The 53,167-nt window shown below is 40.2% G+C and overlaps 2 protein-coding genes across 2 annotated transcripts; both read left to right on the top strand.

The window, feature by feature from the left end:
* Positions 1 to 15,736: 15,736 nt before the first annotated feature.
* gapdhs (glyceraldehyde-3-phosphate dehydrogenase, spermatogenic) lies at positions 15,737 to 27,305 on the top strand. The gene is made up of 11 exons (XM_006794897.3): positions 15,737 to 15,831; positions 22,692 to 22,751; positions 23,421 to 23,517; positions 24,443 to 24,549; positions 25,486 to 25,576; positions 25,664 to 25,782; positions 25,900 to 25,981; positions 26,092 to 26,243; positions 26,376 to 26,538; positions 26,631 to 26,728; positions 26,824 to 27,305. Exons 2-11 carry the CDS (start codon positions 22,723 to 22,725, stop codon positions 26,891 to 26,893), a joined length of 1,008 nt encoding a protein of 335 aa, XP_006794960.1. The 5' UTR covers positions 15,737 to 15,831; positions 22,692 to 22,722; the 3' UTR covers positions 26,894 to 27,305.
* Positions 27,306 to 38,436: 11,131 nt separating this feature from the next.
* On the top strand, positions 38,437 to 44,199 carry tmem147 (transmembrane protein 147). The gene is made up of 8 exons (XM_006794898.2): positions 38,437 to 38,512; positions 39,153 to 39,255; positions 40,348 to 40,417; positions 40,510 to 40,575; positions 40,710 to 40,846; positions 42,114 to 42,198; positions 42,427 to 42,548; positions 43,929 to 44,199. Exons 2-8 carry the CDS (start codon positions 39,179 to 39,181, stop codon positions 44,047 to 44,049), a joined length of 678 nt encoding a protein of 225 aa, XP_006794961.1. The 5' UTR covers positions 38,437 to 38,512; positions 39,153 to 39,178; the 3' UTR covers positions 44,050 to 44,199.
* The last annotated feature ends 8,968 nt before the right edge of the window (positions 44,200 to 53,167 follow it).

Here is a 53,167-nt window from a genome sequence, read left to right as displayed (position 1 = left end):
TGTCTCTGTATGGATCATAAACCCACCTTCTCCTCTAAGGACAATGAACCTCCTTGTGAGAGAAGGAAGGATGTTCAGGGAGAATCAGCTGAGCCTGCCAACAGAAATAAAGATGGAGGAGATGGAGCACTCTGTAAAAATGTGGAAGTGCTCAAAAGAAAGAAAGAATAAGATCCCTGCTCCTCTGTGAGCCATCGATCAGATCAGAAGCCACTCGCTTTTTGCTAGAAGAACAAATGATAATATTTTGATCAACATAAATTAGGATTTGCACATAACAGAGTATTTCATTTCCATAGATTGTACGTTTTTAATCTTAAACTGAAAAACTTTAAAGTATCTTAAAATACAGTTCACGTCTACACATAATCTGTCCTCAGAAAGTCATATAAGGGAGTAAAGTAGATTCTTGGCTTTCTGCAGCATCTCTTTGCTTAACTTTGTTTCCTGCAGAATTAAATACTTAAATCATTTTACCTTTTGAATAATTCAAAAACATTTGACAGACTGGAGTAATCCTCTTTATATTTGTTGCTTTGTGCTGGTAAACGTTGAATTGAACTTGGTGCAGTTAGATCGAATTACCAGAGAAGTCTCCTGTGTTTTGTTGTTAAGTAAACGTAAGATATAATATCAGAGAAATCAATTAAATGACACTCAATTGCTTTTGGTTTGATCATCTGAAATTAGCCGACTCATTCAGCACTTTGAGAAGCACTTTGCTGAGATGAGAGGAATAATCGTGTTCTGTTGTCAGAAGGAATTAGTCTTCTTATTTTTGTCTTTCCACATGTTCAGATTACTTTGGCCAGTAATCTAATTGTCAGTGCACACCACAAGCAGAAATAGATTACGGTGCCTACCATGAAACACTTTCTATCTCTGTTTGTTTACAGATTTTCTTTTAAACATAAATGAATTTGTGTATATATGTGTGTGTTGTTGGGTTTCTTTTTTAATAAATGAACTTTTCCGGATTATCTGCAAGGTTTTCCAGCTCAGGCTGATTACAGTTTCAGACAACAACAAGCTGAAAGTGGAAAAAGAGGTAGGAAAATTTGTACTGGGACCCTTTTGGGAACAAATTGGCTCTGTTACGGGAATTTCTGCTAAGCATTTTAGAGTAAATGTACTGTTTAGTGGCAACTGCAGCTGACTGGGCCATATGGAAATAAAGTGAGCAATGCATGACAAGCTTTTTTATCAACACAAATTGTGGTTGAGACAGCAATATTTCTACAACAAAAATGGCCCACGTGAGCAGGAACAAACTGCAGACTTAGGTCAGTTATTACTTTGGGGAAACTGCTGATATGCTTTCTTTTTGTTTTAGAGCACACTTTGTCAGGACTTTTGTTTCTTGCCAGCAGCATACAACCGCATGCAACACAATACCCATATGGCATTTGTCAGGAAAGATGTCACCTTTAAATTAAAACCAGCCCTGGTCAAGGTTCCTTTCCAGGCCCTGACAGACCCTGATGTCCACAGTACTCGTGTTGCTGTAAGGATGCTGGTATCACAGTGAGGTACACATTTATAGCAGTATTTTTCCATGGCGTTTCGTGCCTGTTTAACTCTCCTCCACACCCAGCGTCAAATAATGAAACTGCACCAGTGCAAAATGTAACCAGTTTTTTTTGGTGTCAAATCAATAGTTTATCTCAGGCTGATGTTAATCATTAGGTATCTAGGCACCAGGGTTAAAAAGATACATATATATAGTGTGGTATTATTATATATGTTGATGGGTAGAAATAATCTCTGTTTCAATGCTCTGCAGCTTTTTAAAATAAAAACTCTGTAATATAGTGAAAATATTTTTGCTTTGACTGATTTACGTGTGTTTCTCCTCAGTATAACACAGAGATAATATAACTCTTGGTTGTCTGAAATTTTTGCCTTTTTGTTCTTCTTAATGTAAGTTCATGTAGCTTTTTTTTTTTCTTTCGAGTTGAACTCCCCACCGGTGAGTTATCTACAATTCTCACCGACACATTTAACAGCAACGTCTAATAGCTTAAACCATTTCTCCCCTTTGAGGTTAGCTTCAAGTTTGAAATATGAAGTTGGAGCATATTTAGTGATGGAAACCACGAGAAGTGCTAAAAATACCTCTGCCAGTCTGGTAGCCACGAGGCTCCATCACACACTCATTACCACACGACCTGAGGTTGGGAGGAGAGGAGAGAGGAGGGGATGTGGTCAGGAAAAGGAGGCATATAGCGTGTGTGTGTGTGTGTGTGTGTGTGTGTGTGTGTGTGTGTGTGTGTGTGTGTGTGTGTGTGTTTGTCTGTCTGTTTTGAATGGGTTAGCAGCAGAAGGGAAGGGAGAAAGTAAGGGATGTGGTAAAGAGAGGAAAAGAGAAGTGGAGAGTGAAAGAAAGGAAGAGGGAAGGAGGGAGGGATGTGAGAGGTGTGTGTGTGTGTGTGTGTGTGTGTGTGTGTGTGTGTGTGTGTGTGTGTGTATCTGTCTGCGTCTGCACAGACTCAAGAATGGTTGTGGTCAGATACATTAGTATTATATGATATTTCCTATGGTCTCTTGGCATTTTTGAATGACGGCACATATTGCGCCTGCTGGACTATTACTGAAATCTTACATCACATCATTTCTGAAGAATTTGCAGTTTGTTTGTCTCGACAAATCTCTTTTTTCTCTGATCCCCTCTCCCCCCTTTTCATCATTTCTCCTCTCCTCTCTCTCTTGTCTTCTTTCTCCATTTCTTTCCATCCTCGGCACTGCTAGCCACCTTCCTTTATGTCCTCTCTTCTCTGATTTATTCCCTTGTTCCTCTCCATCCGTCCGTCTGTCTATCCGGTGTTCTCTGTTCCAGCTGCTCTGTCCCTCCAGGACCATCAATCCTTCTCCTCAACCCATACCTGGCCCTCATTCAGCGCACACATGTGAACACATGCCGTAGAGATACACACACACACACACACACACATCAGGAAGCCAGAGGGGCAACCTGATCCTTCAGTCAACCTTGGAGTGAATCACACAGATGGAACTTCCAGGTTTGGAAATCAAGACTAACAAGGTGATCTGTGGCTCAGCGGGCCGAGGCTGTGTGCTGGCAACTTCATGAGTCTGAGCTTGGCTACCACTGACTTCAGTGAATGATAAACTGTAGATACGCACACTGATAGCAGGATTTGGATTTTTAACGTTTCTTTAGAAACAGTTTATCGAAGCTTAATCTTGAAAAGATTTTAGAAACCAATATTTTATCTGTTTAAATTCAAACTGCTCAAATTGAGTAAAATTACAAGTTCCAGTTCAGTTATCTGTTTGATGAGAAGGGTATAGTTTTTAAAGTATTTAGTCAAGGTATTCACATCTTTTGTCCATAGACAAACTTCAGAACTTAGCACAGCTTCATTTCTGGACTTGACAAACAAAATCTTTACTAGCACAAGGAACTGAGAGCTTAGAAAACAGAGCACACAGCATGAGGGAAGCTGCTATAGCAATGTCATGAAGAACAATGAGAAACTGAGGACTTACGCACACACACGAGGTAATTAGGGAGATGGTACACAGCTGAGGGAAACAAGGCACAGGTGAACTAGATCAGAGTAACGACAGGGGAAACAAAACTAAACAGAACACACACAAGACGAGGGCCTGTCAAAATAAAACAGGAAGAGCAAGAAACACAGAGGCAGAAGCCCAGACTCGACACAGAAACTCAATGCACACGGGACTGTCAGAATAAAGCAGGGAACAAACTGAGACCAGGCACAGGAAAACACGTACAAAATGGGACACATGTACACAGACTCAGACTGACTAAATACAGGGAACGGATGGAGGAGACAGAGACAAGACTAGAAGACACAGAATGAGGGTGAGAGACCGAGGGACCGAGAGGACTAACTGGGAGAAGTCAGTTTGCTGGTGTCTTTATGGCATAAATTTATGCAGGTGTGTCAAGGTCTTATTTAAGAGGCAGTAACCTTGTCCACCTTCCTCATGGCAAAAGCAAACTGACTCGCATGTTTAATGGCAGGAGAAGGTGTGTGTATAAATATGATGGAGAGGAGGCCCTGGGCCCGTTACAAATAAGATACACCCCTGTGTTTGCTCCCCCGAATGTCTTTAACATAGATCAATCCTGGCAGCTGTTCCTATGAAGCATCCTTCAGTGTCAGAGTTTTAAATCCCGCTGCTAATGTGCAGACTTATGGGACACAGCTACAAAGGCATACAGGAAGAGGAGAGCGGGAGGCAGATCTCCAGGTAACACCAAGCTTGTTGCAGCTCATCATAAAAGTCTTCTTCTTTGTTTATGGCTGGAAGGAACTAACTAGTCGATGTTTAAACGCATAATAATTCAGCAATAATTAATACGACCTCCTTCAGTTCATTTCAAAGTTATGCTTCAAGGACATATTGCTCTTATTTTCTCTCGCCTGTACAGTTCCCTTTCGGACCTTTCCTTCTCTGGAATTTAAAAGTGTGAATTATTGTGTTTAAACAGACAATTAAAGGAGTTGTCTGGGTAAACATTATCACATGTTTCGGTCCATATATATGTCAAAGGGTGCGGGGCAGCCCAAAGCAAACACATGACATCAGCACACAGAGAGGCATGCTCACAGAGACACACAGAAACCAGTGTTGAGAGAAACTGAGAGATGAAGTGCGATATAGGCGGGAGAGAAGAAAGATACGCAGTAACAATAAATAGGCAGAATTAGGTGAAAGAGAAGAAGAGGAGGTGGAACACGGGACAAAAACACAAAGAAATAGGAAAGTAAGCATTAGAAAACAGAGAGAACGTACTATATATGGTTTGTGGGTGGCCAACCAACAGATGATGTGTTATATATGCTTAACATTTACTAAATGTACATGTGATAGTGACAAGGAAGAGGGATAGATGAGGAACAATAGGGGAACGGTCACAGGCGGGACTGGGTGTTGATGCTAGAAGGCGAGAGGAGACAAGAGGGGAGCGTAAGATGAGTAACGCTCAAGTGTTAAAATATTTTATAGCAGAGGCCTAACACAGAAAGAAAAGAGAAGGCAAAGAGCTAAAAACAGAAAGGAGGGAAATGAAAAAGAAATGTGTAGAGCTGAGCAAAGACTAAAAGTCAGGAGTTGCATATATACAGCTGGGCATTCTGGGGAAGAGCTTCACTAACAGCTGTTAAAGCAGGGGTGTCGAACTCCAGGCCTTGAGGGCCGGTGTCCTGCAGGTTTTAGATTTCACCCTGGGTCTACACACCTGAATCAAATGATTAGTTCATTACCAGGCCTGTGGAGAACTTCAAGACATGTTGAGGAGGTAATTTAGACATTTAAATCAGCTGTGTTGCATCAAGGACACATCTAAAACCTGCAGGACACCGGCCCTCGAGGCCTGGAGTTCGACACCTGTGTGTTAAAGCATCATAGCACCTCACTGCTTACTGTGTGTGTGTTTTATTATTGACAGTATATAATCTACTGAGCTCATTAGGAACTATAAATAAATAAGATCTGTCATTTTATTACCACGGTTAAGAGCTTAAAATGAAACCTTTATAGATGAGCAGTGAGAAGAGTAATTAGCTGCAGTCACATTGAAAAATATAATGCAGTGTTGGCTGATTGTGTTAGTAATAGCGAGACTCAAAACGCAATAATGTAATACACAAAATGAGAAATATATGACTACGTCAAAGAATCTGATCTTTTTCGTTTATCATTATCAGAGTTTGTAGTTTGTAAAACAAGTTTTACACCAAGTGTGTTTTAAAGTCTTTTAATATGAAAAAAGTAATAGAAAGATGTGGCTTTGGAGACCAAGCTTACTTCTGTATACTCTTAGGATTTAGATGCTGTGCTCTTGTTAAGAAAATCAATATTTTGCATTTATTTCCCTAGAAATTCCTGAGTAAATATACATGGCTACTTTATTACCTTTCAGTAACGATGATTTGTAAAGTAATATTTGTAAAATACCTCAATACACAAAACTGTGCTTTGTTTGTTGAGGTAGAAAAGTCTTTTACGACTCCAGTCTGTTTACCTATTACCAAATTTGGACTTGGGAAAGTGTGTAAAGCTTTTTGCAAGCAAGAATTTGTTTTTATCTGTTCGGTTGTTGTTAATAATGATACTTAGTTATGGTCAGCATGGCTTTCTCTTTACGTTTTACTCTAGATTTGTGAGCTACCAGTTCCTTTTAGTTAAAGTTAGCTGACACACAAAAACAGTCATTATGATTTCTGGTAAGAGTTTACTCATTTTCCTGTGTCTCGTTCACACACACACTCTCTCTGTGCTTTTTCCTCTATACCCGACTCTCTGTTCCTCCCCAAAAGCTTTTGCTCATCTCTCCCGAGAGCCACCTGATGTTTTCGACAGAAGATGAGCAAAAGGGAGAAGACAGGTTGCATCTCAAGAATGTTGTCTTACCCTTGCCATACCACGTTTTATACACACACACACACACAAATATTTGTGAGGGCATTCCACCAACCTGCGTCGTTCTTTAAACCTTACCCCTGACATTCATCCAAACCACTATGTGACTGAACTTTTGCTCTTGTGCTGAATTCAAACCGCAACAAGCGGCAGAACAAAGTAACACAAAACATTATTGTTTTGCATGCACATCACTTTCTCCCCAGCTGGAAAACCAGTTAGATGTTGTAATATACACACCACCTATGCAAAAACTGTCCATCTTTTCTGCCGCTGCCAAAGCCTGTCATCTAGAAAGAGGAGAACTGCTTCTGAATCACCTTGACTTCAGATGTGCTGAAGAGCAGGGGAAAAGAAAAAATGAGAGAAATTGGCAGTAAGATGCACAAGGCGGGTACGACTGGGGACATAAAGAAACAGAAATACAATAAAATATAATGCAAGAAATGCATTGTTAAAGAAGGATTAAGATCAGAGAGTAAAGAAAAAACATTTAAGCAAATCTTTAAAAGCTTAGCGTGGTCAAACTGTGCAAAGTGAAGGGAACTCAGCATGGTACTCTTCTAACAATGCTGGACTCAAAGTGAGAATTTTTAGGATTTTTACTCTTTCTTTTAACCTGGCACAGTCATTACCCATCATGCAACTCAACCACAGAGCACTGAGCTGGACATTTTAGGTATGTTATGGTAGTACTGACAAATATAGCCTGAAGGCTCAAGCAGAGATGTGGAGTGGGCTGCAGAGATCTGGAAGAGATCTGGCCAAATCACTTCTTCCAAATTCTACAAGCCCTTTGTTTATAATTTCAAAGTGTTCACCCTAGCTGATGCGCTCTTTGAAGACAGAGAAGTTGCCAAAACCAGCATCTGAGCTTTGGGGAATTTTGGCAGCTTTTAGGTAATGTCAGTAAAGTTTCACTCATGTACATTCAATCACTGTCCTCACCTCTTGGTCTAATCTGATCCAGCCAACACAGCATTACAGATAAATGATAGGACAGGCTAGTAGCCGCATTTTCTTTCTTAGCCCAGCATCAAGCCGAGCCCCTATCAGTGAGGGCAAACCATCAACTCTCTGAAAATGTTGGACATTTTATACCAACTTTCCTCACACAGGATTTTGTCAAAATAAACAGGAGTCGTGTGAGTGCCCTTTAAATAATAATGGTTTGGATTTATATAGCGCTTTTCAAGGCACCCAAAGCGCTTTACAATACCACTATTCATTCACTCTCACATTCACACACTGGTGGAGGCAAGCTACGGTTGTAGCCACAGCTGCCCTGGGGCAGACTGACAGAAGCGAGGCTGCCATATCGCGCCATCGGCCCCTCTGGCCAACACCAGTAGGCGGTAGGGTAAAGTGTCTTGCCCAAGGACACAACGACCAGGACAGAGAGGCCGGGGATCGAACCGGCGACCTTCCGGTTACAGATACGCTTCCCAACCCCCTGAGCCACGGTCGCCGACCGAAATATCGACCACTCTTCTCTTTTTCTGTTGAGGTTTGACTGGTCCATAGACTGTACTTACTTAGACTGTACTCACTAGCCACAGTGTGGGCTACCCTTTAGGCGATGGGCCGAATGTTAGCCCTAGAAGTCCCAGGTCCAGTCAAAATGGAATATGCCTCCTAGGGTGGTTGAGAATGACCGAACTAAGATCCTGTGGGAATTCCAGATACAGATGGACAAGCTGGTGATGGGTAACCAACCTGACATTGTAGTGATGGACAAGCAGAGGAAGATGACCGCAGTGACAGATGTAGAAATGCCAAGTGAAAGCAAAATCAGAAAGAAAGAACACAAGAAGCCTGAGAAATGCCAATGGCTGAGAGGAGAGCTTGACACAATGTGGCAATATATTGTGTTGATTACCACAAGTAACAGTGGTAATCGAAGCACTTGGTGCAGTGACCCCCAAACTGGGTGAGTGGCTCCAGCAGATCCCAGGAAGAACATCTGAGATCTCTGTCCAGAAGAGCACAGTCCTAGGAACAGCAAAAATGATGCGCAGGACCCTCAAGCTCCCAGACCTCTGGTAGAGGGCCCGAACTTAAAAGACTGCCTGCAGGGTGAGTGGGGATGACGAGCTGCCCCCTGCCCACACAAACACACATCTTCTCATAAACATCTACATAATCTAATTTCTTTAACATTTACAACCCTGCACACCCTCTGCTGGTCATTAGGAAGAATGCAAGTTTAAGGTACATCTGCATGCCTTCACTTTCTAATCTCGTAGGCTTTGTTAGTACCTCATCTACGCTGTATGGCCTTGACCTAACAAAATCTTTCCAGTCTATTTTAGCATAATTTGATTTGCTGTATTATTACATTTTTTAGAACCCTGAATTTATGTCTCACACATTCATAATGTTGTCTGTACCACACATATTGTGCATCTCTTATTTTGGTGATTCTTTTATATGATCTTTTTAATGTGCCAAGCTGATCCATAGTTTCTGTTAGAATGTCAAGTACTAAATACTCAAATACTACATATTCACTCCATGATATGTTGCCTGATAGGTTGTTTGTTTCCACAGTACGATCCAGCCAAAGTAAAGAAAGGTTCAAACTGGCACCAGCCCACAGACTGCTGGGTCTGATTGTAGTTTTTGCAGGTAGTCTGTCTCTCAGATAGACTAGAATGCTGCACTTCACCGAGTCGTGTCAGAGCCAGCAGTGTTTGTAAGAATCTGCCAATTTCAAGTTAAGGATTTCAAATCATATTAGCAGATATCCTACGGAAGCCTCCAAGAGAAACAAATCTCTGCTGTGATGACGTGACACTTCCAGATCCTCAGTGCCAGGCCAAAGAAAACACAGGAGAGTGGGAGAGGAAGTGAAAAGATGCAGACAGTGGAGAGATAGGTTGGTAGCCATGAAGGTAGGAATGTAAAGTGTGTGGATGTGTGGACTGATTGATCACAGCTCATTTTGTAATTATAGGGTGTAAAAATAATTTCACCACATGATATTCTGTTGTCATTTTTGCATTTTTCATGTATCACTGTCCAAGATCTCAATTTATGTAACCACAATTGTGTCTGTTTGCGACAGCATTTTCCTATAGACAGCGTACAGTTTCAAGAGGGGCTTTCAACCACGGCAAACGTTCTCCTGCGCAGTTCTCCAAAATCCCAACTGCAGGCTGCTCGATGTGGATGACGCTGTGCGTCACTCGAATGCTGACTGGCTGACAAGTGAACCAGAACAGGCTAAGGAGAGACAGCAGACGTCACCATGAACAGGAGAAGCACAAAAAACACCAAAGAATACAGCATGAAAAGTAAAGACAGCAGCTACAGTGGACTCTTTTCATTGTTTTTTTAGCACTCAGTTTCTCTTCAGGTTTTTGTTTGTTTGAACATCCCTCTTCTCTGGCTCACTAACTGACCAATAATATCAAGAGTGGCTCACAGGCTTATTGACACTGCCTTCATCTGACGAAGGACACTCTCTGCAGGTAGAGGGGCAGCTTGAAGCTGCCAATGCACCGACAACCCGCCACCACTGCTTAACTAGAATTTCCCAATAAGTGATGGTTAATTAATCCAGTGATCATTTCACTGGATTTATTTAATCCAGTGAAATGACCTAAAAAATAAAATGCATGATTTTTTTTAATGATGGATTTTAAGCTTTCCTTCTTCCCATTTGACAAACGCCCTGACTGTTTTGTTTTTAAGCATGTTGTACATATGTTTTGCTTTACTTCTCGCCGAGATCAAGGCCACTTCACAAAGTGGCCTTGATCTCTGGATTTACACTGTAAGCTCATCCAGAGCCTGCAGTGTAAATGTTTGGTCATTATATGTTCACTTACTTAGAGGCAGCATATTTAAGTCATATTCAGCCTGGTAAACTAACATGCATTCATGCTATACTTTATGCATTTTAGGAGATCAGCTGGAGGTTAAACCCAGTTCTGGAGATACTCATGATGTAGACTTTTCAGAGGATGATTGCCTTTCTCCAGACCTTCAAAGGACGGCTCACCATTTCCTTCCCCCATTCTTAAACTCTGCTAGAAAGACTGGAAAATTCTGAAAATGCAACCGTCCCCAGCGCACGTTACACATATAAGTGGTGCGGATGGTTTAAATCTGACTAAAGAAGGCTTTGCTGTATTTCATCCCCCGTCTTCCTTCCTTTCTTGCATTTTCCACTCTGTGCTTTCTTAACAGGCAGATATGCTATAAAAAATAATTGTTATAATGAATGTTTTAACTTTGGCTAAAATCTGGTCCGCTAGACTCTCCGTCCAGACTCTGTGGTTACTGATGCTAAGCAGCTCTTGGCATGAGCATAACTCTGCGATTAGTGCCCTTTTAAACACTTATAATTCACAGCCTATGAAAATATTATCAGAGAGGGCCAGCTCTCTGCCTGAGGGGGTCAGGAGGTTGTTTTAATGGCACCGTGGGTTCAGTGTGTTGAACTGTTCGAGCTCACAGCATTAGACTTCTCTTAAATCACTTTCAGTAGGTTGAGAAAGTGGAGAAAAACTATCCGAGATATGGTCATATGTGCTGTAATGTAAACGTGAAAATTAGCCATAATGTTCTGGCTATTAAGACCTTCACATAACTGCCACATGTGGAAATTATTTTCAAATTACAACATGATAAATGGTTTGTTTTTTCAGAGTTGTGTATGAAGGAAAGCCTGAATTCTCATATGTTCACATCCGCACATGTACACACCCACACACCTCTGCTCCGACCTAAATTTCCTGTTAGGTAGTGGTGGAAGGTGTACATGAAAGATATGTCATTTGGCCGGTGGCTGGTTTCAGCTGACAGTTTACATAAGGAAGTTTAAATATCAATAAATACTTTGTACTGCCACACAGGTGCTTTCCTTTTATAATGTTTAATGTATGGTGTGTGGAGGCAAGAAATGATGAAAACGATCCAAGAAAAGCTGAGTTTATGACATCAAATAAGGCTGCGCTACAACATAATCTATGTACTACAAACAAAACGGGGGCTCAATGCATATATAATGTCTGCTGAATTGGGTCTTGAGGTCCAACTGAACAGTTGAATTTATATATTTTAAGTGTACAGACTGTTTGGGGGGGTTGTTTCTTTTTTGTTTTCTTACCTCCAAGTAACTCCCTCCTCACTAATACTGCCATATATTTGTCTTTCCAAGGCAGTGGTTGCAAACTTTTTTCTTTTTTTCAAAAGTTTCTAATGTTTTTTACTATCAAAAATACAATTTCTGCAACAAACACAATCTTTATGTATCTAAATCCATGATTTTTAAGCTCTGTGAAAATTAAGAGGATAAGAAGGTTTATTTCTGTTAAAAAGGAGTTCCTTCTTCCCACTGTTGCTAAATGCTTGCTCAAATCTGATTGTTGGGCCTCTTTTTAATGTAGTTTATGAAACCCAAAAATGTTCATTAGCATAATCGCATCAACACGGCTCTTTATAACAGGTATCTGTATAATTTGTTGTGTATATATTTTTTTATGTTTCTTTATTATTTCTTCAATATTTTATATGTGTTTCATGTGTCAGCCAAATATAAATGAGCAACAGCACTGACCTTCAGATGCCACTGTTACTATAAAGGGAAGTTTGCCCCCTGGTGCATGAAACTATATGTGTGCTACTGTTAATAAATGACCGTGCTGCTCCTCTTTTTCATCAGGTCATCTCGTTGTGCCAGTGAAAAACTGAACAGGAAACACTCACACACGTACAGCAGCGTGCTATTTAACACAGCTGTTTGTTGAAGTGTAATTTCCCATAAAGTTGACACACTTCATTTATGGAACTAACTGAGCCTTACTAACTCAACACAGAATGATGTGGTTAAGAAGAAGACAGGCTGGCTGAAAGACAAATAGCTCTTAAAAAGTTTTAGAGTTTGTTCTTCGGGTCTCCAGACACTGACGGGAACATCCAGTCCAGCAATTACAGTTACACGCTCACCGACAGATCCTGTTTCTGTTTCAAACTTCAATATGTCACGTTGCATCTTTAACTCTTTCATACCTCTCTAACCTTGAGCAGAGCTGTTTAACATGACAGCAACGCAGAAAAATCCAAATTTAGTACAGGTTCAATATTTAGTGACAAAACCTTTAGGTGCAAATCACAGTCCCTCTCTGTGCTATGCTGCTTAGTTCAGTCACAGCAATCTTTCACTATATTTTTGTTTTGTTTTGTGAACAACAAAGCAAGCATCTCTCATGTTTTGTTTTATGAATATTTATGCACATTATATAAAGTGACTAACCTTGTTGTCCATTTAATACACTATGTTTAATCTCAGTGGAAAAGATTTCCTCTCCAAAGTATGACACCACGTAATCAGATGGAGAATATTATGTTTAACTGTTAGACTCATCCATGCAGAATAATGCACTTGCTGCAAGAAAGAGTGAGAATTTGCAGCCAAATAGATTAAGATTGAATCCCGGACAGTTTTTTTTTTTTTTTTTTTTTTTTTTTTTTTATCATTTGTTTTTATTCTAATGTACAACTGTACAGCTTATATTGTGTTACTGATGGCACTGATTGTGGTTTTATTCTCTATTGTAAAATGTTCATTTTCTGTTTAATGTGAGACAATGCAGGAAATTTACCCCTCACGTTACAAAGAAATGTGAGTGCTCCTTTGCTTTACAAAGTAGAATGTAAAACCTTTTGCTTTTTAAATGAACATCTCAGGAATATTTGCTTAGCAGTCAGTTAATAGTTTGATAACGTATCCTGCAGGATTTAGATGTCTTTGATCCAACACAGCTGATTTAAATGGCAAAATTACCTCCTCAACATTTCTTTAAGTTTTCCAGCGGTCTGGTAATGAACTAGTCATTTCATTCAGGTGTGTTTACCCAGGGTGATATCTAAAACCTATAGAGGACTGGAGTTCCCCACCCCTGCTGTAGGCATTCAGTAAATACATGTAAGATAAGATTTTTTGTTACATTTGAAGACAAGAACATACTTCTAGTTTTCTATCATTCTGACTAAATGGGATATAAACATTTTGACCACACTGCTCCACATCGTGTGACAAGATTCATTGTGGTGTCTATGACCAAAAACCTTCATTTTGACAGGCGGATTAAAGGTTTTAGGGAGGTTACAGTCTTTTGTAGATTGTAGTGCAGGGTGAAAGGGCTGTTTTGGTAAATTAAGTTTTAGAGCTAAGGTCTTTTAAAATGTTTTTGAGAAATATGCCAAAGCAACCAAGAAAGACTCATCCACATGTAGGATCTGGGTTTCTCCAGGAGATGGCGCTTTTGTTTATTTTGTGTGTCCCGAGTGGGCCTCGTGATGATGATGAAGATTTCAAGCGTGTTTACCGTCACTCAAACGAAAATGACTTTGGTCTTTAACCCCGTGAACATCGGTAGAAAAATACATCAAGTACTGTGCAAAGGTTTTAAGCTACCACTTATTTTTCTATATATTGCTAGGAAGACAGGAAGTATGTGCAGCAATATGTGCAAACATATATAAACACAGTGCTTCACTATTGAGCTCTAGGCACTAGGGAGGCCACTACATGACTGATGGTGTTCCCATATTTGTTTTTCTATCCAGATATGCTTTTACTGCACTGGCAGTGTGTTTGGGATCATTGTCATGCTGAAAGATAAACCTGTTAGAGTCAGAATCAGATTCTTTCCCAATGGTACTACATGGTGATCAAAATGAAAATGTATACTTTTCGGCGTTCATAATTCCATCAATTTTGACAAGACCAGTTCTTGTGTAATTTGGTATAGATTCAATCAAATTATGTGTTTTTGTGACAAGCTTGTCACAAAGTGCCTAAAGATACTTTAACACAGGCCAGTGTTAAGTGGTTTAACATAAATAAGTAAATAAACATTCCTCTGAAAATGGTCAGGTACAAGAATGGGACTGAAAATGAGAAATCATCCAATGTCCAACAGCTTCAGAAAGCCTGAAGAATTATTACTCAAGACCACTTTAATTGTATTTTTTGTATATAAACATTATGTAGGAGCAGGAATAATAGGTATTGATTTATGAATAACTTGACATGAATAACTTAAACTTATAATATACTACAGTATATTTCTAACTATCTTATTTTATTTCTTTAACTTTCTCTTTACAGTCCTTTCATTAAAAATGTAATATACTTTAGGCACACGCACGCAGACACAACCAAAAACACAATTTCTCTAATTAACATAATTCATTGTCATAATTCTAGATAGATAGATAGATAGATAGATAGATAGATAGATAGATAGATGGCGCTGTTAGTCCTTATTTCGGATTTATTTCCAATAGCCTTCATAGCCTTTTACCGTAACTATAAGGCTATGTGAGCTAAACAAGTTACAGATTCGTTATGATTCGTCACTTTCATTAAACGACATCCTCTAGACGGAGCAGCTTGCTGTACGATGCTGAAACCAAACACTGAATCTATAATGACGAAATTCGAAAAGTGGAAGTGAAGCATGTGCAAATAACGTCCCTCCTACTGCACTGCAGGGATTTCCCATTTTATGACTGCACGCATCCTGCCTCACGTAGGCTTGTTCTTAGTCTGACATGTGATCTGAAGAAAAGAAGAAAGAATAGAGCTAGCATATTTACGTGTGTGTTTTTATTATTATTATTATTAGTAGTAGTAGTAGTATCATTATGCGGGATACTGTATTTTATTGCATATTGGTCGTACGGTCATAATCTATTCCAGTTTAGAATACCGTCAGGTCTTCATGTATGACTACGTGACATGTTCATGGCTCCCTACATAGCGCTGCATACATCCATATGGCCTCTCTCACACATTAACTGCCCTCCATAGGAGGGCCAGTCTGCAGTCAGATCAATGCACAATCGAGGCCTGCTAACAAAACGTTTGGCCCTCCATCCTACCCTCCCACACGTAGAGTGTCACCAGCCTACCAGTTACTTTGTATGCTTAACTCGCACTTTTGCGATCTAAACCAGCTAGTGCGGGCTCATGAATTGTTGCTATGTAGCCTGCAACAGCTTTATTAAAGCAAATGTGCCCCATTATATTACATCAGAGCCTCGTGTAACGGCTGAGCATCTTGGGAGTGGGACAACCAAATTCTTCATCATTTCATCGCTGGCGTCCTGCCAGCCTCGCTCTTCCTGTCTTCCTTTCATCCTCTACGCAACCCTCGATTCTGCCCTGCGAACAGGCTGTGTGAATAAAGACGTTAACCACATGATTCATTCTTCCGTTACTATGGCAGCGAGGAGAGACCGTGAGCATGTACGCGTTCAGAATGGAGTCCTGACAGAAGATGGCATGACGTCACGTCGCCAGGGCGACCAGGCTTCCCGAGTCACGTGTCTGATATAAAAGCGGAAGGCGTCTCAGTGAATTGCGCACACAACTCAAGAAGCATCATCCGTGAGGTAAGCCGCTACACCGCTTTGCTTTTCAGCGCAAGGACCCAACTAACGTCTGACTTTCAAGTATTTTTAAGTATTCAGGTGGAAGAAATGAATTCCGCTCTACTTTCAGTGTTTCACTCCTCTTTTAGGATGTAGCTACGTGACTCGCGGAAGCTGGTGAGCTTATCATCGCCCTGCATCCACGATTCATTAAGTCGGGCACATAAAACGTCGAAGTGGTGCAGAATGAGAGGAAATATGCCCCACGTGTGCTGCAGGGGTGGTTTATGATTTATTAAGTGTGTCATATTTGGCAGGATTCACGCTTGTATTGTACAGGAAGAGAAGATGCGGCCGTGGCCTTGCAGTCTGGAGAGAGGCAGGCTGTTGTGTTATGTGTTCTGTCTGCGCCATTTTTAACATAATGTGGCTTCAATTAAGAAATAAATCCCGAAAAACACGAAAACAATCCCAATTAGACTGCACTGTGAATTATCATGACGTAATTGTCGTGTATTAAGTTTGCTCCATTCATTCGTCTCAGCGGGTAACGTGACATTGGCAGCTCGGAGTGCTGCATCTGCGGAAGTGGATTAGTCTCCATGTTATGTAACCCAATAGAAAAATGAAGCCTATCTCAGAAGCATACTGATCAGTAGAGTTAGGAGGCAGATGTTTGAATGAATATGTCCCGCAGTGATGCACAGGGCTGTAGGGACTTGAAGGTGGAGGATGAGTAGATGAAGATGACGCTACGTGCTTCCTCCTGTCTTAACCATGAAGTCTGTCGACATTGCGCCATTCTCAGCTGAGCTGTGCGCCTGCGATTGCTGCAGCCTACCCGAGGCAGAGGCCTCAGAGATTCGCGAATGGATAAAATGAATAAGCTATGGTTTATTTCATGGCAGAGAGGAGGAGGCTGCAACTCCCCCCTCTTGACGGCGCAGTGTCGCATGATTCTGCCGCAGTTTACTCCAGACTGGACTGACCTGTTGATGCAGTTCTCTGCTTAGGAGGCCTGTGTTCTCCTTTAATGGCACAGAAGCATACAGGATACAGTTATTGTTCAATTTGTTACTAATAGAAAAGGTCAGATGAGTTCAGTACAGGAGAATTATAATGAGATTACAAGCGTGAATTCATTATTTTAAACTCCACAGAGAATCGTGATGTTTGTCAGTATCTGTGTAGTAATACATTATTTGTGTAGTAATAAATACCACGATGTTGGGTTATTAGTTAAGGTGAACAGTGTTTTTGCTGCTGATTGATTTCATATGCAGGTGTGGTAGGCTACATGCAGATGGAGCCATGGTTGACTGTTGAAGGTCATCCCTCCGCTAGTGAAGGTCACAGCAGGCCCAGAGCTCCAGTGCTGATACCGATCAGCCAGTAATGTTTCATCTTAGACTCCTTTGTTAGCCTGAAATCATTTATTGAGATTTCAACCATGAAGGGGCCCTCACACGTTAGCTCATACTGCTCTACGCTGAAGGTCACAGTATCTTAGGATCCTTAGCAGTCATGCTAAGCACTCTAGTCACATCCTGTGCTGTCAACCTTCAGGTGATGTGCATGACCGATGATGACCTGTTCCTTTAGATTTATTTCTTCTACAGAGTAAAGAAATAGAGAATTTAAAATTAATGCTGGGGAGTTTAGCTATTTTCTGCCTGTAACACACAGAACATGCTATCCTGAGGTGGAGTTCAACCATGTAATTACTAAGATGTATCACATGAAGAAAAGCAGGGGCTCATGTGGCCTCTTTGATGTTGGGTGTAAATGTGGGCTTGATTTTTGTGTGCTGTCTGCAGGAAGAACACTATCAGGCCACGTTAGTCATGCCGGAAAATATTCCCTACCTTGATCCACTCATTTTAGACCCAGGTACTTGTGGGTAAAACCCTACCCACATTAAATTACCACATCCTGTAGTTGGTGGGTTGTCCCCTCTACTAAAAGTTAGTTTTGCGATGACACGGATTTACAAGTAGCCTTGAGTCATTCTTGAAGCACTTATGATTCGCTGTTTTTAGATTAATTCAGGTTTTCCATTCAAAGGAGTTTAGTGGATTACAGGCTGAGGGTGGTGTGAGTGTCCCACTTGACTGTGCTCTGCAGACGTCTTATCACCCTGCAAATCTTTTTTAGGTTGTCTGAGCGAGAATCAACTCCAGAGTGATTCAGCGCTCTGTGCATAACTGGCCCCCAATTTGAGGAAATAAACTCTTGAAAAATGTAGGAAGTAGAGCATGTGGATGTAAGATTGCCTCACTTATTCAGCACAGCACTTCTTATGGATATTACAGTTATAATATATGTTATAGTATGTGGATTTTTGCATAACGAACATCTTTTTAAGACAAGCAGAGAACACCGCATCATTTTACCAACGTGCTGTGGCTTAGCTTATGATATAAAAGGAGGCAAAAGACAGGGACTAACACTTAAATACCAGTCACAAATGAGTGTTGTGAGGACTGTGTGCGTCTGTGATCAGCATAACTGGGATCGGTGAGTCACGTGTCCTTCCGCTGAGTCCTCTGCAGTTTGATACAGCACAGGCTTTACTAATTCATGATGGCCGGTGTGTGCACAAACTCTATACAAGTTTTAGTGGATTACCAAAACATTATAGGCCTCATTGTATTCATCTTATCAAAGCTGGTGTATCTGGTCATAGGAATACACAATTGACTGCCACTAATTAAATGCCTAATAGAAAAGTGGGCCTAATCGGCCTGTCCCTGTCCACAGAAGGCCGGTATATTAATTACAACAGTAAAATAGTAAAATAGGGGGGAAAAGCCCTTATTGGAATGGAAATTGCAGTAATAGTGTGCCTTTTCCCATATAACTTTAACTCTATAGTGCCCAGCAGTGCATAGTGAAAGTGATATGAACATTTTTATGGCGTTATCTCAGAATAATAACATAATAGTATAGCTCACTGCGACTTGTTTGATTTTTGCAAACATCCAGAAGCGGCAAGAACAGAAGACATTACCTAATTGTATAGTGCGCCCGGCCTCCGGCCAATCAACCTACTGCAGTGGAAAACCACTGGAGAGAGAGCAAGGGTGTGTCAGGGGGATAGATAGCTGTGGGGGAGGGGGTGCAAAATAAGGGCAAATGAAGGAGGAGTTAGTGGGCAGGAAAAGCCCTGTCAGAGTAAGTGAGTTCACTGACAAATCTTTCCGATGGAAGCGCTTCCAATGAATGCACCAAAGCAAACCAAAGAGCGAGAAAATTAGCTTGAGTCTGCCTGTCATGCAGTCAATAGAGTCAGCTGTGTCTCTCCTTCAGCTCCGTCTCTTGTGTGTGAACAGTGTTACGTAGCAGAACATCTGTGCTACCTCAAACTTATGCCCATATAAGGGTTTGTAGCAAGTTCCTGCAGACCGTATGTTGTTCAAAGGAGACATATTTTGAAGAAACACAATCAGTGTTTGTTTTGTCAATCGTAGGCGCTCGACGCTGTAAAAAATGTGCACAGAAGGAAAGAAATGCTGTGTCATTGCTCCACTTCCCTCTACTCCTTTCACTTACGCGTCAGCTCTCAATTTTGAGAATTAATTTTTTTCCACCTGCTGCAGACGATCGTCTTTGTCCTTTTTCTGGTCGAATAGTTATGAGTCATCTCTCTCCCTCAACAGTCCCTCCAGTGCACGTACAGCAAACACTGGAGGGGCCCCTATTCTGCACCCCCTCTGCATAAACCTGGGTGAGGAATATAGGCCAAAGCCTTGGGGGTTGGGGGAGTCTGTGTCAGTGGTGGTGGGGGTACGCAGACAAAAAAGCGGCGACAAATAGAGGGATGGAGGGAGGGTGGTGAATTTTAATGATTAGTTTGGGTGGTGGGAATGAGCAGAGGGCAAATGTGTGGAACTCATGGAGCCAACAAAAGTATAACAGCTCGAAGTGCAGGTCAGAAGGGAAGGACAACAAGCATGCACCATATGTCCAGCTATTCAGTATGATCTAAGCTTTAATGCCATTCATTTTTTTATTCCTTTCACCTGTTCAGAATGATTTTCACCACCAATTTCTTGGAGCAGCCTTGTTCACCTACATTTAGATCAGATCTCATTTTTTTCCCAGTCTTGCATTGACTCCTCAGGTCAGTCTGTCTTTCTGTAAATGCCAAACACACAGTTTGGTGCGTCTGCGTGCAGTGCATGGTCAGAAACGTATAGAAGGCTTATGTTCCTTCTTTGAACAATTGAATGAGTATCAGCAGATTGGAAGCTGCAGTTACCAGCATATCACCTCTCCGCCCTGCACAGTGCTGTCTTTGTGAGATGTGGCGCGTCTGTGCGAGCACTCTTGGGGGGTGGGTAATAACAGACCAGCGCTGTTTGGGCTGACGGTAAATTCAAATGCAATGTCCTCGGTAGATATGCGCAATAAAAACCTGGTGCAATTTAGGCGACCTTTAGTGAAACTATGGTGTTGTAATTGTTGCACAAAAACCTTAAGTGTAATGTAATATACCTCACCATTAGCATGATGCAAAGAGTTTTACTGGTTATCATAGTGCTCCTCAAATGGACTACTAAATAGTGATGCATGCAGTCTGATACCAGCGACCTTCATCGTGTCATGACAGAAGTGCCTGCCATGACATGAGTCTGTCTTTAGTATGTGCTCCATCATGCCGTCCTGCAAAGATCTGTCTCCTTGTGAGCGCACTGCTATTCCATTTTCTATCTTTAGTTCAGTATAAAAGCCTCTTAAAAAGTAAGAGAGCGGCTGTTTTGTTATGGTTACCCGAGGCAGCTGCTCCGTGTTGGAAAAACTTAGAGCAACAAGAGAGAAAATCGAGGAGGGAAATGAACTGTGAAACAGGCAACAAGGGCAGAGAGAGGTGGAGGGGGGACCCTGCAGTGTTTTATGAATGCACAAAAGGTGAAACCTGAGAACTGCACGGTCACACTGGACCTTCTTCCTCTCTCTTGTCCCCTCTCCATCTTTTTTTTTTCTTGGTGACCTTGTGTGTGGATGCAAGCAGCAGAAAACAAAATGGCCGCTCTTGCCTTAAGAGGACGGTGCTGCAAACATGGAGACAAGAAGTCTAATAACTGAAACCACTGAGGCCATCACAGGTCGCATCACATCACTGCTGGCAGGCTGTTCGATAAATTGATTCTGACTGGAAACAAATGGTGCCGCTCCTCTCTGCATTAATGACCACAGCAGATACATCCAGGTGAAAATAATCCAGAGTCTCATGTGCAGTTATTTTTGTGTGAAAGAAAGAGCGATTATTCATCATAATCTGGCACTCCCTTTATTCTATTTAAAGTGCTCCCACAATGCATTTCACCAGATCCACGACCTGCCCTACTTGCTTGTCAGAGAGTCACGCACACATTTGTGTAGACACACACACGCTCTCTCTCTCTCTCTCTCTCTCACACACACACACACACAAAACAGATTAGGAGATTACAGTTGTCTAAAATGACGAACAGCCAGTTCCAAGGACAATCCGCATTGCCCTTACTTACTCTACCTGCCCTGCCACTCGCACATATACACACACTTACATGCACATACTGTCTCACACACACAGCACCAGCATCACCAGCACTGCTTTGATTGTGAACGTGTTATTGGTTGGTGACAAGCTGCAGACGGAAACCTCCCATAACCCTCCAACACGAGGTTGCACGAGTTGGGAGACTAGACATGATATCAGGATGTCAGGAGTCAACGTTTTTAATATAGAGAGAGCGAGGACGGCGAAGGAGCTGAAGTGGTGGAGAGGGAAAGCAGAGCTGGTAAAAAAGACAAGAAGGGTGGGACTAGGAGGAGGAGAAGGAGGTGTAGTGAGGAGGAACCAGAGTGTTCCAGTATGAAAGGGAGAGGAAGGTAGAGGGAAAACGGTCACGCTTCCTCTCTATCAAGTCCCTGCTTGCTCCACATACCTACCTCCTTCCCTTTATATCCCATTGTTGTTGAAACATGTCGCTGCATGAGGTAACGCCTCCCTACTCCTGCGGCAGTTGCCTGTACAACACATTTTTCTGGCAGCCTGTATTTTTCCCCTGTTGGCATTAAACACAGTCACACTCTCGCACACTTTCTGGCTTGTGCTATGCTTTCAGTCATCATACCTGGCTCAAAAATGTCATGCAAACTCATAAGCGTTCTTCACAGGCGTTAGTGTTTTTGCCTTTAGTGCTAATGTGTCACAGAGGGCATCCAGGTATTGTGAGATGACAGTTTTTTACAGTGTTGCCTCAATGCTGAAATCACCGAAGGGGCTGATGTTGAAATTTGGGCGTTTCAAATCTTTTTAAGATGTTGCATACGACAATATGTAACCTCACTTCACCCCACATGACCTCCGACTGAGTGGAGAGGACAGAAACAAGTGTGAGGATCAGTGTAAAACGTGGAGGAAAGGAGGAGAGGAAGACAAAAAAAACATCTGTAAATTCAAAGTGAAATGGATGATAGAGGGTAGCTTGGCACAAATGGATTTGTGATTTATTGCACATGTGCTTCTTTTTGGTTTTGCCTGCTCATTTCCTGTGGTTGTATGAGTGTAAGGTCATGTATTAACTTGCCACAATTTTTTTTTTTCTTGACTTTCGGTATATTATATTCATTTTGACACTGCAAGCCAACAATATATCTGTCCTTCCTAAAGCTGCTTCATTTTCTTGGGGCTGCACTCTGCCTGACTCTGATGTTTTAAAAATTTTATATATCAGCTATTTTTGGCTGGGTTGACAACAGATGGCATCTTTATCTGCCTTATCTGGGGTTGATAGCTTGCTTGTATTTTCTGTCATTTGATGTTCAATATTGTTTAAATGAATTCATTTCAAATGTGATGATTTATTTAATTTTCTTTCTTTTTCTTCCAGGTTACTCCACACTCCCTAAGCAGCAGCCACCATGTCAGACCTTTGTGTTGGAATCAATGGGTCAGTTTGAAACACACACACACACACACACACACACACACACACACGGACACTACCAAGATGGGTAAGAGTGACTTCTGGTGGTTACAGTAGGATATCATTGAAGCAAAAACTGGGGCTGGGCAGCATTGGTGGTTAGTAAAGATGTGTTAAAGAGGAACCAAAGGGCAAATGCACCATAACAAATTCATTATTAACAAGTAATAACTGCACAGTAAAGCCTGTTTTGATGCTGAAAGGTTTACTGTGATATTGAATTGAAATTATTAGAAGTAAACACTCTCCATGATTGAGCCACCTCTTCCTTTAGCCATCGTTGAAATTATATTATATTGTGGTTACAGTTTGAGGCTATATTTGTTTTCAGGACTAAAAAAAAGATAATCTTTTTTTGTTCATAAAAAATTTCATCCACCGTAACATTTCTGTAATATCACATTCACAGATGTGCTTGTAATGAGGGACACATGCTGTCTATTTTTGAGTAATTGGATAAGCATGACATGATGTGGACATATAAGAGTGTAGTGAAAGTTCCTCGTATTAAAACTGTAAAGTGTTGCTGCAGTGGACATGGACTGATCCCATGGGTGCTGTGACATCCTGAGGAAGTTTCCCACTGTTTTCCCATGGCAACTATTCCTAATCTCTCCATCGCTGTCTCTGCAGATTTGGTCGCATTGGCCGCCTGGTCCTGAGGGCTTGCCTTCAGAAGGGCATCAAGGTTGTGGCCATCAATGACCCGTTCATTGACCTGCAGTACATGGTGAGTAAATCTACTGCCTGCTAAGTAGGGCTGTGCGATATGACAAAAATCTCATATCCCGATATAAGACATTTATCGTCCTGACAACAATATAAATCACAAAAATGTAATATTTTCTGTAAATTCTGTGACTCTCGGGCAACTCGACTTGCGTGAAGTTTTTCCAGCTGGGCGTCCTTTACCTGGATGCGAGTGTTTTAACCGATGCATGAAACGTTACAGTTTTAGACATAAGTTGTAACGGCCACCATTTTCTTTCAAAGTTTGAGTCTAAGATTTATTTTTTAGCATCTAACAGCTCTTTCTTTTTTATTTTTTTTTCTTCTCATCCGTCAACACTCTGCATACTCTTTCACGTGATTCAGTTTATTTTGAAAAGTCTCAACAGGATCTTGAGCTTTATTGTGAAAGGTTTAGTAGAAAACAAACAAGCAGACAGCGGAGCCATGCCATGGTTTTACCATCATTGTTGCTAACGACGACATGTAAAAACAGGCGCTTGTCCGTGTGGTTATATTAAATATAAGAGAAAGAGAGAACTTTAAGAAATTAATATAGCCACTACAGTGACCATCAAAATGATGAAAAAATGTTGCTGTAAACAGTTTATTTTACGACACCACGAAACAAATGATAGCGTAAAATGAAAGGATAGAAGTTTTTATATCGTCATCCGATATATATCGATATATATTGAACAGCCCTACTGCTACGTTATCTAAATTATTCAGGCTGTGTAGTATAAATCCATGTTGTCATGTAGGAATGGATGTCTGTTGTTTGGGTGCTAATAGAAAACTTAATCTCGCAGTGGTTTTTTTTCTGAAAACTGCCCAGAAAATTCCAGGAGGGTATAAAACGTGTTTGCTTCCTTGTGAAGCACTCCCCATATTAACGTCATCACTGTCATCCCTCCTGCTTCTAGGTTTACATGTTCAAGTACGACTCCACTCATGGCCGTTACCGTGGTGAAGTGTCTGCAGATAATGGCAAACTTGTCGTCGATGGCCAAGCCATCTCTGTCTTCCAGTGGTAAGTAACGACAACGTTAACTGGCCGGTGGCTGTTTTCTGCTACAGAGAGCAGATGTAAACAGGCTGAAAAAATGTTTCAGTTCAGTTTTTTTTTTTTATCTAAAGCTGCTTCATTTTTCAAAGTAAACATCCGGTGACATTAGAGGAAGAACATCAGCAATCTTCTCTGACCAGGCATGTGATGAGAGTGGGGAAGAGTGTAGACAGGAGCGGTACAAAGCACTGACTATGGCTGCAAGAAAAGTTGCTGCTCTGCAATTGTGGCATATAAAGAAACAGGCAGCGAGAAAAGGGAAGTGTAGAAGAAGTGGTCAGTTCACTATGGGAAGTCCCCCCAGCAGCTTGAGGATATAATGACTGCAACAACTGAGGGACGATTGAGGGTCACCTGACCCAGCCCTAGTTATGAGCTGTTGAAAAAGGAAAGTTTTAAGTCTGATCTTATAGAGAGGCTGTCTCTGTCCCAAATCCAAGCTTGGAGCTGGTTCCATAGGAGAGGGCCTTTAGAGCTGAAGGCGCTGCCTCCCATTTTACTTTTAGAAACTCCAGGAACCACAAGAGAGTCTCAGAGCGATATGCCTTGTTGGGATAATATGAGGTTTTTAAGATGTGATGAGCGGCATATTTAGCATTTTGCATGTGAAAAGAAAGACTTTTAAAATCAATTCTGGATTTAACAGGCAGCCAGTGAGAACAGCTAGTTTGGTTTCTAGTCCCTGTTAGTACTCTCATTGGAGCTGTTTGGATAAACTCAAAGGGGCGAGACAGGATGTTGCTACTTTAGCCAGCTGTATGTAGTAATACTCCTGTTTCGAGGTTTTTTTAGGATAAAATACAGTAACGTGAATCAGGTAAAAGCAAAAGAAGCTGATGTACAGAGACCTGCCAAATTTAAGGTGATTCTGGACTGATGCAGTTTCTTCTATAACTCTAGTATGAAGCCAGCTGAAATCCCCTGGGGCAGCTCTGGAGCCAAATATGTTGTTGAGTCCACTGGAGTTTTCCTCAGTGTTGAGAAGGCCTCTGTAAGTACAAAAACACAGACAAACACAGACAAACGCAACGACATTCCAGGAAATGTTTCTAACCTGCGCTCTCTCTCCCAATCGCAGTTTCACATCCAGGGTGGTGCAAAGCGTGTGGTTGTGTCAGCCCCCTCACCCGATGCTCCAATGTTTGTCATGGGAGTTAATGAGGACAAATACGACCCCTCCTCCATGACTATTGTCAGGTAACATAATTTAACTGTTAACCTAAATTTAGCTTTAGAACTTTAAAAGAAACCCTAAATATCATATCTACTAGTATATTGTAAAATAACTAATCGTGTCTGTTGCTCTGTTCATAGTAATGCCTCCTGCACCACCAACTGCCTGGCCCCCCTGGCCAAAGTCATCCACGATAGCTTTGGCATCGAGGAGGCCCTCATGGTAAGTAAGAGTAATTCTATACAGTGTCTGAGTATGATAAGCAAATGTAATATTTATGATCTTGTTTTTTAAGCCTTAAAGGTTAATAATGTGTCATGTGATATCTGTAGACAACAGTCCACGCATACACAGCCACACAGAAGACAGTGGATGGTCCCAGTGCCAAGGCCTGGCGTGACGGCCGTGGTGCCCATGCAAACATCATTCCAGCTTCCACTGGTGCTGCCAAGGCAGTGGGCAAAGTCATTCCTGAACTCAATGGGTAAAGACACACATACAAAAGTTTCAGCTGCCTAAGCTGGTGTACACTTTAGCCAGTTGTTGAAGAAATGAAGACTGATTAATAAAAAGTGCAGAAATCACTTTTTTGTCCTTTGCCTCCTTCTTTCTGTAGTAAGCTGACAGGCATGGCATTCAGGGTGCCAGTGGCCGATGTGTCAGTGGTGGATCTGACATGCCGTCTCTCCAAGCCTGCTTCATACGCTGAGATTAAGCAAGCCGTCAAGAAGGCCGCCGAGGGACCCTTGAAAGGAGTGCTGGGTTACACCGAGGACCAGGTATTCTATATAAACAGCTGATTTAATATTGTTATCATCGATCTGTGATCTGCTTTACTTTACACTCACGTGGTGTGCTTTGTGTTTGCCAGGTGGTGTCCTCTGATTTCATCGGTGATACTCATTCCTCCATCTTTGATGCTGGTGCTGGCATCTCCCTCAATGACAACTTTGTCAAGCTCATTTCCTGGTGAGTTTTCAGCATGTCCCGTCCAGCCCCTCATAGAAAACAGGAAGTCTGGAAAAAAAGACGCTGGCTAATTCATTTTCCTTTCCTCCAACCAGGTATGACAATGAGTACGGCTACAGCAACCGCGTTGCCGACCTGCTGCTGTACATGCACTCCAAGGAGTAGGCACTTCTTGTCCAGCAAGGAAATCAGCAAAGGGACCACCCCTAATTCATCCTTTACTTCCACCCTTCTCTTTTACACACAAGCCTAACCCATAGTCATAGCATCACAACCATTAGCTCTACTACAGTATATGTAGGCAGCAGCAGTGTGTTTGAGTGTTTATGAGTTATTCTGGTTTTGTTTTATTCTTCTTATAATTCCAAGGCGACCGTTTGGTGAAATTTTTGTGTCCGTGTGCCCCTCTCCACCTCCCACTGCCACCTTAGATGTGTCATTATGACTCAGTACTATGGTAACTACTGTATCCATCGCCCTGTTGGTGTGTTTAAAGGCTTTATCACCAGTAAAAGGAGGAAGCTGAGAGGCAGAACTATTGCAACTCTGCTGAAGGATAAATAAAAGTTGAAAAACCTCACGTTGTCCTGTTTTATGCTTCTAATCAACCAAAATACAACTTGTTTGACTGAAATATGTAATAACAACCAGTAACACTGTGATATACAGAATTACTAGAATTACTGTAACAATGATAACGAGAAGATCCATGACATAGCCACTACTCCTGGTCATGACAGCATTTTAAATTAGCTGTTACTGTGATCTTTGGGTATGGACATGCAGAGGAGGGATGGTGGATGCACTCGACAAAAGATCCACACTGAAAATTATCATGATTTGCTTTGAACTCCAACTTTATATTCAAAAGTTCTGGCAAAAGCAGCTGTGTTTTAATCCACAGGATAATCTTCCAATTTCCAATTTTATTTATAAAGCACTTTAAAATACCCAGCAAAGGAAAAAAGTGCTGTGCAGAAAATAAGTTAAAACAATAGAATAACAGAAAACAGCAAAATAAATAAATAAAACATAAAATTAAAACAGCCCTATATTAAAACAAAAACAAGATAAAACAGCATCGAATCACCTAAAAACAACTGAAATAAAAACCAACATCTCACGTGGTGTCAAAGGCCAGGGTAAAGAGGTGGGTTTTCAAGAGTGACTTAAAAACAGGTTAAAAAAAACTGGCCTGTCTAATCTCTAAAGGAAGCTCGTTCCACAGTTTTGGAGCTGCTACAGCAAAAGCACGATCCCCTCTAAGTTTACGCCCAGTCCTGGGTACATTCAGGAGCAGCTGATCAGCTGACCTGAGAGAGTGGGTGGGTGTATAAGGCTGTAGCAGCTCAGAGAGATACGATGGGGCTAGGCCATGGAGAGCTTTAAAAGTACATAAAAGAATTTTAAAATGAATCCTAAAAGAAATGGGCAGCCAGTGAAGTGAAGCTAAAACAGGGGAAATGTGCTCAAACTTTTGAGTGCCAGTTAAAAGACGAGCTGCGGCATTTTGCACCCTCTGTAGATGACTAATATATGATGCGCTGACCCCAATATAAAGTGCATTACAGTAATCCAGCCGAGTGCTAACAAAGGCGTGGATCACTGTCTCAAAGTGCTGCCGTGAAAGAATTGGCTTTATTTTTGCCAGCTGCCTGAGGTGAAAGAAGCTAGATTTTACCACTGCCTTAATTTGATTATTAAACTTCAGATCACAGTCCACTTTGACCCCTAGGTTTGTGACAGTTGGCTTAACATACTGGGCCAGGGAATCTAGATACACATTGGGGGTCTCAGTGGGGCTACCAAAAACCATCACCTCTGTCTTTTTATCATTGAATTTTAAAAAGTTAACAGACATCCAAGCCTTAATGTCATCGAGACACTGAAGTAATGGCTGTGTAAGGTATCTGCCTTTTTTCTTTAGAGGGACATAGATCTGACAGTCATCAGCATAAAAGTGGAAAGCAATGCTATGCTTTCTCAGTACAGAACCAAGAGGAAGCAGATATAAAGAGGAGGGGGCCTAGAACTGAGCCCTGTGGGACACCACACAAGAGGGGAGCGGAGGACGACACATAGTCACCGAGGCTGACACAAAAAGTTCGCCCCGCCAAGTAGGACCTGAACCACTCCAGTGCTGTGCGCCTAATGCCCACCCAGTGCTCCAAACGAGAGAATAAAATGGCATAATCCACGGTATCATATGCAGCTGTCAAATCTAAAAGCACAAGAACAACACAGTCCCCAGCATTAGTCGCTAAAAATATGTAATTAAAAACTTTTAAAAAGGGCTGATTCAGTGCTATGAAAGGGTTTAAAACCAGATTGGAAAACCTCTAACACATTTTGCTTTTCCAGGAAGGCCGTTATTTGGCTGTAAACTACCTTTTCAAGAATTTTGGAAAGAAAAGGTAGGTACTTCATGCGTGTGTCTTAAAGACAACCCCCTAGCACACACACACAGATGTGTTTAGATGCTCTTGTTCTTCAATGAACTGTGCACAAGTCACGTATATAAATCATATTTGATTCAGATTTAACAACAAAAATATGAGTTGATTTAATTCACACGAGAGAATCGTGGATGCAGATAATATCCACTCTAGATCGTAGGCTACAACTTTGAAGCGTCACAAGTTCAAACCTGCTCAGTTTGATTCTGACTTGATTGTCATGCTTAAATGTTTCTACTCATGCACTGCAGAATAGAAACAGCTGTTCTACAGACACTGAGATGCAAACACGGGCTTCTTAACTAATAAGACAATGGCCATTTTTTGTGTATTGATATGTCAGTATTTGGTCCTAATTATAAAAACTAAAGTTGGCAAGTAAATGACAAAATTTGTTTTGTATACAGAGATAGGAAAAACGTGGGAGATTAATAATACATTGCCAGCTCTGATGTACCAAGTTAATGCTGCCATGAGAGAATAACTGCATATTTTTTACGTTAAAGTTCAAGTCAGCTATGCAAAAACAGGGGACTGGTCACTGAGGACACCTGCTGTCTTTTTTGCAATACTGCAGAAAGGCACAGTCTGCATGCTGCTGTGATGCAGGAACATTTTTTAACTAAGCTTGTCGCTGCCTTGGCAACTTTAATTGCTCTTAAAAGCATTTGACATGCAAAACTCTGAACTCAGCTGTGCTGCAGTGCTTCCTGTTGTTTAACCGTATATATTTTCACCACACTCAGTAGGGGCAAAAAGTGCCATGAGCATGTTACTTTGATCAACGGGTGTGTATCATGAAGTGATATGAGAATGTGTATACTATTACAACTGCGCATCACTTGCAGCTACAGCAATGGCAGTAAAAGTGAACATCTGGGACTGAGTCGGAGGGATATCATTCCCATCATTCCTTTTTCCGAAACACAGATAGTTTTCGAGTATTAGATGCGTATGACCATAAGGATTGTAAGTGGTTTACCATCAGCTTTAGTGCTACGGCTAAATGATCAAAAGCTTGAGATTTCATGTCATTTATAAAATAACAACTTTAAAGGTCAAAAAAGTTCTGATGGTAAAATATTACACTAACTTTATAAATGACAATTTCTTAGATCTCATGGCCGTAGACTGCCATTCTTAATGATTGATGGAAACACAAAAGATGATATTGAATTATCTGCATTGTTGAAAATGTTTATGTTAAAGGACTCTTTTTGTTCGTTTCTTGTTGTTGTTGTTCTTGTGAACTGGACACACCGTGTGACTGAGACCTATTCTCTGAACTTCTGCCTGATAAACGTGGATTGATCAATTCTTTCAGGTTAACCAGCATTGAAGGGGGTCTGGTTTAAGTTTTTAAGAATGAATTTTCTAGCTGCCTATTTTCCCCAGTAACAATCTTTAAATCCCAACAGAAAACATTTTCTTTTCATTTGTTTTTTCAGCTTCAGACTAACTTTAATTTACTGCCATTTTTCTCCCCCCACATGGAGGTAGTTTGTAATCAGTTCCCATATTTTGTTGGTCTGTCTGTTTGTTAGCAGTCAAGTGTCCACACTTTTGAAGATATAATTTTCCAATTTTGCATGGTTTATTACCCACAATCTTTGGGGTGAATCATCTTCAAACTTCACAGCAATATAGGCCTTGGGGGACCTGAGGACCTAACTATACTAAACATTTTACCATGACCTCTTCAGCAGCTGGAAACTTATATCAGGCAAGAATGGGACCAAATTCCAACACCAAACCTCCAGGAACTCATAATCTTGATGTGCAGAAACAGTTTTGAAAAGAAGAGGAAATACAAAACATTTCCCCGTCCCAACTATTTTTTTCCCTGTAGCAAGCATCAAATTTGAAATGAGCTCACTTTGTGCATAAAATTGCAAAATTTCACAGTTTAAACATTTGTTGTGTTATATACTTTCCTTTTTCAATAAGATGCTGGCTCATGTGATTTGAAAGTCTTTTAGTTTTCATTTTGTTCATTTTGTTCAAAAGAATGTCCCGGTTTTTGTGAAATTTGTGTTGAATGCTGCACTTTGGTCAATGCCGGTCGTGTTTTTTTAAATCAGCTACATAAACTGACTTGAACTGAATTCATGATGATCATTGGTGGATTTTCCCTGCCAGTTGTCTTTGTCGCGAGTCTGTTGAATATTTCAGAAAAAAAGGGGTCGCACAAAAGCAACTATTTTATCTTAATAAATCAATTTTTCAACTTTTTGAAAAATAAAGTAAAAGTATTTTTCACTTAAAGTTACATCTGAACAGTTTTGCTAAATCTTGGAACCCATGAGGCTGTGGGTCTATAGCTTTGCTCTTTTACTTTCTCCTTTCTCTCTTTAAAACTTTAAGACACAGAGGAACAGAGCCTTTTACTCCACTGGTTGTACTTTGTGTGTTTATTTAACTTTTTTCTCATGATTCCCATTTACTAACATTAGAAACAAATTAGATTAGGCCACATTCACTCATCATTATTTATCAGAATAGAATAGAATAGAATAGAATAGCCCTTTATTGTCATTGTACATGTACAGTGTTTGTGGAAAATTTAACAATAACCTGCAACACACCCAGTGAGCTTGATTTAAAGTGTGTTTAATGAACACATTGTATTGCACAGAGAGAATTATGACCTTGTTTTCTGCTTGGCCGTCACCTAAGGATTCACATCCCTGATAAGCAGAAGGAGTCCCACTATCTGTTTAACGTCTCCCATTACAATGGCCTCACTGTGTTAACATTACACATGCATGCAAACTAGTGACAGGAGTGTAAGTGAGTAAGTGATATTACTATAACTAATGTGATATGAGATGATGAGATGAGATAGCCTTTATTTGTCAGTTGCAGGTCTTTTGCCCACAACCGAAATGACAGACCTTGCCGACCGTACATACAATACACAAACATCACATTGGGGAGACAGGTCAGGCTAGGTAGCGAGGAAAAAATCATTGAAATGTGTAACACAAAAGGATAATACAGGAATGCACAGATATCAACACACCATAGCACAATAAACACAGACAAGCAACATGGAAAAGAGTTCCAGTGTGTACATCTGATCTGGGACCGCTGCAGTTTTTCAACTGCGCCTCCAACTGACCCGATGTCCACATCAGGGGTATGATTAGATATGTGATTAATACACAAGAAAAGAAATCTGACACCACAACAGCGAAATTATGGGTGATCCACGGCAGCTGTGCAGGAGAAAAAAATAGTAAAGACATCAACAAAATGGACAGCAAATAAAAAAAAGAGAAAGGCACACAATGGAGAGCAAAGTGCTTGGAAGCAGTGCAAAAGGACTTGGTGAGGTGGGTGGGCAAGGGTGGGATTGTGGGGGCATAGTGTTTGTTTAAGGTTTGAATGGCCCAGGGGAAGAAGCTGTTAGTTTGTCTGGAGATGTCGGTGCCTCAGAGACACAAACAGGTGGTGGGTCAGGTGCAAGGGGCTCATCTTTGATGGTCCTGGTTTTTCTGAGACAGGAGGATCTGGCGATGGCCTCCAGGGGTGGCAGAGGGCAGCCAATGATTTTTGGGGCGGTATTAATTACAGCCTTCCTGTTCTCAATTGTGCCCACTGTGTACCAAACACCCAGGCAGTAGGAGAGCATGCTCTCTCTCAATAATGAGAGTGGAGTGGACCTGTCTGTGCCTCATGAAGTCCATTATGAGTTCTTTTAAGGACATTCAGCTTCCGGTTATGAGCACAAGCGGGACACGTTCTCTCCATCCTGTCCGCTGTCTCATCTCCAACAGAGAAGAGTCCAACCATTGTGGTGTCATAGGCATACTTGATAAAGACGTTGGTTGGATGGGTTGGTGTACAGTCATATGTGTACAGGGCGTACAGCAGGGGGCTGAGAACGCAGCCCTGAGGGGATCCGGTGCTGAGTGACAGTGAGGGGAGAGGTGGGGCCGAGTTGGACTGACTTAGACCGGTTTGCAAGCAAAACTTTGATCCAGGACCGGTGGCAGGGAGGATCTGAAGGTGGTCCAATTTGGCAGTGAGGATTTCTGGTATTATGGTGTTGAACGCTGAGCTGTGATCCATAATAAGCATCCTCGTGTAGTTCTTCCTGCTCTCCAGATAACTCAGCTCTCTGTGAGGGGTGATGGTGATGGCATTCTCTGTGGATCGATTTGGTCTGTAAGCAAACTGGTGGGAGTCGAGGGACGCGGGGTAGACAGTCTCTGATGTGCAGAGACACTATGTGCTCGAAACACTTCATGATTACGGACGTGAGGGCTATAGGCCTGTAGTCATTGAGGCTGTCTATGTCAGTCCAGTCTTTCTTGGGGATGGGAAATGGTAATTGATTAGGTAGTAGAATGTGGGGGCAGAAAAGAATAAATATCACTGATCACAGAGAGACAGACAGAAAAAAAATACTCTCACTTCTACACATAACCCCTAATTTAGACCCTTCAATCAACTTAACCTTTCTGTCTGTGTACTGTGAGGGAAACAGGAGAAACCTCAGAAAACTCATGCAAATGCAGGCCGCTTCACTGGTATGCAATGATCACACTAGAATACCTGCAAGATTGGTACAAACATCAATAAAACTAGCATTAATCAAATAACTAAAAACATATAGTGTCACAGTAGAATTTGAGTTGTGAAGGAAAGCATCTTTAAGAACAAAGTCAAAGGTGACAACAGGACAGTACAACAACAGGGCCATTTGAATTGTATTTGAAAGTGTGTAGAGTTGCTATTGGTCAACTGGATGTTGAGGTGCGTGTAGGTGGCACTGATCACACAGTTGGTTGGTATAAAAGCAGGGTGATTGCTGTTCAGCAGCCATGGATCACATCATAAACTGACTGACAGCAAATACAATCTCTGAAAACTGATCTGTGTGGCTTGTTGTCCAAACAGGAGCAGATATGGGGAAAAGCAACTTTGAACTGGCACTTTGCCTCGTACTAATGGCTGCCTGTGGCTTAAAAGGAAACATTAAATGTGACACACACATTTTTATTGGGAAAAAGAACTGGACACAAGCAAGACTATTCTGCCAGAGACATTATGTTGACTTGGCTACTTGGGACATGATAAATATGAATGTTATTATACCATTTTTGGTCCAAATAAATGTCCCAAACATTTGGATTGGTCTACTCAGAAATCCTGAAGATGACTCAGTCTGGAAGTCTATAAATCTAAGGTGAGTATCTTTTTTGCAATGACCTTTATGTCAATATCCATGTCTGTTTATGTAAATATGACAAAGCTGAGTTGCTGATTTTGAGATGATTGTTGTGTTGATTTCAGAACAGGTGAAGGTGTCTCAGGCGATGACCTCTCACATACCAGCAAATGGGCCTCTGCACAGCAGGACTACTGTACAGTTGTAGGAGATGACCTCATGTGGTACAGTGCACAATGTTCAAGTATCAATAATGTCTACTGTTCCCAAGGTGATGTAATCCAGTATCACAGTGTTATGCTCAGTTGGTATGATGCTGTAAAGTACTGTATGGAAAACTATGGTTACCTAGCCACTGTCACCCAGGTAAACTCAGGTGGTGTTGACAAATGGGGCTGGATTGGACTGTATCGAGTGGGAGGGAAGACCTGGAACTGGACGGGTAGTTTAGCATCTAGCTACAGAAACTGGGCACCAGGACAGCCACTCACTGCAGACTGTGGCTCTTTGCATGCTTTTACCGGAGGCTGGGTAGGCTATGCTTGCTCTGAAAGGTTTTACCCTTTTTGTTTTGTTGACAACCTGGTGGTGGTGAATGAGAACAAGACATGGGAGGACGCCTTGATTCACTGCAGAGAGATGAAAGCATCATGTGCTGGCTGTATGTATGACCTCCTGAGCCTGACCGATGTCTCTCAGTACAACTATGTCAGAGACAGGATCTACAGAGCAACGACTGATGAGGTTTGAGTTTATTATTTTTGAATTATAGCTGTTCTTCTAAATGCATCATTTGTTCATAAATTCTGCATTAAACACCAGAGGAGTTCACGTTCAAGTGGCTTTAGTCTTTCTACTAGTTCAGTGCTTTAAGGCTGTGGAGATGTCCTTTCATGTCCAATGCGTTGAAAATGTATACTCTAGAAAAGAAGTGCATGTAAAAATATATATATTTTAATTTTTTTTTTAAAACAGGATCAATATTCATTTCAGAAAAAGCTTCACTAAAGCCTTAGTAATCAGCATTTGTGTCTGGCTTAATTTGCAAATACAAAGTTTTTTTGTCAGTAATTGATTGATTTGCCAGTTTATTTGCATTTTTCAGCTTTCTCAGAAAACTACCAACACTTCCACAGCCAGGACTGACTCTCCCTGGGAACACTGTGGGACTTTGTCCAAGTTTGACACAAACAGCACGTGGATGATCAGGGACTGCGCAGACAGAAGAAACTGTCTGCATTCAAGTGACCCCAAAGTGAATGAAACTGGCAGCTTAACATCAAATGCTACAATAATGCTTGTTCTATCAGTTCTTTAGCATATATATAATTAGTGTATACCTCCAAGTTTGATTCTAATATCATTAATCCTTTCATTGTAACACATTTTATGCAATATAACTGTAACAATCTCTGAAAACAATGGTGTACTCTGAGGTTGTAGATACTTTGAAATGAAAAGTGCAGATGATGTTTCACTTGTTGTGTTTAAACTTCTGCATCCAGCATATAAATTGTTTTGGTTTGCCTTGCTTTTCATTTATAATTAATTTTTCATTAACATGAAATCATGACTTGCTGCTGCTACAGTGATGCAGGCTCCTATAATGTTGGCTCTGTTAAGGTTATTGTTAGGGATGCACCGATACCGATACTGGTATCGGGTATCGGGGCCGATACTGTAAAATGTGTGCGTACTCATACTCGTAAAAGTTAACCGATACCATGAACCGATACTAACTTATTTCATTAATCAGAGGGTGGCTTGTCATTTCTGTTGTAGTTTTTAAGATTGGCCACTAGGGGGACATCCCGCGCTAAACAGGCACAGGGTTAGGCAAGTGAGACTGGCGGCTCCAGATAAAAAAGAGAAACTAGAGGCTGCTGTAGCTAGACTAAACAAAATGTCAGCAGTGTGGACCGGAACAGCCAACTTTAACTCAGGTTTTGGAAAAGCGATGAAAAATGTCAAGAGAAAATCCACAGGCAGTTAAAATAAAAGAGACTCTGACTCATTTTATCACTCTGGATGACCAGCCAATGCCGGTCGTGGAAAACATAGGATTGCATCGTCTTCTCAGCATACTCGAGCTGCGATATGAAATTCCCAACCGCCCATACATCAGAGAGATAATGGTGCCAAAACTTTCTGAAGAGGTAAAGACAAGATGTCAGTTCTTGGTTTAACGGCACAGTGGATATTTTGTTAAATTACAATGTGGAGACTTTGCAATAATTTAACAGAAGTGCTTATTTTTCACTTGAAATTTTTTTGTGGTCATTTTTATTATGATTTTATTTTTTATCGGCAGAGAATAAAATAAAATCTGTCTTCCAATTCATTGTATTTGTGTGTGTGTGTGTGTGTGTGTGTGTGTGTGTGTGGTAGAAGTATCGGTTTTTGTACTCTGTATCGGCAAGTACTCAGACCCAAGTATCGGTATCGTATCGGTTTGAAAAAATTGGTATCGTTGCATCCCTAGTTATTGTAAAATATTTCAATTCAACAACCATCTCAAACAACTCTAGCTCTCAAAACGTAAGAATATTATTTTGCCATTATTTAACCATTATTATAACTTTCATTAAGTTATAACTGGTGAAAAACTACCCGAGGTTGGCAATGTCCCAAGATAGGGCTTGCATTTCTCACCACTGAAATCCAGTAGGCCAGATAATTTAGTTTTAAAGATCTAATTAGTGATTTTGCTAAAAAGAAAATGTGCCAAGTGGTATGTTACTGAGGAATAAACTCCATCATCATCTATATATTATTGATTTATTATATTATTATTTGCATTTATTATATTAAGATTTTTTTTAAGATTTCTTAACACTTACGATTTTTTTGGCCTTCATGTTTTGAACCATTACACTGTAAATTGGGAAATCTGATGCTTTGTGTCTGTTACTGCAAATAAAACATGGCTCCACTGAATAATTGTTCAGTTGTCTTTATCGTAAGCAGTTTCTAAATGTGAGCCTTACAAAGCTAGGATTGCTTTTTGACGCCCTTTTAAAAAATAAATGAAACAAAGTAGATTTATTTACTTATATTAAAATGCGATCATTCACGAGGGAGATGGGTTAAGAAAGGAAGCAGGGCCACAGATTATTTATACATACAGTCCATGGGCTATGTCCCAATTCAGGGTCTACACGCTTGAAGTATGCGCACTATGCGTACTACGTAAGGTGCATACTATAAGTACGAGAAGTGCGGAAGTGAGAGGCTTGTGAAATGGGACGGTCTAGCCTTCGCCGTGCTGCTCAGGTTGCCTAGCAACCATGATACTAACCGCGAGAAACGTCACATACAGCTTTGTTTGACAGAAATGAAGGAGAAAAATGTTTTGTTGGTCATTCATTTTTGTCATGACATCACTTTGATTAGTTGACTATCTGAGGCTGAGACCACAGGACTGTAAAACATGATTGTTGGGCTTCATTTCTGTGCTGAACAGTCATTTTAAGATTAGTTAGTAAATAACAATTAGCTAATGTTGTTCATGAGACTAAAATCATCTCACTGTGGTAATGTAAATATAATATGCTATATACATATATATATATATACATATATATATATATATATCAATAGAGGCTTTAAAACCAAGTTAACGCTGACAGTACAAACATCACTAATGTCACACAACTCTGACATGTGGCCAACAGTGATGTTTTAATGTTCTTCGTTATTAAACATTCGCACATAAATAAGTGAAATCATATTCAGTACTTACTTTTGACAGTTCACTCTTGGCCGCTCCCTTCTGCCGTATTTTGCATTATCCACACCCACCGCCGCACTATGAATTGTGGGAAATATGGGACCACGAAGGGTGCACCGGACCACTCTTGATATTTGGGGAAATCGACTGTGCATTTGGAGTATGCATTTGAAGTACACTTCGAATTGGGACAGCCGTCATCGCGTGGCGGTGACGTAATCGCACTTAAAATGCGTACTTCAAGCGTGCAGACCCTGAATTGGGACACAGCCCATAGTTTTGCGCTACAGGCCCCCGGAACCATTTGTTAGGTTCCTACAGGAAGTAGAGCATTGTCGGATGCATTCCGAGGTGGAACTAAGCTTACTTCCGTTTGTCATTCAGCTAGAGAGCTGCTGGATCCACGGTGTGTCACTTGTCAGGTATTTAAAACGCAGTAACGTTCTCTTTTTCTCTTTAAAAAGTCTTGATACGTCAGAACAAGGAAAGAAATGAGATTCGTAATCACAACATAGGAAAAGAAGGTGCCAGAGGGTTTGTTTGCTGGATGTGTGTCCGCACAGGGTGAGCGGGGATGTAGCTTAGCCAGCTAATGCACTGGTTATTCATTTCCTTTAGGACCCTACACTACTCTGTAGCTCTGCTAATATTCATATAAAATATAAGCTAAACGACTCACTCAGAGATGGCAGACTGTTTTTGAATTTTTAACATTTTAAATTCCAGTGAGGGGTTGATATTAAAATACTTTTACAGTAAAGAAGTAAACGCTGGCTAAGGTTTAAATGGTGCTGAATGAACCAAAAACCCAGTGACGGTAAATACAGCAGATATTATTAAACTGTAACTGATAGTAATTCAAACCCGTAAATGAGCTATTTCGAACTTTTTGTCTGCTGCGGGCGTGAGCAGCTTTTCTGCGTTTTAAATCGCTATCGTATCATATATAATTAAAGAGATGTTTTCTCTTGTTTTCTAACACAGTAAGTGGTTTTACTGACTTAAACTAATGCAATTGTTTCCCCCAGTCTTTTATCATTCTCTCTCTTTCTCTCTCTGCAGGAAGCTGCATTTTGTTACGAGACATCATGACACTTTTTCACTTTGGGAACTGTTTTGCTCTGGCCTATTTTCCGTACTTTATAACCTACAAGTGCAGCGGCCTGTAAGTGTCTGTGTGAATCAGTCAGTAATGCTTGACGGTATAAGATTTAAATGCAGTTACAAGTAACACACTCATACATGGGCTCACATAGACCCTTCTTTCACATTCTTCTTCTTCTTTGTGGTAACATATGCTGCCAGACTGGGAAGTGTCTGCTAATAATCTTCTTAGAAATGTTCGAGCTTTTGGAGAGGGTCCACATAATCCTCTTAGACCTGCATAGTGTGCATAGTACGTTCATTAAAGGCATAATGTAAACCCTTTCTCTCACCATTACTGCATGGATATATTAAAGCTCTGTTCGTTTAATTCAGGCATGTCAAATTCATTTTAAATCATGTGCTATATTCAGCCCACTTTGATTTTAAGCAGGCTGGACCAGTGAAAGTACATTTCATACATACATAAAATTACAGAATAATTTCTATTAGTCGATTGCCAAGACTAATTATAAAAAATAAGTTTCATTAATTTACAGAAGTTTTTTATTTTTAAAACCGTGGCCTCATTGTTTGTTTGGTTTTTTTTAAAACATAATATAATAGATGGTGGAAAAACAGAAACCTTTGTCTATTAATTGTTTGTCTGTTAATTTCGGGGTGTCAAACATATGGTACGAGGGCCAGATGCAAGTCGACACAGTAAATGTAAATAGACTGGTTCTTATATAGCGTAAATGAACAAAAACCTTGTCTTTTAGAATTACAGGGTATTCTAGGCTATGAGCTACCATTACATTTTCTGTACAATAATACATTTATTCCTTAATTTAATTTAAGCAGAAATATTAAGCTATTTAAGAGGTTAAATGCGTAGTTAAACTGACACAAAGGGAGGTTTCACTGGTCCAACCCACTTAAGATGCAAGTGAGCTGTATAGTACCATTCATACTATACAAACTACTTTTGTATAGTATGAATGGTAAGCAGTTTTTTTTTTATTGATATGGAAAGCTGTTAAATGTATGCAAATGCATAATAATAAGTTCATAATCTAAGCTGTTCAGTGGGCTCAATTGGAGTTTTTTGCTGGGGCTATTCTGGCCCCCGGGCCTCATGTTTGACCCTCTTGAACAAATGTTCTCTGTTTAGCTCGGAGTACAATGCCTTCTGGAGATGTGTCCAAGCTGGAGCAACGTACCTGTTTGTCCAACTTTGTAAGGTGAGACATTTTTTGTGGTTATGAAAATGGATCATATTTTTTTGAGGCAGGAAAAAAAGCACAATGTTAACATAAGTAAGTTTGGGTTTCAGATGCTGTTTCTAGCCACATTTTTTCCCACATGGGAAGGAGGAGTAGGAGCGTATGACTTTGTAGGGGTGAGTGTTTAATGACAGTAACAACACCAAAAAGGAAGATAATCGTTCTTGTCATGTGTATATCATTAGAGAAAGGAAAGCATACAGAATACCAGCTTTAGCATTAGGCTGTAATGTTCTTGTTTGCATTTCAGGAATTCATGAAAGCCACAGTGGATCTGGCAGACCTTTTAGGCCTCCATCTCGTTATGTCTCGCAACGCTGGCAAAGGAGAATACAAGATCATGGTGGCTGCCATGGGCTGGGCAACAGCAGAGCTCGTGATGTCGAGGTTAGCACTAACGTCTCATTTTATCAAAATGTGCTACACATCTACACAACAGGGGCTCATTCTGCATGTACGATCACACAATCAAAGTCTTTAATGTGCTGTCACAGTGAAGTCTGCATAAGCTCAGACAAGCTCAGGAGACATTTTCTGTAGCATAAGCAGCATTACGTGAGGACCTAAAACTGTGTTGCTTAAACATGGCTGCGTCGTTCTTGTGAGAGGAATTGGTTTTAATCGAGCCAGTGATAACGGGAGGATTTAAGGGGAAGGAAAATAGCTCAGTCATTAAAATCCCTTTGCCTGCTCATTTCTTTTAGAAAGATGTCACTTAAATAAATGATATGAAATGCATTCACTGCCCACAGTATATGACACCATTAATGCTACGCTATAGTTTGTCTTTCTGCTGCCCTCTTTGTGTTTGTTTTTAAGTCAGACAACAGTAAAAAAAAATCCTACATAACATTTAAGTAATATTTAAAGCTGATAACTTTAAATATTACTTAAATCCGTAGCCTGTTTTATATTGTTTTTGTTTTTTTTATTGTATTTAATTTTTAAATTTTACTTTGTGGCCACATGTCTGTGAAAGGCTCTTTATAAATAAATGTTATTTACCTTGAATATTAACGGAGTACATAAGTAAACATGTAAATGATAACTTAATTAACATGATGGACACAGAAGTTGCAACAGTTAATGAATATCTTACTGCAGTATGCCTTTTGATTTTTAGTTTCCTGTAAAAAGTAAAAAAAAGTAAAGTAAAAGTAAAAGAAAAATATGCAAGAAAACTGTTCCTATTAAAAGCGGAACAAACATACCTGTTTCTTCTCATTAAGCAAAAATATACTATGAGTTTAATTCATTTTATTTATACAGGGCAAATTGCTAGCTGCATTTCAAATGATAGGAATCGTAAATGATGGATGGAAATTACTGATAGAGTCGCATAGTGATAAACGCCGGCTTTAAAAACTCGAGCAAAGATGAAACAACAAATGTTTCTTTAATGGTCAAAATGCTAAAAAATTATCGATAATTTTCAGTTTTAACTTTCACACAGACTTCTAAAATATTTACTTTTGTCTTTATGACAGGTGGCCTATTTAAGTTTATTAAGAACTGTATATATGTAAAATCATATTGCTAGTTAAGGACAACAAGAGTGTGCTATCAGCCTGGTTAATTTAATTCCCTGGTTTAAATCACATCACCAAGTGAAACATGAAAAACAGGTCCCATAACTCACTATCCTGCTTTTCAGGTGTCTTCCACTGTGGGTCGGCGCCAGAGGGATTGAGTTCGATTGGAAATACATCCAGATGAGCTTTGACTCAAACATTAGTTTGGTGAGTGACTGCTGCTCTTCTCCCTTTTTAATATTTTCACACTAGTGACTCATCTTGTTTGTAGCGGTTTTACAGAAACATCACAGTAGAATCAATTTGTTCTTTGCATGTTCAGAAAAATTTGAAGTTTAAACTACTTCATTCCTGCGTTTCTTTTCTCTGTTATAATTGGCATTATCGTCTTCTTCACATGTAATATGAGTGATTTTATTCTGGTACATTATTAAGGTACATTACATTGCTACGGCATCAGTGGTATGGATGTTTACACGATACGACCTTCCAAAGAGCTTCAGGCTGCCTGTGACTGTGCTGCTGGCTCTCTGTGTCTATAAGGCCTTCTTAATGGAGTAAGTCTTGGATGTTTCATATTTCATGTTACCATTCTTATATTATATAGGCTTACACAATATAATGTAATTATTGTATTTTTACCACATTAAAGTCATTTTTTACCTAAAATAATATATTTAACATTTATCTGCCATGTGTGGGTGTAGCAAGCATATTGCTGTATGTACAGTAATATGTTGTATCCTGGACTAACATTGTTATGAAGATGTAGGAACAACACAGACAGAAGGATATCAGATCACACTTGCAACAATTTGAGTAACTTGAATAACTTGATTACAAAAAAAATCCTTGATGCAAATTTTTTGCTTTGGTACTTCATTTAATGCAGAGATTTTCTGGGGTACCTGGATGTCCATCATGTGCATGCACAGAGGTACCAACAGAAACAGTCTGCTGGTACCTCTGTGCATGCAGGTACTTCAAAGTCACATGTGCAACCTGGGTGATGCAGGGGAAGAGCAGCAGCCAGCAGTCGTCTCCTTTTCATTGTTTCACCTTTAAGCGCATACTGTGTATGTTGTTACCATTAGCTAGTTTCAGTGCTTACCACCTGTGCCAGTAGCCTCGAACCTTCAGTTGGAGCTCATTTTTTCTCTCCCAGAGGCTTCGTAGATCACAACTCTCTGCACTCTGTTACTCAGAGTCGTGACAAAATGACAGGAGACGCAGTTGGGTGCAGTGACTGTCCAGATGTTTCACATTGCCTGTAGCAGTTATCCAGAATTCATAGAACCCTAGTTATATTTGTAACTCTGATTTTACATCAAAGCCAAACGTCCACCTTAGGTGGGAGTGCATTAGTCCACCAGTGATGCTCCAACAATATAAATCTAGGATGTGTAGGATTCATGAAAGGCATCAGCACAAAGCCTGTAATATTTATCAATTTAAAAAATTATTACAAATAATGTTCATAAAATCATAAAATAAAAAGTCTGTAGAAAATACCTGAAATAGCTTTTAGGAAAAAATATTTTTGACTCAAACTGCTGCTTTATTGTGTGAAATTAGTTTTTGGGATTGATCTGCTGTTGAGTTAATGGGATTCATATAATAATGAGACAAGCATGGAGTGGAGCTACACTAGCTTCCTAAGTGTTCCACTTAAAAACAAAGTAAAACATATTTAGAAATTTCTTTTCTTTTTCCTTTTTTAAATTGGAGACATGAATGACTTCACAGTTTGGCATCTTTAGAAACTCTTGCAAAGAAAAGTTTCTTGTTCTGTTGGTGTGAGTGGAGTGAGTAGAAAATGGGGTCAGAGTTTGAATAAATATTTTGAATATACTAATTATCCCTCTGTGTGTTTGAGCAGTGTTGTTTTGCTTTTTTAATTTGAAACTTACACACATTTTCCCTGGTTTTGTCTTCAGGTTGTTCGTTCATGTCTTCCTGTTGGGCAGCTGGACAGTGTTGCTGGTGAAAGCCGTGCTGACTGGGGCCATCTCTCTGTGCTCGCTTTTCCTCTTTGTCACTCTGGTTCACTCCAACTAAATAAACCTCAGCCCCCCCGGGCCAAAGCCTTTGACAGTCTTTCTGGTCCTGATAGGACCGGGGTTGTCCTGAATCAGGAGCTGACACCACATCAGTCTTGCTGTCACCATACAACATTCAAGATGGCTGAAAAACTACGGTTGATATTGAGCAGAAGTTGGGCAGGTCTGCCTGGAACACTTACCAGTGCTCCCAGTTTATTGTGATGAACCCATTGTTAAAAACTGTGTGTGCTTTAAGTCCATCTGTTGAAGCTCCAGAGCTGCGGTGGTGACATCAGAAGGCTTCTGTAATACGATTGGCTTACCTAAGCTGTGTTGGTTTCATGGAAATGTGACTTTTATATCAAATGAATCAAGACTTAGTTAACAGCATATTTAGTTTTAAATGTTTTCCAGCATTAATGAAGTTTAATATATAACAAATAAATGACATCAGTAGTTTGTTTGCCCACATATGTCTTTTTGTTTGTATAAAAGTAGTAAAAACATGCATTCTAGGACATTTTTTTGTAATTATTGAAAAGACTTGAGGTCTAAATAAAAAAATCAGAAATACCTGTTGTAAAATTAATGACAGGTTCTGTAATTTTGACATGAATAAATGCCTTTGTATTGTCTTCTTTCTCTCAACTGTCCAATCAGCTTAATTTTCTTTTTAATAAAGTACAGTTGCAGCTATCTCAAGACAACAATCTAAGCATAGAGGTTTCTTTTGTATTCAGAGATTTAGACTTTGGGCTTTGCACGCATTAACCGATCATCTCGGGTCAAAAATCACTTTAGAGTAGAGATGGCACGATACCACTTTTTTATGTCCGATACCGATACCGATATCATAAATTTGGATATCTGCCGATACCGATATGAATCCGATATAGTGTGTTTTTTAATCAGTAAAACTGTTTTTTTAATATCTTGCTGCTTTTTGTATAAGTTCATACTCAAGTTAAAAAACAACAACAACACTAAAGCTATTCTGTTATACCTGTATGTAAAAAAAAAAAACACACTGCACCCAAAATATTTCATAGATCAGCAACACTGATCAATCTAATAAAGTTAAACCTACCCCATCCTCCCTATTCTGGTATTTTAAAGAGTACTTAGCAGAAATATTAAGCAACCTAACTAATAGGGTTGCAAACTCCCAGCAAAAGAAAATAGGGAACCACCCTCTTCCTCATGATGCTTAATCGATGTAATCAACTTTAATTTGATGCAGGGTGAAAAAAATTCACAGAAATAAATTATTTTTCAAGAATAATTAAATAGATTCAACATCTTTCTTCAACAGAATTGCAGACTGCACAGATGGTACCTTCCCAAAGGAAAAAGTACTACTACTAAAAAGTACTAGGGTATATTAGACTTAACAGTTACTATATACAGTAATGGACTTCTATACATTTTACATCAGATTAAAACTTTGGGTGTAAAATTCAGATAATTATTAAATAATTAAAAGCTAGATATTTTAAATGAGAATAAGAAAGAAAAGTATGTCTTTGTGCCCCCTTTTGCCTGTTCATGCCCTATCGGCCCCCCTGGCTAAACTTTGCTAGATCCGCCCCTGCACAGTTACCAGCCGTCAGCTGCGTAGAAAAAGATCCTGGTGTAGAAAGTAATATTAAATAAATTCTAACAACAGATTATCAAGCTTAATAGTGCTGCTGTTGTTCAGCCGCTGGTTTCCTCTTTCTGGTGAGAAGTGGGCCAAAAACAAAGAAGAGAGACGGACTCTCGACAGAAAAGCCGATCAGCTGATCATTAAGCAGTTTCACGATTGAAGTAGCAGCAGGAGAGAGAGAGAAGAGGCAGTTGCTCTATATATCGGTTGTTAAGCTTAACGCGGGAATGCTTTACAAACATTCAGAGATGAACTTACACACTTGCTTTACTTCTCTCTGAGATAACTTCCTCGGAGATGAAATGTTTGCTAGCAGGCTACAAATACACGCAGCCGCTCTATCACGTGACCACACTGCTCCGGCTCGCCATGTCGCCAAGTTTTGTGAGGTGCTTTTTTGATATTTAATGGATCGGATTACATTTTTTATTTCTCTCCGATATCCGATCCAGTAATTTAGGTCAGTATCGGACCGATACCGATACGTAATATCGGATCGGTCCATCTCTACTTTAGAGTAACTCTCATTTTCTGTTTTTCATCTTTTTAATTGAATTTGTTCATGACCAGCACGGTGGGTGCCGTGGTTACCACTTTGTGGGTTTTTTTTTTTAAAAATAGTTTTATATAGAAAGAGGAATATACATTATTCGTTTACAGTTACAATACAAGCTGTTCCCCGCACACACGTTAAAAAAATAATACAGTTTTAAAAAATTCATTAAAAGGGGGGGGGGGGAGGGAGGGATAATATTAATCAGCTGGTAAAACGTTCAGTGACTTGCAATAGTTGACAAAGGAGCCCCGGACACGATATATTCGGCCTTTGCTGCTAGGCCTATCTTCTGCAATTTTAAGAAATGACATAACATCTCGAAACCAAAAAGAAACTGAAGGTGTCTTTGAAGATTTCCAATGGATTAAGATACAACGTCTAGTCCAGGGGTCGACAACCCGCGGCTCTTTAGTCTTTATTTTGTGGCTCCGGGTAGTTTAGGAAAATAAATTAGAAGTATTTAGCTGAAGTGTATTTTATTTGTGTTTAGTTCTTTTTTTAACTTGTAGTTCTAAATTGGAAGATTATTGTGATTTTGAAATACAAAAATAAAATTATATCTTATTCTTTTTTCATCGCTCAAAATAAGCGTCACACTCGCGGAAGCCGGTGTACCCGCAGAAACGCCGTGCATTTATCGAGACTTTCAACCCCAGGTAGGCCAATTATGGATCTTCGGATCCACATTATGTCAGCAGCCATTCTCCACTGTGAACTATGTTAAAAACAAACACAGCTCACGCCCCACAGATGACAGCTTACAGTCCTGCATAAAGATGAAAGCCCCGATTTGCAGACGCTGTGCGCAGAGGTTCGGGACCATAAGTCTTATTGTAAACATATCACAGCAGACCCGACGATGTTTTCATGAGCATGCTTTTCAGTATCTCTTTATTGACTGCTTTTCACACACAGTTGCTGTACGTACACAGCCGGCTGTAGCTTTTCAACAGCAGAAAGAGCACAGACTTTAAGGCAGCGGGTCCCGCTCAGGTGCGTCTGCCTCCCCTGCAGCGGACTGCAAATATCTATTTAGTGCTTTTATTATAGTGCTTTTTTTTTCAATTATTTTTTAAAAGTCAGGTCAAGGCTCCAAAAGCCCAAAGACGATATAAGGGTGGCGGCTCACAACAGTTTTTGTTTGCTGGATCATTTTAGTTCAGCTGGGTGTCTTTCATTTTGTTATATTTCTTTAAGAGTTCAAAATGTGTTATTTACATGAATAAAATGTAATTTTCTCTGTAGCACTTCATGGATTTCATAAGCAACACACCTTAGTTGCTCTGTCGATTCTTTTAAAAAGCAGTTAAAAAATATTTTGTTCAAACAAGCCTTTTGTTGATCTACGTATTTTATATTCTTTACATTATTTACATTTGATCTTTTACATTGTGTATAATGTTTATTGATTGTATTGTTTATTTTAATATTTGTGTACAGCGCTTTGTGACTGCCTGTCTGTGAAAAGCGCTTAATAAATAAACTTTACTTACTTACTTTAGTTGTTCACACAAAGCATAAAGGTAAAAAAAACAATATATACAGTGTTATCTTCATTTTAGATTTCAAAAAGTATTTGCGGCTCCCAGTGTTTTCTTTTGCGTGGAAACTGGGTCCAAGTGGCTCTTTGGGTGTTAAAGGTTGCAGACCCCTGGTCAAATCAAATCAAATCACTTTTATTGTCACATCGCATGTGCAGGTACACTGGTACAGTACATGTGAGTGAAATTCTTGTGTGCGAGCTTCACAAGCAACAGAGGTGTGCAAAGTACAATAACATAAGAACAAGCAAATATAAGAATCTAAATCTGAGAATTATATGAATAAATATATGTACAATATAAGAGTGTATATGTGTGTGTGTGTGTGTGTATACATATTTTACAAATTAAATAGAGTAAAATAAAATAAATATATAAAATATACAGAGGTTGGTAGTTGGACATGTGCAAAACAAGTGGCACTTATATACAGTATGGAGTGCATAATGTTGAAGTTCCAGTAGTGAAGGTGAGGTGTCTATGACGTGTTCAGCAGTCTGATGGCCTGATGGAAAAAGCTGTCTCTCAGTCTGCTGGTTCGGGACCGGATACTGCAGAACCTCCTTCCTGATGGAATTAGTCTGAACAGTTTATGGCTGGGGTGACTGGAGTCCTTGATGATCCTCCCCGCTTTCCTCAGGCACCGCTTCCTGTAGATGTCCTGGAGGGAGGGAAGCACACCTCCAATTATCCGTTCAGAGCACCGCACTACTCTCTGGAGAGCTTTGCGGTTGTAAGCGGTGCTGTTGCCGTACCAGGTGGTGATGCATCCAGTGAGGATGCTCTCAATGGCACAGCGATAGAAGGTCCTGAGGATCCGGGGGCTCATGCCGAATTTTTTCAGTCTCCTGAGAAAGAAGAGGCGCTGTTGTGCCTTCTTCATTGTTTTGTTTATGTGTACTGACCACATAAGATCCTCAGCCAGATGTACACCAAGGAACCGGAAGCTGCTCACTCTCTCCACAGCAGCGCCGTTGATGGTGATGGGGGTGTGTACTTCTCTGCACCTCCGGAAGTCCACTATCAACTCCTTTGTCTTTGCGACGTTGAGGGTGAGATGGTTGTCTTGACACCAGTGGGTCAGGGCGCTGACCTCCTCCCTGTAGGCCGTCTCATCACATTTGGTGATAAGACCCACCACTGTAGTGTCGTCCGCAAACTTTACAATGATGTTGGAGTTTCTAGTGGCCGTGCAGTCATAGGTGTAGAGTGAGTACAGGAGAGGGCTCAGTACACACCCCTGTGGAGCACCAGTGTTCAGTGTGATGGGGGATGAGGTGATGCTGCCCAGTCTAGCCAAAAGTGATGTAAAGGCTAATATTTTGAGGTGTGTAGGAGTAGTTAGACCAGTATTAACTGGAAGCCCGAAAATAGCCAAAAAAGGGTTCATGCTGACCTGGGTCCCAAGAGTCTTGGAAAGAACAACTAAATAATGGCTCCAGAAGTCATGGAGTCTTGGGCACAGAAAGAACATGTGACTCAGGTCACATGGGGTGGCATGACATCTCTCACACTGATCCACCACTTGTGGGTAGATCTCAGACACGCGAGATTTCGAATAGTAAACCCTGTACAATACCTTGAATAAGTTGTAACCTAGCACAGGACGTACTATAACAGACATTGGATACTGCTTTCTCCCATTGCTGATCCCAAAAGATTATTCCTAACTCCCACTCCCAAGCCCTCCTAATAATAACCACCGAATGGACATCTAAATCCATGAGTTGTTTATATATTACAGATATAATTCATTTCTTATTGGGCTTAAGGGACAATTATTCCTCCCACGGTTGGACATCTGGAAGCTTGGATGCTGTGCCTAAAAATAATGAAATAGATGGACAGCCGAAAGATTTGTTTCTGAACAGAGGTCTTTAAGTTAAGAAAGTGCCATCTTTAAAAAGATATTTAAAGGTGTTTATACTATTATGTTTCCACTGTACATAAGTGCCATTGATAAGACAAGGGGTAAATAGGTGGTTCTGTGTGATGGGCATGTGTACTGATCCAAAGACGTACTTAAAATGACTCCTGTATTGTGACCAAATCCAGTACCACAGTAGTGATGTGCGATACCACTGATTTCCTTTCCGATCCGATACCAAGTAAAATTCAGGGTGGTATCGACGATACTGATCCGATACCAATACTTTGTACAAAAACGTATTTTATTTATTGTATCTTTTATAGTATCTCAAATTATAGCGTCATCATGATTACAGGATATCAGATTACTTGTTCTTATCACTTAATATTGCAGAATTCATCATATAGAAATAAAAAAACTGAAGTTGTGCGCAATTTGAACACGCTGCCTACCTGCAGCACTAAAGGACTCCGCGAGAGATGTCATATTCTGTGATATGATTTACTCTGAGTTCTTTGACGAGGTTAGTGGTGTTGCCACAACACCTCACTTTCTTGCCACATGTATCACAAACCACGTCTCGGCTGTTTGTGGAGGTAAAATACGTCCACACATGACTCCTTTTATGCTCAGCCATTGTTGTGAGTGCCATGCCAAGGGGCTGCAACACATTTATACAGCCATATTTCGCATATGACTATGAAAGGCGGAAGAGGAAGTAGTTCCTTCCAATGTAGACAATCCGAATGATATAGTTTCTTTTCACTGTGTTCCTGTTAATGATAAACTACAAATTTACCCTAAATTACTAAAATATCGATATTTTAATATGAGAATCAATTCAAGAACATAAATGACTGCTATCGGAGGGATCGATATTTCAGTATCGATCCGCACATCACTATACCACAGGTTTTTGGGGGGGGGGGGGGTTTTGTGAAATGAGAGGGGTTGAGTGGTAGTGGTAGTGGTTAGCACTTTTGACTTGCAGCAAGAAGGTCCTGGGTTGAAATCCAGCGTGTTGCGTTTTCGTCCTTGTTTGTATTGGTTCTATCCAGATACTCCAGCTTCCTCTCTCGTGCCAAAGACATCCAGTTAGTGTAGTTGGGTTAATTGGTGATTTTAAGTTGCCCATGAGTGGCTATCTCTCTGTGCTAACCCTGCTATAGAATGATGATCTTTCCAGGATGCACCTTTCCTGTCGCCCAGTGAAGCTGGGATAGGCTCCAGTCAACCTGCAAACCTGAACTGAATATTTATTATACTATTAGAAGGATTTCATTAAATATTTTAAATGGATTAGTTGGTGTTTTACATGCTAGTTTTCTAGTTAAGAGTTTTACGTGTTGATTTTAGCTTTCATTTGTGCAATCTCACAATAATAACAGTAAAAGCTTTAAATACTTCACAGCTGCATGATTGGTTGACTGGATTTGTAGAAAGATACACTTGTGGTCATATGGTACATACGCTCATCATGGACATGAATACCATGGGCTTTGATCTTTAGTGTCTTAAAAAAAAAAAGAATCGTGGTCAAGATTGAATTTATTTTGGATTTTTCCACACAGTCAAAAGTACAGATGCATGGGTGAAATGTATGCATAAACTCAAATCTTTTAATAAGTGGTTCTGAATGAGCTACACGGTCTTTTAAAATCGCACCACACATCAAAACTGGAACGGATGAAGAAGGTTAACATTCCCCAAAATTTGAGGACTATGCTTAAAAGCAGGGTCTGTACCATAAAACCAACCAATTTAGCCAACTACTTTTTGACTACCAAAAATGCCTGGTTAAGGTGTTAATTGCTAATGGACATTTACCCAAATATTAGTCCTGGTGTATTTGTACTTGTATCTCTAGGTGTGTTATTATTATTATGTGTCTGGTTGTTATTATGAAAAATTCACCTCTTAACAACCAGGAATGCTGCAAACATGTGAAAGTAATCAAATTTGCCTCTGGAACATGCAGAGAATGAGACATTCCTGAAGTTTGGCTCACACGGAATTGTCTTTCGGTAAAAGAAAACTGTATAAAAAGAAGATGGCAAAAAGGAAAGGGAAAGGTTCATGCCTTTGTATGTTTCAGGTGTCTCCTCTGCTTTTCACACACCTGATTTTCCCAGTAGTTACATCTCATTTTTCTTGGTTAACAATTTTTCTCCTAATAGAGCTCACACTGCTGAATGTTTTCTCCTTCTGTCAGCTGTTGTCTCTAGAGTCAAATAAAGCACTCACTTTTCAAGCGTCACAATGGACTATGCTGTTATATATTATACACAGACACACATTATATTAACATGGACCCACTCCAAGATAAGGTCAAGATACAGAAAGGGAGAACATTCTGATACTTTCCCAGAAACACAGAGGAAATTTGAAGGCTACTTAACAATTTTTTTAAAAACCTATGATCCAGCTTTATGCTGTAGTCAGTAATGTCTGCAGCATAAGGCTGGTCATAGTTTGTTTGTTCTTTAAGATAGTTTATTAAATACAGCCAAGACTAATTTAGTAAGAACACAAGGGTCTTTTGGTTCAGACCTGGAAATTATCAAAGCATTTTGGAATACAAAGGTTTTTTTTCTGGAAGGTATACGTACTAGGGAAAATGCACTAAGAACCAGGAACAATGCTAAAAATTAACATTGGCCCCTGATCTTCAGGCAGTACTGCATAAAAACCAGGTTTCTGTCATGAAAACTATGGGATGGGTAGAGGAGCACTTCTAGAAATCCTTGTCTGTGAACACAGGTCACAAATTCAGGTTAAAGCCCTGTCTCTCTGCAAAGGAGAAGCCACATGAACAAGAACCAGAAACATCACCATCTTCATTAAGCACAAGCTCTTTTAAAATGGACTGAGGCAAAGTGGGCAACTGATCTGTGATCAGACATTTCTATTTCTATCCTTAACCACCAGGAGGAAGTCAAAAGTGAAACATGTATGTGACGGTGGTGCAGAGAAATGTGTCGTGAAAGTCTTAAAAGACAAATTGAAGTATGCTAACTTTGTCTTACTCAGAGGTTGTGTTAAAATGCTGTACAGTTTAGTGCAGGCTAAACAAGTTAGCTTTCTGTACTGTGGTGAAGTCTGCAATATGACTGAAGTATGTGCCGAGAAACACTGCCAAGAAAGTGTATGGTGTGGTGGTGGAATAAAAAATACAGGAAAATATTCGAAGGGAGAGGTTATTTATATCTGCTAAATTGAGTATGAAACCCACTGAATTGTGATAAATAAATTATCATTTGGGAAAAAATATACCTCAAACATGCACTATGAAAAATCTCTGAACCTTTTTGTCTTGACGGTCATGTCTATAACTTTAAGCTGCCCTAAAGTGCTTTGGAGGCAGACACATTTCTATTCCAGGTCTCCAAAAAAAAAAAAAAAAACCCAGATTCAAAATCAATGAAAAGCTGGAAGGTGTGTTGTGTTGGGTTAACTGAGTATTTGGGAAAGTAAACCCTGGGTGATTTAGTGGTAACTGAAATGTGTTTGCAAATTGCTGAT

Source organism: Neolamprologus brichardi, chromosome 11 (genome assembly GCF_056152115.1).
Source record: "Neolamprologus brichardi isolate AB-2024 chromosome 11, ASM5615211v1, whole genome shotgun sequence".
NCBI classification, from domain to species: domain Eukaryota; kingdom Metazoa; phylum Chordata; class Actinopteri; order Cichliformes; family Cichlidae; genus Neolamprologus; species Neolamprologus brichardi.
This window is presented reverse-complemented; position numbering and strand designations above follow the sequence as displayed.

Coding starts and splice junctions, on each gene's coding strand:
- tmem147 (XM_006794898.2), top strand. CDS start 39,179: ATGACACTTTTTCACTTTGGGAACTGTTTTGCTCTGGCCTATTTTCCG. Junction 40,576..40,709: donor GAGCGTATGACTTTGTAGGG/GTGAGTGTTTAA, acceptor TTTGCATTTCAG/GAATTCATGAAAGCCACAGT. Junction 42,549..43,928: donor TATAAGGCCTTCTTAATGGA/GTAAGTCTTGGA, acceptor TTTTGTCTTCAG/GTTGTTCGTTCATGTCTTCC.
- gapdhs (XM_006794897.3), top strand. CDS start 22,723: ATGTCAGACCTTTGTGTTGGAATCAATGG. Junction 25,982..26,091: donor GCATCGAGGAGGCCCTCATG/GTAAGTAAGAGT, acceptor TGATATCTGTAG/ACAACAGTCCACGCATACAC. Junction 26,729..26,823: donor TTTGTCAAGCTCATTTCCTG/GTGAGTTTTCAG, acceptor TCCTCCAACCAG/GTATGACAATGAGTACGGCT.